Source organism: Papaver somniferum, chromosome 11, assembly GCF_003573695.1.
Source record: "Papaver somniferum cultivar HN1 chromosome 11, ASM357369v1, whole genome shotgun sequence".
In the NCBI taxonomy this organism is placed as follows: domain Eukaryota; kingdom Viridiplantae; phylum Streptophyta; class Magnoliopsida; order Ranunculales; family Papaveraceae; genus Papaver; species Papaver somniferum.
The window spans coordinates 135,974,012-136,046,100 of record NC_039368.1 but is presented as its reverse complement, the minus strand read 5'-3'; the positions used below and the strand labels follow the sequence as shown (position 1 = coordinate 136,046,100).

Here is a 72,089-nt window from a genome sequence, read left to right as displayed (position 1 = left end):
GGAAAAATCTATATGATACAAATAAGCACATACAGAAGTTACCGGCCACATGATGCTCGATATTTTTTCCGCACTTTAATTGATTTTTTAGTATAAGTTGAGTTGATATCAAATTATGAAGCATTTTACGTTAAACATAGTGATTTTATGGTTTTTCATATTTAGTACATGCATTTGACGACTTTTTATTTATGTGGGCATAAATGGGATGTCCCTATAACCCTTCGTCCCTCCAAAAAATGCGCACGCAAATCGGCTAAATGTGCAAAAACGTCGATCGGCATTATGTGGGCACAAAATAGAAGTGTAAAATGTAAATTTGATTGAATATCATATCTAAATTTGATTGTCAAATTTAGATTATTCGCGGGTCCAATTTCTTCAATTTTAATTGAATTCATATTAATTTTAGGGTTTTCATTTCAATGAATTCATATTAATAGTAGTCCACTTCCGGCCAGGTTTCGTACTCAGAGCCACTTTCTTTCTCGAAGTCGACAAAAATGGGTTTGTTTAAGGTTTCAGAGAATATTTCGATGGAATCTTACTTGTAAATGGGTGGATTCATCGTTCTTACGAAGCTTCTAACTTATCGTAGTCCACTTCCGGCCAGCTTTCGTACTCAGAGCCACTTTCTTTCTCGAAGTCGCCAGAAAAGGGTTTGTTTAAGGTTTCAAAGAATATTTCGATTGAATCTTACTTGTAAATGGGTGGATTCATCATTCTTACGAAGTTTCTGACTTATAGTAGTCCACTTCCGTCCAGCTTTCGAAATCGGAGCCACTTTCTTTCTCGAAGTTGCCAGAAAAGGGTGTGTTTAAGGTTTCTGAGAATATTCCCATGGAATCTTACCAGTAAATGGTGTGATTCAACCTTCTTACGAACATTCAGACTTATAGTAGTCCGCTCCTGGCCAGGTTTCGATCTCCGAGCAAGTTTCTTTCTCGAAGATGACGAATTTGTGTGTGTGAACTAAAGCTACTTCATGACCTGTGTGACTACTCTAAATTATTTCATGACCTATGTGACTAGTCGAAATTCAATCCGAAAACACAAAGAGAAAGCACAAATGCACGAAGAGAAAGCACAAAGGAAACACACTTTCTTATAATCTGTATGAAAACCTCAAACCCAATATCCACCGTCCAAAAAATTGCACAATCCGTATGACTAACGTGCTTCAATAAAAAACAGAACAAAAAGTCCTAACGATTTGACTCGCTTCCATCCTCCTCTATTCACTTCGCTCAATCCTCCTCTCTTCGCTCTTGTGATTCTTTCTTTTACCAGTCGAGACTCCAGAGGAAAAAAAAAACCCTTTGATCTCCACTTCTCTTCTCTCCTTGACTGGTTCTCCAGCACCAATACTTTTAATCCTAAAATCCATTTTCTCATCTTCACGATCTGAAGACCTGGATGTGGTAAAACCCAATTTTTGTTGCAGCAAGAACCCTCATTTCCTTTGATTTACCTTATGTTTTTCTCTAATCGGAAGAATTAGAAAAACAAGGTACTGAAATTTACTGATACTATTATTTATAACCTTAGTTTAGATTCTGTAAAAAATAACCCTAGACTTTGTTTTTCGCCTCTAATATTTACGGGTTTTGGTTTCGTTGGTGATTGAAGGTGTTTTTAACACAGGTAAACGCCCATTTCTTTTAGATCTGTGGTTTTTTACTAATTTTGCACTCAGTAAAAAAAAAAATCGTACCCTGATTTTAAACATGGATTTTGTTTGTTAGTAATTTCTAATCAAACCCTAGGGTTTCATTTTCAGTTGCCATTGATGTAACTAGATTTTAATTCATTGGCAAGGGCATCGATATTTGATTATCAATTTTGGCATTTCAATTTATTTGTGCCTGTTTGATGCAGGAATTATCCATGGATAAGAGTTGGATTAAAATGGGTAGGAGTGAGGAGGCATTCCGCGAGGGAGTCGTAAACTTCCTAGACTTTGCATTTGAGCATATACAACCTGGGATTGAATCAATTCGTTGTCCGTGTGTGTACTGAAATAACAATGGCTTCTTATCTCGAGATGAAGTACATCTACATATATTGCGTCATGGGTTCACGAAAGGATATACTAATTGGATATACCATGGGGAGGCAGAGGGAAGGGAACCTTTGGGTACTGCTAGAACAGTTGAAGATGACTTGCCGGAAAACGACGATTGGGATGAGTTGCTAGGTGCTATTGGAGCAGCTTCGGACTACGATACTGCTATTTTTTACCGGTTGTTGGAGGAGTCCGAGCAACCCCTTTATCCTGATTGTAAGAGTTATTCAAGGTTATCCTTTACTGTGCACTTACTTCGTATTAAGACCTGTAGTGGATTGGCTAACAAATGGTTCGAAAAGACTATTCGCTCTTGGATAAGTGCCCGGTCTGTCATGCTTGCAGATGGGAAAATGATGGGTCATGGGTAGGCGATGAATCCGATATTAGTGCAAAAAGAAAACCTAAGAAGAAAGTTGCTGAAAAGATAGTACGATATTTTTCTTTAAAGGAAAGAATTCAGAGGTGGTTTATGTGTCCGAAGACCGCTCCTCACATGATATGGAATAAACAACGTATTAATGATGGACTTTTGAGGCACCCGGCAGATTCTCAGAACTAGAAGAGCTTTGATCAGATGCACCCCACATTTGCAGCCGAGCCTCGTAATCTGAGACTTACATTAGCTACTGACGGGATGAATCCTTTCGGAAATATGACGAATCCTCATAGCACATGGCCAGTTGTTCTAATCAACAACAACTTACCACCATGGATGTGTACGAAAGATTCCAATTTCATTTTGTCTATGATAATTTCAGGACCCAAATCACCAGGAAATGATATTGATGTGTATCTGCAATTATTAATAGAGGAATTAAAGGATTTATGGGAGCGCGGTATTCGAATTTTTGATGCTTCAAAGAAAGAGTTCTTTCTATGTCGTGCAGCACTATTAGGTACTATTAGCGATTTCCCTGCCCTAGCCATGCTTTCTGGATGGAGTACCAAGGGAAAATTTGCATGCCCGTGCTTCAATAATGACCCATGTTCACTTCGATTAAGAAATGGAGGTAACAGCGGAACTACTACTTATTTTGGATTACTTTCCTTTTATGCCCAACTCTTATCATTCTGTCCAAATGTTATTTGTAGGTAAGTGGTGTTACATGTTCCACCGTCGCTTCTTGCCCATGGATCATAAATGGCGTGATCACAAGGCAGCCTTCAATGGGAAAAAGGAGAAACGACCACCACCAAAGCTATTAAATGGGGCCGAAATACTTGAGCAGTTGGATCAGCTAGAGCAAGTTGAGTTTGGTAAGAACGCCAATCAACAAAGTCTAGTAGAAAAGATACCCTTTGATCACAATTGGAAGAAAATTAGTATTTTCCAGATGGAATTACCCTACGTGAGTACGATTTTATTGTTCCACAGTCTAGATGTGATGCATATCGAGAAGAATGTTTGTGATATTGTGATGGGGACCATATTGAAGGTCAATGGGAAGACAAAAGACAATATAAAAGCTCGATTGGACCTACAAAGGATGGGTATACGGAAGGACTTATGCGCGACGAGAACATGGGATAAGTATAAGGTGCCAAACGCTTCATATGTGATGTCGAACAAGGAGAAGGATTCATTTTGTAAACTTTTGAGGGAAATTAAGGTTCCTGACGGGTACGCATCAAACATTTCTCGATGTGTGAACCTTAAAGAGCGGCGGCTTATTGGTCTAAAGAGTCACGATTGCCATGTTCTATTGGAACATTTGTTACCAATAGCAATTCGTGGAAATTTGCCAGATGATGTGTGTGAAGCAGTGACTGAGTTATGTATGTTTTTCAAAGTTCTGTGTGCTACTGTCCTTAATATGGCTGACTTAGACAAACTACAAGACAGTATTGCAATCACATTGTGCAAGTTAGAAAGGATATTCCCCCCATCTTTTTTTGTTGTGATGATGCACTTGCCCATTCATCTAGTAGAACAAGCAAAGGTTGGTGGTCCGGTGCAGTATCGTTGGATGTATCCAATTGAGAGGTACGACTATATCAATGTCATTTTCCTTGGAAATTTTATCTTTTCTGTGATCTGATGGTATTTGTAAAGATTTTCTATTACGGTTAGTGTATATATACACACTTAAGGTACTTAGAAATTTAATAATATATGCTATTGTGGAATAATACTATCGAACATGTAAATAGCTTGTGAATGGTTGTTACTTTAGTCAGGAGCATATGCGATTTGTCTAAGTGATATCACAGATTTTAGCTATGGATGAATTTCCAAATGAGGCTTTATATATGTCATAGTTACACTGATATCAAAGATTGATCGACTTTCACTAGTTCATTTTGGTTACTGTCGATTTAGTTGAACTTTGTTTATGGGGTACACAATAGTTTTTCTATCCTATGTATCAGGTACTTGCGGAAGTTAAAGCGTTATGTGCGGAATAAAGCTCATCCTGAAGGCTCGATGGCGAAAGGGCAAATAATAGAAGAATCTCTCGTATTAATTGAGCGCCTTATGAATAGTGTAGTTACGAAGTTTAATCAACTTGGTAGAAATGAGGATAACACTCGATTTCAGTCAGAAGTTAATAAGTTGTCTGTTTTCAGACAATCCGGTGAATTTCAAGGTAAGAAACGTGTGGCCTCGTTTTCAGAGGAAGAGTTCCAACAAATGAAATTGGCTGTTCTCAAGAATTGTAATGAAGTGCACCAATATGAGGAGTACGTGTTCTCTACTTGCTCTTTCTCCTTATGTACAGTGAATAATGCTAGATTGTGAGATTGTTTTCGTGCACATGTATTTGAATGATTTTCTTATGGCAATTTACAGAGAACACAAATCTATGCTTGAAGGAACTAGCCACGCACATAGAAAGCACACCGAAGAATTTCCTAGATGGTTTGAACGTAAAGTGAGTCTCAATTCAATACTATTAACATGCATGTTTTGTTTGCCACACAGGCTTCTTATGATTTCTGACTTCGGCGGGATTTTTTCTATAACAAACAGATTTACCAACTGCACAAAGAGACCAGTCAGGTGAGTGAAGAACTATTATCATTGGCCGGAGGTCCTTGCCGAGAAGCTCTGTCTTTCAACATTTACACGGTCAATGGGTACCGCTTTCAGACAAAACGTTGGGAGCAGGGAAGAACGACACAAAACGCTGGAGTATGTGTAACCATCGAGAAGGATTATTTTGGAGTGCTAACTGATATTATAGAGTTGAGGTATGTGGGTGGATTCCGTGTTGTTCTTTTCAAATGTGATTGGCGGGATGTAGATAGTGATAGGGGATGCAGGAAAGATAAACATGGAGTTGTTACTGCTGTTAATAGAACCGTAAGTTGTTGGCAAGATGAACCTTATGTGTTACCTTTTCAAGTATCACAAGTTATGTATGTGAATGAAGGAGAGGAGTCCCAGTGGCAGACAGTGATAAAACTAAAACCTCGGAACTATTATGATATGCCGGTGCGTGATATTAATACAGATTTGAGTCCTAGTGAAGCAGCACAGGATTTGTACTCGGCTTATTCTATGGAAGATGTACAACTTGAACCGCAGCAGGATGATGATGACAATTTTGTTTGGGATAGGTGTGATGTTCCGGAAGAAACCGTCACTTACGTTGCGCCAGAACAAGGACGAGGGAAAGCTGTCGATGAAGATGATGCTGATGTTGAAAGTGTTTATACTACTAGCGATGATGATGATTTGCTCGAATTTGAAGAGTCTGACAATGAGATGGACTAGGATTAATTTTAGTTGTTTGTTTTCTTTCATACTGCCGTGAAACTGTAAAAGAAGCTTAGCTTTGTAAATGAAATTGGTATTTTTTTTTTAATAAACAAAAGAAGACTGGTATCGTCAAAATCAAGCAAACAATTACTTATACTTCTTTGATCTGATGAAAAGAGAATTCCATTTGAAAAATGCTAGCTCATTACATTGGACCCATTTTCAAATCAATATCTGAGAAAAGAACAAGAAATTTAACAAACCAGATAATTAGGTACAATGAAATGTGGAAACCGATACATACCGGAAAATCTCATATAATCTCTCTAATGAACGGGTAGTCGCTAAATTTAGTCGCTCAGATTGGTTTGACCAACCAAATACCTATTGAATCGCTGGTCATTCTAGCTCGAAGTAGGTAGCTACCAAACCTACAACGGCGGTTGCTATATTCTTACCGGGAAAAGCATTTTACCGACTAAACTACTCTATGTGGTCGCTCAAATTAGTGGATATATATTAATACCGAGCCGCTAGTTTGATAGTCGCAAGTTTAGTAGCTTTATTCTTAAAGCGACTAAAATTATTGGTGCTTGCTAAGATTTTAGTTGCTTAAACCATGTTTTCTTGTAGTGTGAAAAGGAATTCAAACTAGTTTCTTTCGGTAACTCCAATTTTGTGCTACATAACACAACGAGTTCGAGCACTAAAGACGATCTTATTCAAATCCTTTAGCTGAACTAAAAGTATAAAGCTTATTAATCTGTTTCAACTCCTATTCATTTATGTTGAGATAATCAAACTGTTATTCAAGTTAAATTTCAATGTTATACATAAAATTCAACTTCCAAAAGCAGGACGAATTATGAAACAGAAAGCAAAAGTTCCAACAAGAAGTTTTTTGGTATTGTTCTTACTCTCATCATATTAAAATTGCCAGAAAGTATGGATGTCAAAAAATATTGCAACGTCATCGGGCAAAAGCTACATTTCCTCTTCCGTTTTTCTTGTACAGCATTTGACAAAAACAAACGCACTTTTAAACTCTAAAATACCGTAAATTTCTTCACTGACAGAAACTTTCATGGACCATTGCTGAAACAAGAAATTAAAAGACTCTTTCTTAATGGTCGGTCTAAAGTTGCAGGGATTCATTGTTGCGGTGATTGTAATATATGATGAGACTTTATAGCCTTCTCTTGACAGTACCTGTTCATCTAATAATAGTAAACTGAATAAGTAGAGTATAATTACATGAAAAATGAAACAATAATGAGCATCATAATATTTTCAGGTAATGGCATATTAATCATTGTCTCATCTCTAATATCAAAACAGACAATAACTTGGGAGGAGGTTTCTTGGGTGGAGATTGTTCCCAACCAATGGGGAGTTCATTGAAAAACACACCACGAGTTCCTTTACCCGTACGGAATTTGTAATCGACGGCGCCCAGAATACTCCTAAATGAATTCCCATCTGATCTCGGTGTATAAATATCAATTTGGAAGAACCCATAACCCGATAAAATTACTAGTTTATAATGATCAGTTTTGCTATCATAACCAAATCCATAGGTAACTTCGCGGTAACTCTTTTCATGCCTCCTAAATTCCTTATATTCTCTTGTTAATGTGTTCAAAATACTATAATAATAAGTGTAGACAACTGTTCGGCTTTTAATCTCAGCTGTACTATAACTATTAGTCTGTAAGCAAATCAAACCATTACAAGACCCCAAAATATCAATGGAATATGATTACTTAAATTCAAATGGGTAACTTATCAGAAAAGCTCCATCAAATTCACATGAGGCTGTTGATGATGCTGCTGGTAATAATTTAATATCTATGGAGTGAATCATCAAGCCATGCTTAAACAAGAGCTTAGGGTTTTTGTTTTTGGTTTGATTAAGATGATTCTTGATGAAACTAGGTTTTGAAAGAAGGTTATTAAAAAGCTTGCATACACACCTGCATGATAAGATGGATTTCCCTGATAACCTCAGAAAGATCTCATCAGATATTCGTCAGGAAGATTTGACCACCCAGAAGACATCAAACCCTTTAAACTCCTAAGACATGCGAGGCCATGCGTGTCGCGGTGAGAATACCCACCCTTGGATGAGCGTCCCCGCCCCCTTGAAATTTACCCATTCCACTTTTCCTCAAATTATATGAATGTAACACCAAATAACTCGAGGCCATGCGTCACACGGTGAGAATACCCATCCTTGGGTGAGTGTCCCCGTCCCCTTGAAATTTCTCCATTCCACTTTTCCTCAAATTATATGAATGTAACACCAAATAACTCTTTCGGTTCAAAAAAAACCGAGAAAAAAACGCGGAGAAAAAAACATAAGAGATATAGACTTTCTCTTTCAGCGTAAGATTATTTTTCACGAAAACAGTCTTCACGGAAGTTCCAGGTAAGTATTTTTTTTATGCTTATTTTTCTTGATTCAATTAAGCTTCCATTATGGATTTTTAATATTGTAAACCCTAATTAGTTTTTGTTACTTTCACAACTCTTTTGCAGTTTTATAGCTAATATACTTTTTTGTGTTTTGGTGAAGTTTTTGTTTCAGGGTTTTAGGAAGAAAGGATCACCGCATCAAACCTGTAATCACAATTCAAAGCCTGTAAAACTAATTGTAGTCGTGTGGGAGAGAAGCATCTACAAAATGAACAACACCAATTCAAGATATTTGGCTTCTCTGCCTCTCCCTGTTTTGCTCTAATTTTTTCAGTCTCTCGATTTCTTCTTCGAGTTAATACTTCAGTAATATTATTGATTTGTTTTGTTTTAATTTGCAGGGATAATTTTCACTTTCCAATGATTTTCACTGAAAAAGGTACCTTCAGGACAAAACCCTAACCATATTGTCCATTTTTCTAATTTCTTTCCTTCGATTTTCTTTACATTCATTATATTTGATTTTTAAGGTTTACTTCTTCCATATTTTCCCCCTGACAAAAAGCCAGCTAAAACTAAAAAAAAAACAAACTAAAACCACTTCCATCTCTGATTTCCATTTGTTCTCTTCTTCTCTCTGTTCACCTTCATTTATGTTTTTGGTTAAATTTTCTATTAACTATTTATGTTTGGTTTTATATGTAGAAACAAAGAGGAGGGTATGTTTTCACCTGATCATGGACCTGTAAATAAAACTATTAAAAAATTAAATAAAGATATAACAGGGTTGATGCTTGAGATTCGCCTTTATCAATAGTTATGATTCATGGTAAAAAACCTCTCCATTTTTCATTGATTTACTTCGAAATTGAAACTTTAGACAGATTAGTTACGTTGAAGTGACATTTCAATTGGTACCTCATACTGCAATGTATTACAGAAATTTCCTCATTTCAATTCACAAAGGTTATGATCTGGCTGCTCATTAAAAGAATCCCCAAACACATTATACCATACATCCACGACGTTCTACAACCAGTTGGAGTACATCAAAATGCCAAGAAGCCTTATGGAAGAGACAGATTTGAGAAAAACCTAGAAGTTAAGCTCACCATTGATGTTACTAAGCCCTTACAGTTTCGTATTGAAGCTTTTGAAACACCAATTGTTTCCCATTGGCTTCAGTTTGCTTATGCTCTCAATGATATCAAATTCTGTAAAGTTTGTAGAATTCTAGATCACCCATCTCCACCCTGCCCCATTCCACCTACACCTTCAAAATCTGATTACTCACACTACAAAATCCTACCAACACCCCAGCCTTTATCACTACCACAAACTGTCCTTCAAAAAACTGTTCAAGAAGGAAGAAATGTCATTCACAGAGGTTACACTGATGCTGATGCAGCTCAAGTTTTTGAAATCAAGATGAGAAATGCGAAGCAGAAAGAACTAGAAATGACAATAGCAAAAATTGCTCCCTCAACTTCTAAACACCTTACCTTTGGAGCTTCCACTAGAGCTGATCCCAACTCACCCCATCCAGATGTCATTGCTAGTCAATTTAGAAACAGAAAAATTGAGCTTTCTAAGAAAATCTCTAACAATTATAAGGCACATCAAGCTAAGATAAGGATCAAGGATGTTGCTAGATTCAAACACCCTACCCAAGCCAACACCAGCCCAAATCATAATATAGATCCTACTGGTATCTTTCCAGCCATTCCCTCTCAAACCATACCAACAATCTCTGAAATCAAAGATAGGATGGATGCTGAAACTGCTCAGTTTAAAAAGAAGGCTTGGAAGGCTAGAAAGACAATTCATGTTTTTGCTGAAGAACACCATCCCTCAGATTCTGATACTACTAATGATGCTGATAAGCTTAAAGCTTTATCAAAAAGGAAACAATCAACTTCTGCTACTGTTCCTATGGAAACCACCAATACTGATAACATCAACAGATTCAAGGACTACTCTGACAACTATGCTGAACCTTTGGACTCAAGGACTAATGATGATTCTGGCTCACCAACTTCAGCTTCTGAGGTACATATCCTTATCTTTTCTTTTCTTATAATCTACCCCATGAACCATTCTTATGCTTGTATTTATTGGTGCATTCTAGTTTACTATGATCCTATAACTAGAAGACTAACTTCCAAATACCCCCCCAGTTTCATATTTTTGGCAATTCTTTATCTCTATAGCTTGGAATTGTCAAGGTCTTGGGCAGAGACATACCAAGAAATACCTTAGTGATATGCTGACCAAGTTCAATCCTGACATCTGCTTTATCTCTGAAACCAAGCAGAAACATGGAAAACTCTTAAACATTATGCAACAGCTTAATATTCATAACTTCTTGCATGTCAATCCTGGAGGGGCTAGTGGTACTGCTGGAGGGATAATATTGATATGGAAGAACAATCTTGATGTTGAAATTATGGATTGCTCCATTAACCATATTAATGCTACAATCAAGCATACCAGTGGCCCTTCTTGGCTCTTTACTGGTTACTTTGGCAGTCCTTATGATACTGACAGTAAACTTAGCTCTTGGAAAGTTTTGGAAAATTCAACTCTCAATCACTCCCTTCCTTGGTTGGTTATTGGAGATTTCAATTTCATCTTACATGATAATGAAAAGTACAGTACCCAACCTTTGGACAATATTGAAGCTAATATCTTTAGCAACAAAATTGTGGATTTGGATCTAAATGATTTGGGCATGTTGGATGTCCTTTCACTTGGTCTAATAAGAGAAGTGGTCCTGCTCTTACTGAACAGAGACTGGATAGAGGATTAGCAAATGAACATTGGCTGCTTCTCCATCCAAACTCTACTGTAAAAAATCTTCTAGCCATTGGCTCTGATCACCACCTCATTCTTCTAAACACCAACCCTAATTGGCGTACTGGTAAAATACCTTTCAAGGTATTTGGTCCTTGGTTGGATCATAAGGACTGCAAGGACATTGTCACTGAATGCTGGCAGAGGAATCTATCTGGTTCTAGTGCTTTTCTCATTGCTAGAAAGCTCAAAGACATTAAACTGAAACTCAAAGTTTAGAACAAAGAGGTGTATGGCAACATTAAGACAAACATAGAGGAAAGTAAGCAACATCTAAATTGGTTACAAGAACACTACTTCAAACAGGACAGAAGTGAAGCTTTAAAAACTGCTACTCAAGTGCTTAGAGAATGGCAAGACATTGAGGAAAAATTCTGGAAGATTAAAAGCAGGGATTAATTCATCAAGTTGGGAGATAAGAACACAAGCTATTTTCACAGAACCACAAAATGCAGAATAAGAAGAAACAAGATAAATTCTATTCAAGATAGTGCTGGAAAATGGATTGAAGACTACCATGAAATAAAACACTGTTTCACTAAACACTTCTCTAAGATGGCTATTACTGAATCACCTGAAATGAACCTTGAAATCATCAATCTCATCCCCACCACTATAACCATTGCTGATAACAACAATCTCAACAGAATTCCTGAAGATCATGAGGTCAAAAGTATTCTCTTTGGTATGGCCAAAGACAAAGCACCAGGGCCAGATGGATTCCCCCCTAGTTTTTTTCAAGCCAACTGGATATTGTTGGAGAGGATCTAATCAAAATGGTTCATCATTTTTCAAGTCTGGGCACCTTCTCAAAGAAATGAATTCAACTTTCATATCACTGATACCCAAAACTGAGAATCCATCAAACCCCAGTCATTTCAGACCCATTAGCCTCTGCAACACCACATACAAAATCATATCCAAACTGTTAGCCCAAAGAATGAAGCATTATCTCAACAAAATCATATCCCCTTACCAGTCTGCTTTCATTCCTGGAAGGCAAATTGCTGATAACATAGTCATTGCCCATGAAACCATTCACTACATGAGAACCAGAAGAGGTCAAAAAAGAAATAAAGTAAGTATGGGAATTAAGATTGACATGGCAAAAAATTTTGATAGAGTGGACTGAAAATTTCTTATTACTATTATGGGAAAAATTGGCTTCAACTCTGACTGGTGCAATAAGATTATGCAGTGCATTTCAACCACCTCCACTGCTGTGTTAATAAATGGTTCTCCTGATAAATTCTTCAATCCCTCTAGAGGGCTGAGACAAGGGGATCCCCTATCTCCCTACCTATTTTTATTCTGCATGAAAGCTTTGTCTATAACCTTATCTCATGTTGAAGACTTGGGAATCATTTCTGGAGTTCAAATTTACAAGAATGCTCCTTCTATAAACCATCTTCTATTTGCTGATGATTGTATGGTTTTCTGCAAAGCTAATCTCTCTGAATCCCAAAATCTTAAGGATATTCTAAACCTCTTTGGAAATACTTCTGGTCAACTTATAAATTTCAGCAAATCTGGTGTTTTCTTCAGCAAGAATACTGACCCTGCTCTTATTCCTAACATCTGCAATCTTCTAGGAGTTCAAGCTCTTCCTATAAATGACAAGTATTTAGGCTCTCCTCTCTTTACTCATAAAAGAAAAATTCAATCTTTCAAGCCAGGTGTGGAAAAGATGAAGATAAATATGTCAAGTTGGAAGAACTCCCCCTTAAACCCAGCTGGAAGAGAGGTTGTCATCAAATCTGTTACTTCCACAGCCGGCACCTACCAAATGAATTGCTTCAGAATTCCAAAGCAAATTTGCCAAAATATGAACAAGCTTCAAAGAGACTTCTTCTGGGGTAAAAACTTAGAAAATCCCACAGGTTATTATCCAAAAGCTTGGACAACTATATGTAAACCAAAAGATATTGGTGGTCTTGGATTCATGAACATGAAACTCTTAAATAGTGCCATGATAACAAAAATAGGGTGGAGGCTCGAACAATATAAGGACTCTCTATGGTACCAATTGATGGATGCCAAGTATTTATTGGGAAGAAATGTACTCAACATGGATACCAAAGCCAAAGATGGAGACTCCTGGATATGTAAAGGAATTCTAGAAGGTATCCAAAACATTCAACAACATTGTGTCTGGAGGATAGGCAATGGCAACGAAATTAATATTTGGGAAGACATCTGGCTACCTAACTCAACAGACAAGCTTTCAAAACCTGCAAACTGCCCAAATAATACTCAGTTTCTAGCTCATTTAATGACAGACCAAAAGGAATGGAATCTGCAGTTTATCCAACAACTCTTCAGCTCTGACATTGCTCAAGCCATCACTAGTCTAGCTATCCACCCCAGGGAAGAAGACAACATACACTGGAATCTCAAGAACACAGGAAAATTCTCTGTCAAAGTTTTGTACAAAGCCAAAATAGAGGACCTGTACAAGAATGATCTCAACACAAGAAGTTGGAATTCTATTTGGAACATGGAAGTGGCACAAGCTATCAAAATCTTCCTCTGGAAATGTGCTCATGAAATCCTCCCAACTAATGCTATAACATCATCTGCGTTTAAGTTGATCTTGGATCTTGATCTTCAAGAAGTTGTATGAGTCGTTTTTCTTTTATTTCTAATTTGCAGGCAAGATGTAGAAGAACAGTGAACTAATCAACTTAATAAGCTAACTTTTTTCGCGTTTAATTGTGTATTATGAGAATTTTGATTTCCTTGGAGCTTTTGCTTTTCATGTGTTAGCTCTATAATCCTCATTAGATCAGACCAAACTCAGGAATATATGAACTTTCCACATAAAACATTGGATGCAGCAGACTGACAAATGTTTGATTTGCATACAGGGGCGGAAGACATCAATCAACTATAAAGAGAAGACAACTATCTCATTGTTGCTAGGGAATGTAGCCAAGGGTCCATATTGGCAACAGGGACTTAGCTGCAAGATTGGCCAAGAAAGCAGAGGCTCGTGCTAACTTCATGCTGGGCGCAGAAGAGGAATCCCTGCACAACATTGAGGACAGTATGCTCTTTCCCTCTTAAGAAAGGGAGAAATTCCTAAATACATCAAATGAGTTCCCCACTGGTTACTGAACCTCTCTCATTCCTTGGTATACATGTAGTTTGCTAGTTTCTGGCAACCATATTCAAGTGTAAATTTTAGCGGATGACTTCAAAATATTTTCAGATGTTCATTACTTTCTGGCAACTGTAAAATCTACATGGAACGTTCCAAGTAAGAAGAATAACAAAAAATCGGAGTTGGAACTTTTTCTTTCTGTTTCATCATTCATCTTGCTTTTAGAAGTTGAATTTTATGCAAGACATAGAAGTTTAACATAGATAACAATTTCAGCAAAGATGGTGTTAGAAAAATGAGATCGAGGATCAGCTGGGAACCAGATTGCTCTTGTAAAAATGAACTTTCGGTTGCGTAAAACTGACAGTACAAAATGATCTCTCACTTTACACGTCTGAGAGTCGGTCAACAGCTTTACAAGACGTTGATGAAAGGATGACGTGTACGGATAGATATTGTTTTTTTCCTAGAGTACTGTATATAAAATGTCTCGCTACGTACCATATCGTCTGAACCCTGTTTACTCCCTTTTCATTTTGCAGCAGCAGCAGCGAAAATGAGCATTTCATGTGGTACACAAAGAGAAGAATCAACATCTCTGATGTTAAATCTTCCTGAAGGGGTTCATGATGAGATCTTTATGAAGCTACCAGCAAAATCCATCTTCGTATCAAGGTGTGTCTGTAAGCTTTTCTATAATCTACTTTCCAATCCTAGATTTATCAAAAATCATGTTAATCGAAGTATTCTGAGCAAGAACAGCAGCCCTAAACTCTTATTTAGTCAATCCTCGAGGGTTAAGCGCCCTCTGATTCACTCTATACCTATAGATTATCCTTCGATTTCACCATCAGATGGAGGTGTTCTGATAAATTACCCATTTGAATCTACCAGAATTTTTGGGTTCATGTAATGGCTTGATTTTCTTAAGAATATTTAGTATTGATAGATCTAATTATCTAAAGAAATTTATTTCAGAGACTAAATTCTGTATTCTGAACCCATTGACAAGAGAATTTAAGGAATTTGAAAAGCCTGAGGAATCTAAAAATCCTGAAAAGTGTTATGGCGGTGTTACCTATGGATTTGGTTATGATGGCAATGTAGATGATTACAAACTAGTGATGACAAATTATGTAGGACACCGTGTCTACAAAATTGATGTTTATACAGTGAAATTAGATTCATGGAGTAGTATTCAGGGTATGGGTAAATTCTCATTTCACTGTGGTAAAGGATATTCTGGTGTGTTTTTCAATGGGTGTCTTCATTTGTTGGCAAGTACGGACACTCGCGGAATCTGGTCTGAAGTTATCTTCTCTTTTGATATTTGCAATGAGGTAGTGGTGAGTATGCCATTACCTGAAAATGTTATGCCACCTACAGATTATTCCGGAGAAGTTTTTTAAAATGTGGGAGTGTGGGGGGACTGCATTGGTATAGCTTATATCTGGAATTCAGTTAGGATTGATGTGTGGGTGATGCGGGAGTATGGAGTGAAGGAATCTTGGGTCAGAAAATATACCACAACTCAACTGCCGCTTCCCTTGCCCTTGCAAGAAATTCCATTTTGGAAGCCTCTGTGGTGCTTTAACAATGGTGAAATTCTAGTAGATACTGGCAGGCAAATACTTTTATATGAACCAAAAACTGAAAGAGTTACATCGGTGGTGGTCCGTGATTTTGCTACGGACAATAGTCTACAGATCTATGTGGAGAGCATAGTCATAGTCTCACTTGGCTCTGGTACTTATCTGGAGAAACCGATTACAGATGAGATCGTGAAGTATCCCGAGTGACAACAATTGAGGTAAATAAATATCACATGTTATCCATTTTATCATTATTATTTCAGTTGGTATATTTTCATCTGCGACTACAATGCCGCCTTAGTTATTTGTCTTCCACAACATTTTCACACTTTGTATGTTTAGTTTTGAGTTTGAGCACACTGAGTGTATACTGCGGAACATTCTGGTAAAAGTTTGTTCTTGTTGGTATCTTTTGGTGGGATAGCAAGTGGGTGGTAACTCAAAACTTGTGTGGGTTTCCAACACTGTTCTATGGAGGCATTGCCATCACTCAAGTCAAGAGCTTATCACCCCGACCCTTTTGTCCATTTCAATCTTGCTTACGAAATTACAATGCTCTGAATGTGACCCCCACTTTCTGAGGGTGATTTAGAACCATAATGTGTAGGTATAGAAAATAGAGCTGTTCAACATATACTGACCACCTACTGGTGAACCTGTAGAAAAATATCTTTTGTCCCACTAATGAGCCTTATAAGATCTCAATTTTTCCAAACCTGTATATTCTTGTTATTGATCATCTGTTTCTTTGGTATGTTAGAAAACTTCCAGCAGATTGTCTAATCGTCATTTGATTATTGTCTCGCAAGTCACTGGATTTTTTTATCGAATGTGACATTAGAGTTTTCGGAGTTCATGCTGAACATCAAAATTTTCATATCCCACTTAATGTACTAAGGTTGAAATGGAGAAGATGCTTGAAACATCTCTCGAATTCATTGACGCAGTAGCCCTTACCTGTTATTGCAGGGGGCCTATCATTTTTTTCCCTTTTTATTGTTTTAGGACCGTCAAGCTAGTTTGAATGGTTAAGAATTTCAGATTGTCTTTTTAGTTTATTTAGAATTTCACCTATTCTGGTTGCTATTTAATGATATCTGTTTCTGGATGTCTATTTAGATTTTCGAAAACGAAATAAATGTTATGCACTAACCATTAATGTGACTTCTGTTTTGACAAGGTCTCATTCAGCACAATGGTTTTATACTCCCAACGCTAGAAAGACCAGCACTTATGACTGAAAACCAGAATGGGTGGGAGCTTTGGCCCAAGCTCATTGTTTGCATCTGTTTGTAATCCATTTCCATCCTATGTGTTTGCAATACTTAAACTAGCATCACCACATGCCAGTGTAACTCAAGGTTACGATAAGCTCTATCCTTCCACACTGCCTAAATTGCTTTGTCAACGGCCAGAAACAAACAAGTGCATGGTTGTGTAATTGGTATTCATATTAGTGCAGGCAGTAACATGGAATCAGCAGTTCTAACTTTCATTATGAGTTTTGCGAAACATTTTTTTTTTTTTTTGCTCCCCCCCCCCCTCCCTAGGTAAAATTCCTGGCTCCGTCCCGGGGCTAGTCATAAATGAAAGATCAATAGACATGGAATTAAACTTTTCCGATTGCTATGAATATTTTTCTTCCAGAATTATGTTTTGTTTTTCTTTTTTGCTCCTCTGTAATAACCTTGTGCCTTAGCAATTTTCCTGCTTTAAGATTAACAAGTTCAAAAATTAAATGATGTGCGATTAGCCGCATATCCATGCTTGCTTTTGCATAATTTGGTCATTGTGATTCTTATAGCAAGTTGAAAACAATGTGTATATGTAACTGTTGTATATCTAGCATACCTGCATATGATTATAAACCTACAAATCTAAGAACAGTCAAGTCATTTAGGTCTGTGTTACAATCAATTGGAATCTCAATGTGCGCTTTTTGTCGTTGGCATGATGCAATAGACAAAGCCATGCTATAAAATCATTTGCATTTAGATGGATTTTTACTTTTATGTTTTGTATCATCGACAATTATCATTGGGTTTGTTTCTTATTTTCCACTGTTTTCATGTCATTATACTCTGCTAATTCAGTTTTCAGATAAATAGTTACTGTCTGAGAAAAGGCTCTAAGATCTCATCACTTATAAGAGTCACCACAACGGAGAATCCCTGTAACTGTAGACTGATTTTCTGGGAAAAATCTTTTCTTGTTTGAGCAATGGTGCATGAAGGTTTCTGCCAGTGAAGAAGTTTACCGTATTTTGGAGTTTCAAAAAATGCTAGCAAGTGAAGCTGCAAATAGCCGGATCTTAAACTAGTTCAGTACTCTTTCATGTTAAACTAGTTCGAATTTCCTTCTGTTGTGTTGTTTGACCTTGTTACTGAACCTCTCTTGAATAGAGCACCCAGTCTGCACAGATTAGGCTCATGCTTAACTGTACACTGTTTGACGGTGTTTGATAGATTTTATTTGTTTATGTCAAATGCTCCAAGAGAACCAGAAGAGGAAATGTAGCTTTTAGCCGGTGACTTTGAAATATTTGATAAGTACTTTCTAGCAACTGTTATGTGATGAGAATAAGAAATGTACGTAACAAAGGACTGGAGGTGGAACTAAACACAAGATGAACTATCGATTGCGCAAAACCGCCCAAGTCAAATGATCTAATTCTTCTCTCATTCTCACCCCACCAGAACACTTGGTAATCATAAGTGGACGGACGTGATGAGTACTTTTTCAAGCCGTTGATGAAGGGAAGACGCATACGGGTTTGTTCCTTAGAGTAACACAATAATATTTCTGTCACTTATTTGCAATTTCTTGAACCGAACGAAACCTCATTCTGAGCATATCATCCCAGATCCAAACTTTAAGCAGTAAGAAAAGAAGCAACTAGATTTTGTGCCCGTGCTACGTACCGGGCGGACCAAAAAACCATCATTGTTTTACTTTTAACCATTATTTTAGTTTGGCATGATGTGGCATTGCCTCGCCGGTCGGCATTTTTATTTGGTGTCGCCGGGTTTTATCTGTCCTGTCGCCTAGGTTTTTTTATTTGGTATGGCCCGGTTTCGCCTCTTCCCGTCCTAATGCATGTTAAGGTTTCTAATTTCGCGTGAGATTCGTCTTACCCCATCCAGCTAAATGCTTAGGATTTTCGATTTGGTGTGGCTCGGCTTCGCCTCGCTCCGTCCCGATACATGCTTAGGATTTTTGATTTGGTGTAGCTTGGCTTCGCCGCACCCCGTCCCAATGCATTAGCTTTTTGATTTGGCGTGGCTCGGTTTCGCCTCGCCCGTCCCAATGCATACTTGGCTCAGCTTCTCCTCTCCCCGTCTCAATGCATGCTTAGAATTTTTTAGTTGGTCTGGCTGAGCATCTTTTTTTTCTTACATATTTTTAATCTTGTGTGGTATGGCTTCGCCTCGCCCCGTCTCAATGCATGCTTAGGATTTTTTTTATTAAAAAGAAAAGATTACTTTTATTTGGTGTTTCATCAAATAACTCACATGTTATATTAGTGCTAGGTTCGTTCCCGTGCCACGCACCGGGAGGAGTTGTACTTGCTTCTGTTATCCGTCTTTGATTTATTATGAGGAATTTCATTCCTCGGTGGGTCCTCAACAACAGTTGCCGAGATATGGACGTTTTTAAGCTAAAATAATCACAATGCATACCTGGCTGAATCCCTTGCTCTAGAAAAATTTATAGTTACTCGCTTCCTATGAGGAATTTTGTTCCTTGTTCGGGGCCATCAACCACCGCTGCAGAGATATGGACGATTTTAAGCTAAAATATTCAACCACCGGTACGTATTAGACTTTTGCTTGTGTCTTCATCACTTTTTCCTTATTATCAGAATGCTCCCAGAATGAAGCCAGTCTGCACCAGATGTTTGTTATCACTCTAAAGTAATACTCTTTGGCTGAACCAAGTTTGATTTGAGTGAACTGTGAGTGAACCCGTTAATTAAAGGAGTATAAACAAATGTGCATTACAATTCCATTTGCCCTTATTGTTATTGTTTAGAGAATGTGAAGTTACCAAGAACAACTCTGTTAGTATATATTTAAGTTTGTCTAAATCTACCACTACAATAACAAAGGGAGCTAAAGAAAAGGGGATACAACTATATCTGCAGTAAGGACCTTCTCATGGGCAATCTTAGCACACTTCTGTGATCCAAGAGGTCTCTTCAGGGCTTTCCCTTAGCACGTTTAACATCATTGACATTTATCCCCAAAATGCGAAGAGCTAGATGAAGATTAAATTAAATGACTTCCATATCCTTCCAGCTAGGCACTAAATTCGTTCAACTGTAAAAAAAAATACACCAAAAATATACTTAGTGTGGCTTAGAGATTAAAACACAAACCAAAAAAGAAGTTTAAGAGAACGTGCTAGCTTAGAAAGATGATCATTCTAATTCTCATTATAGTTTTAAGCTAATGGCTTTTACATTTTCAAATGTGGATCACAATTTATGGTTTCTTAAGTATTTTAACTGTTACATTTTATTCGGTTTCATGCCAATCAGATTTGTTCTAAGCATTCAATATTTAGAGAGCATGCAATGTACCTTATTCATTTTCGACCATGATAAGAAAATCATAGCAAGGTTTGGTTCCTCCAAATAGAACCCTTCAGTGTCCTACTTGGTACGCAGAAAAATTCATGTAAATAAATACTTCTTTCACTTCCTTGCTGAAAGAAGGATGCCCTTTCTATGATAAGAAGATCATAGCATGCCCTTTCTATCCAGCGATAGATAAAATCTCAATGATTGTGGATATACCTGAATAGCACATAATGCAATCGCATTTATCAGAGAGTAGACCGTTCTATCTAACTCTGACTGAATTACTCCATCCAGAGTCTCATATCTGCTTTCGATGGCCACCTATATCAGAGTAATCGATTCCTTCCAGCTGTCTTTGTTCACGGTATGCTGATGCTTTCAATGCCCACCTATCCAGAGTCTCAAAGTTACAACATCCCGTGGCTTGTATGAGCTGATAACCATCGTTGAGGCAATCGAAGACTCAAAGCTACAACATTACGTGTAAATGATGTGTCTTTACTTTCAATACTTAAAATACTCCAGGGGAAATAGTTAAGAAAAATATAAAACAGTTAAAATCTAGTTCACTCAATTATAGTACCTCCCTTAAGCGCCAAATACCCTAGCACCTATGCACAAATGCGATAAGAGAGCATATAGCAGCATCATGTACTGGTTTTATGCGTGGACGTCCACAACTGATTCCAGTAAATTCAAATATCTTGACGAAAATTTACTCCACTAACCAATATCATTTGCAGACTATAACGAAAATACTTGCAGTAAAATTTGTCGAAATCTACACATTAAATGGAGGTTACAAAAATGGAGAAAATAAACAAAGGTGTCAGACAAAAATATCACATCGCACAGTACTGTTAAATAGAGTAAAATCTTAAGGTATGATCGTAGACCATAAACTACAATTAATGGTGTTGGAGATGTTAAGGTCTTATATATTTGGTTTTCCTACTCACGGTTTGAAGGTAACGAAACAATGAACCATCTTATATACTACCCACCTGGTAGAGGAGAACCAACTACTCTAGGAAGAAACAAACCATCACCAAGTGCAGCAAAAATTAAGACTTGCAAACGTTAAATTAACCATTTATTAACAGGCTTGTTCCACCTTGCAAAGCATCCAAAAACAGGAGGAAACAATCTTATAAGATTTTCGTACAAACTCTACTAATTTAAAAAAAATAAAAAATTAAACTAATTTAACGCAGATTCCTTTTATGAAGTCAATTTAAGTTAACATGGCAAGAAAATACATACCTCACCAGAATTCTTTCCATGCCCCTCTTTATTATCTCGTTGCTGCTTTAAATGTAAAAGAGTCTACCTTCTGCGAAATCACTAAGCTTTGCTCTTGGTAAATCTCTTGCAACATGAATAACACTCTGATCCAAGGGTACACGAAGCCCATTTTTAATCTCTTGCATAGAAAGTCTGTAAAACCATTACTGAGAATAACCCTATAATCAAATAAAAGCAAAAACTGTAAAATCAAGTGATAGGAATTGAAATTTTAAAACCCTTACATTGTCTGGCACAACATTGTTTTACCTAAAAACCTAGGGATAAATCAATCCAAAGATTAGAGTTGAGTTTATTTACCTTGATAGTGTAAACTTCATCACCATTGTCATTGTTGTAGTACTTAAGATACATCTTTATCTTCTTCAAGTGATTGATTATCAAAAACGATGAGGAAAAATTCAAAACGACCTTTCCTGGTAAGGAGTCATAGGTTTGGGGAACCACATAATCATGATAGACATGGCTATCCATTTAGCTCTAAGAGAAAGGTAATCCAAATTCTGGTGGCTGGGGCAACTGAGTTTAATCTATCAAACCAATAAAACAACTCATTACTCATTACAAAAACTCATGTATACTAATACCCTAACAAAGGAGACTTTATCTATATGATATTGCCGCAAAGAATGGTTCTTAAACCAATCTAACAAATACTCCAGCATGTCTTCCCATGATTCCTTGATTTCGGGCATCTATTTAACATTTTAATGTTTTGTTGATTGTCATGGTTATATAAGAAAACTTAGGCAAGGCCTAAGGACATAGATTGATTGTAGTGCTAGTGGTGTCGTTGTTTAGGCAAACATCAGACCCACTACTATAGTTCTTACATATAATAGCCAAGTTTAAGGCTTGGAGATTTTGGGTTTTATGTAAAAGTTTAAGACTTGTTAAGACAAAAGTTACAGGATTAATGCTTAAAACTGAAGAGGCACTCAATAACTGTTTTTCCCTATGATAGTTTCTGCTAAATCTTCCTTTGATTGCTTTGATGTAGAGAGCATTGAAGTGTTCCAGGATGTCAGTGGTTTCAGCATGTATTTCAATGTTCATGTGCTGCTTGTCCTCTGCCCATGCAAACGCCAAGTCTGCTCCTCCTGCTCCCCATTGGCATGTGTGTCCTCTGCTATCAACATAGTTGCCTGCAAAATCAGTTATAGTCAGAGCTGAAAAGTACTGAGAACTGTTAGGATCCTGGATACTGCAAAATCATTGTCAAAGACAAGCAAGCAAATAAAACATGGCAAAGGCAAACAATTACCTAAAACTGTCGGTTACCTAAAACTAGCACATGATGAAAGTCAGTTACCTAAAACTGCATTTACCCGTGACAATTTGTTTCAATTTTTTTTTTTTTTTTCCGTTTGATACATTAAGCTGGGTTAAGGAAACCCAAAACAGAAACTAAACAAAAAAAGGGCTCAGAGCCCGCTATACATTGTTTTCAACCTGCTATATATAAGAATCACATTGACCGAAGTATGCAACAACAAGCATGGATATGCCCACATCATTTAATTTTGAACTTGTAAATCTTAAAAGCAGGAAAATTGCTAAATGCACAAGGTTACAAAGAGAAGCAAACAAGAAAAACCAAAAGATATTTCTCCCATAGCAATCAAAAAGCAAACTATATAATGTTCAGCATGCACTTCGAAAATTCTAATGTCACATTCAACCAAAAAATCCACTGAATTGCGAGACAATAATTAGACAACACACTGCAGGAAGATATCTTACGTACCAAAGCAACAGATAATCAGTTACATAAGAATATACAGGTTTAGGAAAATAGAGATGCTATAAGGCTCATTACTTTAGTGGGTCACATTAGACAAAAGCTAATCTGGTAATGTGTTACCTTGGCATGTTCTTCTATCTTACTATCTTGGACAAAACATGTTTTTCTAAAGCTAGTCCATGTATGTAAAACAACTCCAATTTCTTAACCTTCCTGATTCTTGAGAAGAAAAAATCTTTATATACCTTAGAAGGCGGCGGGCCTTGCATTTGAACTGGAGCATTGCAAACACTAAAACAAAGTTGAAACAGACAAAATGGTTGGAGTGATAGGCTCTCAAGTGATGGCTATGCCACTCATTCAACAGTGTTGGAAACCCACCCACTGGCGATTGCACCAAAAGGTACCAATAATGGCAGGAGGATTAATAATTTAATATGCCTCCAGTGACAGGTGCACCTTTCAATCTTCTTTTACAGCGCGATGTTTTACAATTAGGATATCCAGAATATATAGTGGTGTTGTAGTCGCAGTACCAAACATATAACAACTGCAACAAAAAAGGAAAGAAGGAAATATAGACAGAGAGGTGACATGCCCAATAATAATACCATGACATCTAAACGCAGATGATGTTAAAGCGTTACTTTATCTGTTCTCTAATGCCAACAACAAAACGGAGTACATAAAAATTCTAGCCGACTGCAATATGGACCTTAATGACTCAACTGTTCTTGCATTTCGTCTTTCTGCAGGTAAACTCAATATGCAACAACTACCTGTAGACTGTAGGTCCTATACACTGTGTTACACCGATACGTCTAAAAAAAAAAAATTCAGCCGTATCGATACGTATTTACACGGATACGCGTACTAATACTTCCAATACTTCAAGATACAACTCAGTTAGAAAACTTTGACTAAATATTAGATCTCAATACCTTAATATTAGAAAATTAGGTATTTTACTAGATTCTATGAGAAGTATCGCCGTAATTTAGTTTTTCAAGTTGGTGTATCATAGTAGCGTATTGGTATCTTGTATCCGATACTGTATCCGTATCGTTGCAACACAGCCTATACATAAATAGTTCAAATTTTGGTCACATAATCCAGCAGCAAACATTAATATGCTACATCATTTATTTTATTTTTAACTTCTAAATTTCTAAAAGCATGATAGGGCCAAGGAAGGACGACTAAGAGGTAAGATTGTTCAGAATTGACTTTGAAAATCCTAATGCTATTCAGTTAAGAATTTCCACTGAATTGCGAGGCGGTAATGAGTGAAGAGAAATTGTACTGCTGGAAGGTTTGTTTTATGTTCCAAAACCACAATCAGTTATATAAAGATATTTAGCTTTAAAAAAATAGAGATAGTAGAACACTCGAAAAAAAATTCCACTGAAATGCGAGACAATAGTTAACGAAAAGAAGTCACGCGGTAAAGAAATAGAGATCCTATAGGCTCATTCATGGGTTACACACTACACAGAAGTCAGAAGCTAATGTTTGCCTAAGCATGTTTTTCTAAGTCATATTATTTGGTACAAAGCATGTTCTTCTAAAGCTAGTAGAACAACTGTATTTTCTTTACCTTTCTGATTTTAAAGAAGAAAAAATCATATATACCTGGACATGTATTTAAGAACATCCTTAAAAGGCGAGCTATGCGTTAAGAGCATTGTCAACACAAAACAAGATTGAAATAGGCGAAAGGGTAGGAGTGATACACACTCAAGAGATGACAATGCAACCATTCAACAGTAACACACTGGCCATCCCACCTAAAGATACCAATAACAGCAGGATGATGAATATGCCTCTAGTGACAGGGTACACCTTTCAATCCTCTGTTACAATTAAGTTTTAAATTTTTTTATTTTTAATATGTCTGTTTACTTGTTGATGATCTTTTGTTTCTAGAGCTCAAGTTATTTCAGTCAATTGTAAGGAACCACTATGAAAAAACACAACCCCTTACACTACAATAAAAATTGAGCAACCTTAGAACATTACGTGGTATATGAAAATTTTGATGTTCAGAATGAACTTCGAAATTCTAATGTCAAATTCAATCAAAAAATCCACTGAACTGCGAGACCACAATTAATCAAAATAAGACACACTGCTGGAAGTTTTATTACGTACCAGAGCAACAGATAATAAGTTACACCAGAGCATACTTGTTTAGCAAAATGTACTTTAAGGCTCATTAGTGGGTCACATTAGACAGAAGCTAATCTGCTAATGTGAACCTAGGCATGTTCTTTCTAAGTCGTACTATCTGGGACAAAACATGTTTTTCTAAAACTAGTCTCAAAAGGCTTCACTGCTAGGTGGTCAGTATTTGTAGAGCAGCTCAATTTTCTATACCTAGACATTATGGTTCTCAAACACCCTTAGAAGGCGGGCCTCACATTTAGAGCATTGTAATTTTATTAATAGCACACAAGATGGCAATGCCCCCAAATCAACATCGTTGGAAGCCCACACAAGTTTTTAGTTACCCACCCACGGGCCATCCCACAAAAGATACCAACAAGCAAAAGCATTCACTAGAATGTTCCACAGTACACACTCAGTGTGCTCAAACTCAAAATTAAACATACAAAGTGCCAAAATGTTGTGGAAGACAAGTAACTAAAGCGGAATTGTAGACGCAGATTAAAAATATACCAACTGAAATAATATAAAATGGATAACATTTTATAATTTTTACCTCAACCGTGGTCGCTCGGAATTCTTCACGACCCCATCTGTAATCGGTTTCTTCAAATAAGTACCAGAGCCAAGTGAGACTATGCTCTCCACATAACTCTCTCGACTAGTGGCCATATTAATATCACGGACCACCACCGATCTAACTCTTTCGGTTGTTGGATTACATAAAAGTAATTGTTTGCAGTCAGTCTCTACTAGTATTTCCCCATTGCCAAAACACCATAGAGGCCTCCAAAATGGAATTTCGCTTGAGGGCGATGGCAGCTGGGTTGTGGAATATTTTTTGATCCAAGATTCTTTTACTCCATATTCCTGCATCACCCACACATCAGTTTTAACTGATCCCCAAATACAAGCTATACCTATGCAGTCACCCCACACTCCCACATTTTTATAAACTTTTCCGGAATAATCTGTAGGCGGCATAATATTTTCAGGTAACGGCATAGTCACCACTATCTCATTGCCAATATCAAAAGAGAAGATTACTTCAGAGGACGTTTCGATAGTTGCCAACCAATGAAGATGTCCGTTGAAAAATACACCATGATATACTTTACCACCGCGAAATACGAATTTATCTGTGCCCTGGATACTACTACTCCATGAATCTGATTTCACTGTATAAACATCAATCTTATAGCAAACACCTTTTTCATAATCTGATATTATTACTAGTTTGTAATCATCAGTATGACTATCATAACCAAATCCATAGGTAACTTGAGAAAGATCTCATCGTGAACCTCTTCTGGTAGATTTAACAACAGAGATCTTGATTCATCTCTTCCCTTGGTACGAGACGAAACGCTCATTTTTGCTGCTGCGAAGATGAGAGAGGGAAATGAAAATAGGGTTTAAGAAATTGAAAAAAGAAAAGTGGTAGAGTTGAATGTTATGGGAGGATTCAGAGATTTGAGGCTTCTTAATATCCGACAAATAGAGAAAGGACTCGTCCTCTATTTCTTGCCAAGTCCTCGGCTGCTGACGGGCTAGCTGTTTTCTCTTGGTAATCAAGTTGTTTGATGTCTTCCACCCCTGTATGCAAATCAAAAAACATATATTCCATAGTTTGGTCTAATTTACCGAGGATTCTAGAGCTGACGCATCAAAAGCTAAAGCTCAAGGGAAATCAAATGTCTCATAAAGCACAATTAAACACAAACGAAGTAATATTATTAAGTCGATTAGTTCTGCATCTGTTTATTCATGACTAATTAATTAAGACATAGATCATTGTTCTTCCAAATCTGCTAGCGACTTGGAAGTTAAAGGGGTTATTTTGTTTTTGGTACTCAAGTTTTGTCCAACTTTTGAGTTTGGTCTAACATTTGTCCAGTTTGGCGTTTGGTACTTGGAAAAGACGTTGACCCGCATTGACTCAGTTATAGCTTGATTTCTTTTAATGAATTAATAAATAAATTTTTAGAAAATGGTAAAAATATAATTATTAGATGAGTTTACTATCATACCCATCACTTTCTTAATATTTACATTAGATCCAACGGTTTTAATAAACCCATTTAGTCTACGGTCGTGATCAATCTATTAACCCTAACTTTTTATTTTCATTTCTTCACTTCGTTTATTCCGCCTCTACTGTTAACTTAGATCAAAACAGAGTAAATCGAGAACAGAGAGAGAGATTGAGAGAGGGAAGATTTATGATGAGAAATCGAGTGGAATTATGAAAGGAGATCAAGAACAGAGATTAGCAGGGAGATTGAAGCTGTTGTTGGTTGAATGAAGATGAAATTGAAGAACAGAAGATAAGAATCGAAGTAACAAGAAGATACAGGTGGTAATAATGATGGTTTCTGCAATCGAAGAACACGGAGAGGAGATGGTTGTAATGGAATCGATTATAGGTTGTCGGATTTAGTTCTACGGCAAGAAATTAAACTCAACAGATGATTCTTGAAGTTACAGAGCAGAAAAGTGGGTGTTTCTGAATCAATAGGAAGAATGAAGGTTAGGGTTTGTGACGAATTAGAACATGAAATTGAGATCGAGAAGAACAAGACGCTGGAGTTGTTGATTAAAAAATTGGGTTGCAGATTTGATTTTGGTTTGTGTGTGATTGATTTCTGATGGGTATTGGTGCTGGTAATAGTATTGCAGAGGTGGTCTTAGTGAATTTGCCCGATGGTGCAGGTAAACTTAAGCTGCAAATGGTAGTGAGTTGCTTTTGTAATTTGGATCTCGATTCAATTGTATTTTTTTGCTTTAGGAGTTGAAATTTTAAGTTTTGATTTTTTTTTTGGGGATTTTGAATGTGTTAATTGATTTCCTGAAACGACTGTGAGATGGGTGATGGTAGGAATGATTTGGTAGTGATTGGTAGGGTTGTAACTGAATTTTAGTATGCCTTAAAAGGTTTCATTATAACTTGATGGTGATAATTGCGGTAGAGTGGTGGTGGTGGTGGTGGCGGCGGAGGCGGTGATGGGATGGGATGGCGAGAGGCGGACGACACATCATGTAAACTCGGTGGAAACATATGGTAAACTTTACTCCCCTTCAGTTTAAAATGAAGGGCATAATAGTAAATTCAGTCAAATATTAAATTTTATATTAATTTTAATAAATCTTAAACAGAAGTCGAGAGTCAACGTGGGTCAACGTTATTTTCAAGTACCAAACACCAAGCTGGACAAATGTTAGACCAAACTCAAAAGCTTGACAAAATCTGAGTACCAAAAACAAAATAACCCAAGTTAAAGAGAAACCGCTCATAGAACTAATAATGAAAAACTCAGATCCAAAATGAGAACATAGAGAAATACAAGGCTTTGAAGGTCGATGTACTATTGTGAAAGACAATCAAGTAATACATGGCAAAGGCAAACACAGTTTAGTTATTGTCCCGAATAAGGCAGTGATGGAAGTTCTCGAGACACTTCATCAGCCAAATTAAAAGCAACAACGGTTCCTCGGTCGTCCAACCAATGAATATATCCATTCCCAAACACAACAGGTGTATCTCTAACACGGCTTAAATTCACACAATAGTCCACCTTTATACTACCTCTCAATCCAATCCCAAAATTGACGTCTCTCGTGTTGTTACAAATTCTGACAACCTTGTACTCATTCGTCGACGACAGAACGTAACCAAATCCAGTTAACAAGTCGTTTCCTTTAAATTTTGGAAGGACAACATATTCTCTAGTAACTGGATTACGGATATAAACAGGTTCATAAGCAGGTTGACTTACGGCATCCATCTTATCATCATGGTACAGAGATTCACTCCACCAAAAACTCACACTCGACTCACGTGATGAAGGTCAGTTACCTGTGTCTCTATTTATTTTTGTTTTTTTGGATACATTCAGCTAGACTAAGGGGACCCAAAACGAAAAGAGTTAATTAGTATTTGGGTCGTGAGTTTTGGTATGTCTTTGAGTTTGGGTCGTTGATCCCGTTAGTCAACGAAGTCGCTGGTCAAACTGCTAGTTAAAGTTAACTTCAGTTAGTAACTTATTTACGCAGTTTGCCACTCGGTTAAATGTTTCACACACGTGCAAACTTAAAAATCACGTGCTACCACTGAACGAATCCATCGTCCAAATTACATTGAGATGTGTGGACGACATCTTCTCCAACCCTACAGTTGCACTCTGACCATTATTGGCCTTCATAAGGAACACAAACAGATTCAATATCCGTTTCAATCAATTATAGCCCAAAAAAAACAAGTAGAACTGTCGAGTTCTTAACACCAACAACTCCCATACATGATTAAAGGAAATGAAATACTCTGAACTAAAAATAATATAAATAACTCAAACTCGAAAGGATTCGATAACATATAAAAAACAGGTTTAGTTTAACAAAAAATACCCAATTGTATTTCACTTAAATTTAACATGCCACAACTTCAGTTTTGCTTCCAAGATCAGTTTTTTGTCCAAAAGAAAGAAAATTAAAAGTACTTTAAGATACTTGTTTACAATTAAGCTATACTATAAAAGAATCTTACCTAATACTACTGCACGACACTGTTTTTCTTTGATTGCTTTCCTCTCTTCGCAGGTGGTTGGTCTTGAGTCATTTCCATCAAAGAAGCATTCCTCCTAGTCATGTTCTCCACGGGATAACTTGGCAGTCCAGTATTTCCACCCCTCATTTTGGCATTACCAGCTTTACCAATTCCAGTTCCTCTTCCTCTTGGAGTTTGCTGGGTTATTGCGAAAGTTTAGGAGGACTGAGTCCCAACAGCTGCAGTTGCACTAGTACCTCTGCCTCCAACACTAGTACCTCTACCTCCAGCACTAGTACCTCTGCCTCCAACACCTCCAGTTCTAGAGATTCAGCTAGCCTATAAAAGGAGAACAGAAATTCTCAACAAGGTATGCGATCAAACCCTAGAAAACTCACCTGCAAATACCTGAGACTGACTTGAGCGTCTAGGGCTGCACAAGACCCGCCCACGATACCCAAACCCACCCGTACCCGCTAAATCCGTGGGTTTTTAATCCATACCCGCCCGTTATGGGTGCGGGGTTGGTTATGAAAAAAAAAACCGTTGTCTGTGGGTGCGAGGTTGGTTTAAGCTAATACCCGCCCATACCCGCCCAAAAACCACGCAGATTATATACCATTAGATAAAACTAATCCTAGTCGTCCATTATGAAACCCTAATACTAGTAGATAGGATAACTGATAACCCTCATTCACTTTCTACACTCTTCTCTCTGTTCGGCCTCTCCTCTTCTTCCTCCTCAGTTCTTCTTCTTCACCTACGAACGACAATTACCAAAAATCTTCACCAGAAATCGACAACAACAACTTCGAATCTTCACCAGAAATCGACAACAATCGAAAAATCAACAGATTCAACACTTAATCTTCATCTGTAAACTTCCTAGATATGAATATTTTGGGGGTTTTGGTTTTTTTTTTCTCACTTAATCAAGGAGAATAGAAGTTACTCTAAATACTTGAATATAAAGCGGGTTTAAACCCGTTTAAACCCATACCCGCCCAACCCGTAGCGGGCGGGTTCCGCTGTTTGTGGGTGCGGGGTTGGTTATGAAAAAAAAAACCCGCAGTCTGTGGGTGCGAGGTTGGTTTTAGCTTATACCCGCCCATACCCTCCCATGTGCAGCCCTATGAGCGTCGGAGTATTTGTTTTGCAGGTACATGATGAGTGCCAAATAATGTATATATTTATCCCTTTTTGTTGGCATTTAACTCATCTTTTGTGCAGTAATTCTACATTTTATCCCATATTCTGTATTTTCATTGTTTTCAAGAATAAATATTTTTCTTACTTAATTTTGCATTTTTAGGTAATAAATAAAGTTTGGATGAATAGCAGAGCGGAAAAGAGCAGAAAAGTAGTGAAAAGCCGGGAGGAATTACACAAGGAAGCCGCGAAGAATGTTGTGCACAAGACCAAAAGGGTAGAAATGGGCTCAAGAAGGAAGAATTGTTCTTAAAGAAGATATGGGCTTGGCATACCCAAGGCCCAAAACCCTTACCCAAACCTATTTTCTATATCCATACCCGCCTCCATTCTCAGCCGTTAGATCGGATCCATTTCATCATCCAATGATCGCTTCTTCATTGATTCATCAAAATCTGAAGTCCCTGCAAAACACCATAGTACCTAAATTCCAAGCCTTCGGATTAGATCACATTTAGATCCTACGGTCGCTTCTTTGTCTGCGCATCAAACCTCGATACTTCCGCTTAACACTACAACACCTAACTCCATCTGGTGTCGTCAATTTTGTTGTATCTCATAATCCAACGGTCGCCACATACCTCTCCATCGTAGCCGTTCGATTCAATCTATATGGGATCATCCAACGCTCTTTACTTGCTGTTCATCAAAACTCGCTACACCCGCTCAACACCCTAGCAACCGAACCCTATTACCCCAAAACAAACGGACCCTTCTTCTCCATCGGGTTCTTCCTCTCTTCTTCCCAAACAACAGAGAGCTGCTCTGCAACTCCATCACCTCCACCAGCTACACCTTCTTCTCGAACCACACCACCACCACAACCATCCGACAACACCATGATCTCTAGTAGCGCCACCCGACAACAGCAGCATCCTATCCCCCTAAGCCTAGCTGTTGTATCTAACCCACACGCATCTCACTGACCTAGATGTGGGTTTGATGCAACACCTCGATTTAGGGCATCAGAAGAATGGAGAGGAGCATAGGGAACAATTGCAGAGCATGGGTCAGCGTCGAATTGGGTAAATTTTATTTTGGGAACCCTAATTTTTGGGATTTGGGGGAAACCCTAATTTTAATGTTTGGGTATAAATTGAGGGTTGGGTATCACTGTTAGAGGTGTTCTTGGATTAACCAAGTAACCAATTAGGGTTAAATTTCAGTTTTGATATTTTAATTTTAATTCAATTTAATTCCAGTTTCAATTTAGCTTTGTTTTAATTTTCATGTGTGATGTTTAAATTCCTGTTTTTATGGTTTAGTTTCATGTTAGGGTTAGTTTTAATTTCATGTTTTGGTTAATTTAATTTCACTGTTTAATTTTAGTTTTAATTTTCTGTTCATGCCTAGTGCTCTGCTGATTTCATTGTTAATTTTCAAGGTTCTTCATTTGAAATTTTTATTCACTGTTGAGTAGTTTAAATGATCATGTTTAGTTCCATTGTAGTGTTAAATATGTTCTGAGTTCACTGTTGAGGCTCAGATGAACCCTTAGTGCACTAATGAATGATGAATTGCTAGGAAGGCCTGCTTTGTTTGAGTAATGGGAAGAAGTTGGTGCTCTGATATGCCTGTGATTGATTGTTCTGTCAAAAGACAGTCAATGCTAGGGGCAAATCAGTGAGCAAGCTGATTTTCTTCCCATTCTAGTTGGATGCTTAAGTTTTTGCATTGTTTAGCTAGGACACAAGGTGGATTCTAAGCCTTAGCTTAGCCACAACTGCAACCTCCTCTCTGCCCTTGGCTTAGGCCTTGGTTCCATTGTTCTCTGCTTATAGTTTCATTGTACTGTCACATTTACTTCACTGTTACCTTGTGTTTATTGTTTTATCATCCATTGCCTCATTATTTCACTACCATCTTCATTGCTTTGTAAATATCACAGTTTCACTGCCACTATTTTCTCTTTCTTCTCTTTTGTTTCTCCTTTTCTTGTCACTGCATTCACTGCCTTGTTCTCCCCCAGCTGCTACTACTTGCTACTGCTTTTGCTGCTGCTGTGCACTGCTTCTGCTGCTGCTGAAGCCACCACTGCTGCTGCTGCTACCTCAACCAGCTTTGCTACTGCAGCTGTCTGCTTTCCTTCCTCTTTGCACTGCTGCTGCTGCTTCCTCTCCAAGGCCCAGACCACAGTTCAGATTAAGGCCTAAGGCTCAGTTCACTACACTGAGCCCAAGCCCAAATTCAAAATCAAAATTCACAGTCACTGTTAGCCCAAGGCCCAGTACAATTCCAAAGGTTAAAAGCCCAGGTTCATAGCTAAAAAGCCTAGCTCTAGTTCACGGCCCAAATCATTCAAAGGCACAAGGCCTAAAGCACTTCATCATTACAACAAACCCATTAAGCCCAATTTACTCAAAGGGTATTCAAAGCCCAACAATAGCAATTTTAGAGCCCAAAATAGCTAGAAAACTCCAAAACACACCCAGTCTCTGTGGATCGACCCGTACTTGCACGAGGTACAACTAACGACCGTGCACTTGCGGTATTACTGTAGACCCGCGTTTTTATTGCGCTTAATTTTCACGCTTTCCCGGGTCCACCAAGTTTTTGGCGCCGCTGCCGGGGACTGGTGCTGTGTTTTTCTTGTAGTTTTCTTGGCTATTTTGCATTTCACTGCATAGCATTTGCATCTGCATCTGCTTCACTTCATTTGCTGTTGGACCTGCTGTTCTGAACCTGTTTTTCCTCTGCTGGGACGCCACCAAGGAAAAGAACCAAAGCCCAACTGGGTTTTTGCAACAATATCAGAGCAGCTGGGCTGTGCTTAAAAGGTAACCCATTTAAGAGAACCCGAATTGTGGGCTTCCAATTTTTAATTGTGGGCTTGTAATATTAAAGCCAATTTTTGGGCTTCTTATTTTCTGTTGGGTTTGTAATTAATTTTTGTGGGCTTGTTTGTTTAATTTGTGGGCTTGTGTATTTAATTTTTGTGAGCTTGTTTAATTTGGACTTGTATTTTGTATTCTGGGTTTTTAAACCCAGCTGAGCTTGTAACCGATCACGCTAGGTTAACTCGTTAGTGGGCCGAGTACCCAAATTCTAGACCGAGAGTTTGGACTCAGTTTCACCAAACGTTTTCAAACCAGCTGAGCCAAAGCAAACACAAAACCAACAGTGGGCTTGCCCCCATTCAAAAACCAAATTTTATTTTCTTTTTTTTTAAAAAAAAAAAAAAAAATTACTTTTCTCCCATTCAAAAAACCAAATTTTACTTGCTCCCATTTTTACAACCAAATTTTTCCTCTTTATCCCATTAAAACCAAACTTGCTCCCAAAATTAAAAAAAAAAAACCAAAAAAATGTCTCCCACCAAAACCAAATTTTTCCCAAAAATCCAAACCCATTAAAAACCAAATTTTGGGCTTTGTAACATAGTTACTTAGCTTTTGAGCCAATCATGTCTAGATTTTGGCCTGCTTCGGGGAGTGGAAACAAAACACTTAGAGAACTTGCTTACGGGCCAAATTCACATTGTGATCCTCCCCCATTCCATGATGTCAATAGTTATAGGAATTATAATGGACATTTTCAAAGTCCCGAGCCGCAATACATGAACCCTAATGACTATTCATACATGCATCATTCATCGCAACGTGAAAATGAACATTTTGCTAGTGCCTCACTCACACAATCATCACTGATCGATCAAATAGAAGCTCGAATCACAGCTTTAGAAATGCAATCACATGAGGAATCTGTCACATCTAATTTTCTTAGGCAACCTGAAATCTATGCATGTCCCGCATGTGGTAGTTTAGACCACCCTGTTGAGAATTGTCATATTTTGCATAATTTTAGGCAATCTAGAGAAAATCCAAGGTATGAAATGCCCATAAATTGTGAGAATGGTAGTCATTTGGACCATAATCAATCCTTTGAGGGTTGCGATCAATATTTTGTAAACCCTAATGACCATGCACACATGTACCAATTACCACAATTTGAACATGAAGAATTTTGTACCCCCATGAATTTAGACTCCACCACAGAAGCTTTCAGACTCAGTGAGCAAAAATTCGATAGATCTACATCACGAATTCATGCATATTTAGATCAGATTTTGCTTCACCTACAAAAGGAGGAAATTCATGAGGAAATGTATGTTGTCCCTAATGAAGTGTCTAGTCCCATTCATGTAAATAATGTTGAATATGAACCTAATTTAGAGGAACATGAATCGACTAATGACACCACCACTGTTAATGAGGACCAATATGCATGCTACCATGATGATGATTATGATGATTATGATGATATGTTAGAAGAACATGAAAATATTGTGGAACCTGTTGGTTCAATAACATATGGCTTCTCTCCCTCGACCTTCATGAATGTTGTTTTTTCTAATACTCATTGTAATTCATATGATTTTGATATTGACATGGGATTCGTACAATTATTCTATGAAGATGAGCATGACATAGGAATAGTTGAATCTTCTGTAGACACTAATATGCATGAAAATATATTTGATGTGTCTCATTCTCTACCTAGGTCACATTGTGATATTTCTCCTGATTTTCCGATGCATGAGAACGAATCTGTTGATGATGTTGATGACTCTGATTGTGATCTTACCAATTTGTTTGATGATTGTGAGCATGTTGTGACACTTGTAGAAGACTTAGGAGATGTTGATGTGATTAGTAATGATGTGCCTATCTTCCTACATGAGTCACAATCTGATGGACTTCCACCCAACCTAGATTTGGTTTGTACCCATATTGTCAAACCGACTTTTCTGAGAGTCCCTAATCTAGGTTTGGAACTGTGTGCTTCCCAAGTCCTCTTGGACTATTTTGCTTCTAAGTATAATACATTTGAGGAACCACAGTTGGAATTAGCATGTGTACCCGTCCCTAGCGAAGTTCATTTCGAGCTAGACCTTGTGCATGATGAACCCCCGAAACTGCGCGATTTTGTTTTCAAAATTATATCTTCTGTAAAATCCAGGTTTGGGGGTAGCTCATTTTGTTTCACAGCTTCACTTGCATGCCTATCATATTATTATTGTGTGAAGCTGTTGAAACCTCTACACTTTGTCTTTTGGGTTGATCCTCAACTCTTTAGATTGTTAGTGTATGGTGAATTTTTGTATATAATCCAGTAGATAAAATTTCTTAAAAACCATTTTGTTCCTTTTGTATATATTTTGCTAATCCAATATGATCTCGGCTGACATATGTTGGATTCTTGCCTTGAATAACGGAGTTCTAATATTGCTTTCGCCGAAATCGGGTATTCTCTTTCCTTTTTCTCTACTCAACATGATCCTCTTCATATGTTGTATTATAATTTTGTTCATATTTTGAAACATTGAGGACAATGTTTAGTTTAGGTTTGGGGGTGAAAAGTAGATACTTTGATAATATGCCATAATTGAAAACAAGAACTCCTTCTTTTTGAAAAAAATGAAAAATCAAAATAAAAAATTAAAAAATTAAAAAAATCATAAAAAAATGGAGCTCATTTACCTTGAAATGTTGTCTCTTGTGCAAATATGTAATTATTAGGAGTCTTAGTCTAGATATTTAGGCACCCTGATTCTAGCACAATTCACATAGTGATAAGAAATTTGCACGCGCACGATCTACCAATACATGTATGGCCTCGATCTTCAAGGTGTTTGATAGGAAGTTACGATTGCCAATCACTTTAGAATACTGAACGAAACTTGACTAGCTTGTTCTTTGGTTGGTTGGGATAGAAGGTGGAGGTTACATTAAGAAAAACAACCATCGAATTTAACTGGGTGCATCAAAAAGGGCTACCTCTTGCAAAGTGTCATGTAATTTTTTGTTTCCTTTTGTATATGTATCAAAAGTTGTTTCTTTTCAAAAAAAAAAACGATGTATATATTCGAAAAAAAAAAAAAAAAAAAAAAAAAAAAAAATATATCAGAAAAATACAAAAAAAAAATCAAGTATTTATCAATTCCATCTCTCTTGTTCCAAAAATAAAAGAGAGTAGTCAATGTAAATAAGAGTCATGTAAAGTCATTTTGTTGTTTCATTGTAATAAGCAAGGAGGGTGTATGCCATTGATGTACAACGCGAGTAATTGTGAAATACCTCCAACTCATTCACAATTCTCGTAAAGTCCGGACAGCTAGCTAGATTTCGACCTTGGTTCTTAGCCTGAGAAACTATCTCTTGGTGATTAGTAGTCATAACTTCGATCTTTCTTTACACATGTGTAGATACACTTTACACTCTTATCACATGTCTTTTTTGTTATCAGTGCTAGGATTGTGCCTTGATAGCTAGATTGACATCTCCATTTTGCTGTGAGCTTAAACTGACTTGCACATGTCACATTTGATGGAATCTGAGCTTATATTTTGACCTAGAACTTTGTAGGTACGTTCTAAGCAAACCTTCACGAGACTTCAACTCGTCCACTAGGGACACTTAGTGGTTTAAAAGGCTTAGTGCATACGCTAAATGCATTCGAGAGACCAGCGACAGTGGTATAGGTAGGATTTCCTTAGTTTTGTTTTACTTGAGGACAAGTAAAATTCAGGTTTGGGGGTATTTGATGAGTGCCAAATAATGTATATATTTATCCCTTTTTGTTGGCATTTAACTCATCTTTTGTGCAGTAATTCTACATTTTATCCCATATTCTGTATTTTCATTGTTTTCAAGAATAAATATTTTTCTTACTTAATTTTGCATTTTTAGGTAATAAATAAAGTTTGGATGAATAGCAGAGCGGAAAAGAGCAGAAAAGTAGTGAAAAGCCGGGAGGAATTACACAAGGAAGCCGCGAAGAATGTTGTGCACAAGACCAAAAGGGTAGAATGGGCTCAAGAAGGAAGAATTGTTCTTAAAGAAGATATGGGCTTGGCATACCCAAGGCCCAAAACCCTTACCCAAACCCATTTTCTATATCCATACCCGCCTCCATTCTCAGCCGTTAGATCGGATCCATTCATCATCCAATGGTCGCTTCTTCATGTTCATCAAAATCTGAAGTCCCTGCAAAACACCATAGTACCTAAATTCCAAGCCTTCGGATTAGATCACATTTAGATCCTACGGTCGCTTCTTTGCCTGCGCATCAAACCTCGATACTTCCGCTTAACCACAACACCTAACTCCATCTGGTGTCGTCAATTTTGTTGTATCTCATAATCCAACGGTCGCCACATACCTCTCCATCGTAGCCGTTTGATTCAATCTATATGGGATCATCCAACGCTCTTTACTTGCTGTTCATCAAAACTCGCTACACCCGCTCAACACCCTAGCAACCGAACCCTATTACCCCAAAACAAACGGACCCTTCTTCTCCATCGGGTTCTTCCTCTCTTCTTCCCAAACAACAGAGAGCTGCTCTGCAACTCCATCACCTCCACCAGCTACACCTTCTTCTCGAACCACACCACCACCACAACCATCCGACAACACCATGATCTCCAGTAGCGCCACCCGACAACAGCAGCATCCTATCCCCCTAAGCCTAGCTGTTGTATCTAACCCACACGCATCTCACTGACCTAGATGTGGGTTTGATGCAACACCTCGATTTAGGGCATCAGAAGAATGGAGAGGAGCATAGGGAACAATTGCAGAGCATGGGTCAGCGTCGAATTGGGTAAATTTTATTTTGGGAACCCTAATTTTTGGGATTTGGGGGAAACCCTAATTTTAATGTTTGGGTATAAATTGAGGGTTGGGTATCACTGTTAGAGGTGTTCTTGGATTAACCAAGTAACCAATTAGGGTTAAATTTCAGTTTTGATATTTTAATTTTAATTCAATTTAATTCCAGTTTCAATTTAGCTTTGTTTTAATTTTCATGTGTGATGTTTAAATTCGTGTTTTTATGGTTTAATTTCATGTTAGGGTTAGTTTTAATTTCATGTTTGGGTTAATTTAATTTCACTGTTTAATTTTAGTTTTAATTTTCTGTTCATGCCTAGTGCTCTGCTGATTTCACTGTTAATTTTCAAGGTTCTTCATTTGAAATTTTTATTCACTGTTGAGTAGTTTAAATGATCATGTTTAGTTCCATTGTAGTGTTAAATATGTTCTGAGTTCACTGTTGAGGCTCAGATGAACCCTTAGTGCACTAATGAATGATGAATTGCTAGGAAGGCCTGCTTTGTTTGAGTAATGGGAAGAAGTTGGTGCTCTGATATGCCTGTGATTGATTGTTCTGTCAAAAGACAGTCAATGCTAGGGGCAAATCAGTGAGCAAGCTGATTTTCTTCCCATTCTAGTTGGATCCTTAAGTTTTTGCATTGTTTAGCTAGGACACAAGGTGGATTCTAATCCTTAGCTTAGCCACAACTGCAACCTCTTCTCTGCCCTTGGCTTAGGCCTTGGTTCCATTGTTCTCTGCTTATAGTTTCATTGTACTGTCACATTTACTTCACTGTTACCTTGTGTTTATTGTTTTATCATCCATTGCCTCATTATTTCACTACCATCTTCATTGCTTTGTAAATATCACAGTTTCACTGCCACTATTTGCTCTTTCTTCTCTTTTGTTTCTCCTTTTCTTGTCACTGCATTCACTGCCTTGTTCTCCCCCAGCTGCTACTACTTGCTACTGCTTTTGCTGCTGCTGTGCACTGCTTCTGCTGCTGCTGAAGCCACCACTGCTGCTGCTGCTACCTCAACCAGCTTTGCTACTGCAGCTGTCTGCTTTCCTTCCTCTTTGCACTGCTGCTGCTGCTTCCTCTCCAAGGCCCAGACCACAGTTCAGATTAAGGCCTAAGGCTCAGTTCACTACACTGAGCCCAAGCCCAAATTCAAAATCAAAATTCACAGTCACTGTTAGCCCAAGGCCCGGTGCAATTCCAAAGGTTAAAAGCCCAGGTTCATAGCTAAAAAGCCTAGCTCTAGTTCACGGCCCAAATCATTCAAAGGCCCAAGGCCTAAAGCACTTCATCATTACAACAAACCCATTAAGCCCAATTTACTCAAAGGGTATTCAAAGCCCAACAATAGCAATTTTAGAGCCCAAAATAGCTAGAAAACTCCAAAACACACCCAGTCTCTGTGGATCGACCCGTACTTGCACGAGCTACAACTGACGACCGTGCACTTGTGGTATTACTGTAGACCCGCGTTTTTATTGCGCTTAATTTTCACGCTTTCCCGGGTCCACCAGTACCCCTCTGTGTGCTTGGAGAAGATAGCTGCAGAGATCAACAAGTTCAACTGAATTGTTGAGGTAAGATTTTTCTTTCCCAAACAGGAGGCATGCCTTAATTCAGTCCTTCAATATTTGTTATAAGAAACCAAATCCTACTTCCCATGCGTTTTCCTTAAAATATTTACATGGCATGGCTAGCTTTCACCACCCTACCACCAGAGAAGTATGAAATATTAGTCTTTGTAATCACAAATATGAAAATTACAGTGTCGAATGGATGCACAAAACACCATTAAGAGGAGTATTAATTACTTGGGAGTGTACTAAACTTTATATAAGACTTATATAAAAAAGAAAAAAAAATCTATATAATTAAGAGACAAAGTGAAAAATATTTGATGTGGTATGATTTCTGAGACACTCCCAAGTAAACTGGTAGCAGTACCCCATTGGCAGTCATGAATAACTAATGTACCTTAGAGCATCTCCAATGAGAGGATGTGGTGTTCCTCTTTCAACGGAATAGGTTACTTTTTCCAAAAAAATCATCTCCAACGGGAACTTAGAAGGAGGATGTGAAGCTTACATGGCAGGCAGTTGAGTTTACATCCTCTAGTCCATCCTCTGATTTTAGAGCTTCTCCAATGGTTAATGTGGATGTTTCATATGTGGCATCACTTTTAAGACATCCTTTGAATAAAAAATCCTAAATATTAGGAAAAATAAAATTTTATCTCCAACCCATAAAGTTTTCTGTTACTATTTTACTTATTTGTAAGCATACAATTGGCTAAAATCCTTTCCATTTTTATTTTTCAATGATTTTTATTAATGAAAATGTGACTAGGATGGGAAGACATCCTCTAAGTGAATGTCTAAAACTAGAGGTTCACCTAGAGGATGTCTAACTTTTTTTTGCCACATCACCTTCACATCAATCGGTTGGATATGTATTTTTATAAATATGGTTGTGGATCCTACGTGGATTATGACTTTTTTCTTCACACACATTCTATTGGAGAGGCTCTTAGAGGATCTCGTAGAGGCTTTAGACAATCAAATTCCCTAATATTTAGCAAAAAGAAATCTCTCTTCCTATGAGCATACCACAACTGTAATATTGTTTCTTCGCAATTACACACGATTGAAGATGATTATTTTGAAATTCCTAAAACTAAGGAAGGTTTCGATAAAAAGGAACAAATTTACTCATCCTGATATGAAGGAAACGGATGTCCCATTGGAGATGCTCTTAAAATCAGAAGCACGACTTCCACGTAAACTGGTAGCAGTTCCCCATTTGCAAATTGCAACCAAAACCAATTTAAACAAGTAGAAGTGTACTTTAAAGAAACAAAAACCAATAACTCTTAGCTTGGCTTGGCTTGGCTTGGCATCTCGGAATTCTTTTATAGAAATCCCACAAAAACTCGGTTAACCCTATATTTGGAAATACTAAACCTAATTCTAGTAAAACCTCTCAAAAACTCTATATATGCTCGTCAACACCACAATCAATCTTTAACCATGAACTCTCTGTGTCTCTTGATTAGCGTTTTCTATCTGTCATTAAGAAGTTGATTAATCAGTATTTAATTAGTTCAGTTCTTGAGAAGAAGAAGAAGATGAAAAGAACTAGTCCTAGAATAGAATATTGCGTTAAATACGTGCATGATGTGCAGCAAACACCAAAGTTATACAATGAATTCCTTCAACTCATAGAAAAATTCAAGGACCTGCGAAGACTCGACGCCAACACGGTTGAGTTTCATCTGAAGTATACTGTTCTGTCAGAAAGGATCAAACAGATTTTTAAACGCCATTCGGAACTTCTCTCGAAATTCAAACCTTTCTTGCCGGACGGATATGAAGACACCGTAGCAGTTGATCAAGCAGACAGTCATGATGATGATGAGGCAGCAGTACCACATCAAGAATACCGTTTCTTTGAGAAAGCCAATACGTCGTTTCGAAGTCCTGATGAATACAAGCAATTCTTGAAGTGTCTATATGTTTATAGTAAGCAGAGAATTTCAAAAGATGAATTGCAATCTTTGACTGGCTTTACGTGTGCAGAGAACGAAGATATATTACGTAAAACAACAAAGAGTACTGATGAGAATAGGCCGGATAAAAGGGGTGGAGACTGCGAAAAGGATGAAAAAGAAAAACTTCGAGGATCTGAGGCTTCCACATCAAAAAGGAGGAGACTAGTTGAAGAACCCAAATCTATGATTGCTCGCCTTTTAGACAGTAAAGATGTGAATCCAAGTTATAAGCGCTCCACAAGAAAGAATAATCAGATATGTTTATTTGCAAGCGGAATTAGTACAGATCCTGGAGATGATGAAGTACCGCACTATGAACCAAAAAAGAATACCGAGACAAGTTCAGAATACTTTAAACATAGTATTTATGAAGAAATTTTTTTTAAATGTGAAGATGAGAGAGTCGAACGAGACATCTTATCAAGTACGATCGAGCGTGCAGAGGAACTGCTGGAGAAGATTGATGATAGCTCAATCAGCCTAATAGATATCGAGGATCACTTTAGTGTGCCGCAACTTGGGTGCATTAAGCGGTTATTTGGTAAGTTAGGACATGATGTGATGGAGTCATTCGGGGATAATGCAATTCTAGTACTGCCATTGATATCAACTCGACTGCACCAAAAACTACACGAGGTGTCAGCTAGTCTTTTGAATTCTGAGAATGAATTGAAACTAGTTTCTTCCGGTAACTCCAGTTTTGAGCTATAGAACACAGCGAGTTCGAGCACTAAAGACGATGCATATACTTCTTGGCCAAATCCTTTAGCTGATAGTATAAAGCTTGTTAATCAGTTTTAACTCCAGTTTACTTATGTTGAGAGAATGAAATTGTTATGCATATGTTATTTGGTAGAGAGGCAAGTACAATGAACTGGGCATGGTTCTAAATTTGCTCAGCTTCCAAAAGCAAGGCGAACGATGAAACCGAAGGCAAAAGTTCCAACTCCAATCTATTGTTATTTTTCTTATTCCAATCACATTACAGTTGCTAGTAGGTTCATGAATGTACCTGATACAGACAGACTCCATGGGCATCACTTTAGTTTCTTCATTAGAACAGATTCAAACATCAACTAGCCGACACTACGAATATCTATTGGATTAAAGTTTTCCCAACAGGAATATCAGCTTCAGCAGTATATACATATTTAAAGGTTCGGTTTAACTACTAAGTAGGCTGTCTCCAGACTCAAAGCAACTACACAAGGTCACATAACACAATAAACGAAATTCGAACTAGTTTAATATATAACGTACTGAACTAGGTGAAGATCAGGCTATTTGCAGCTTCACACGGTAGCATTTTGAAACTCCAAAATACGGTAGACTTCTTCACTGGCAGAAACCTTCATGGACCATTGCTCAAACAAGAAAAGACTCGGTCCAAAGTTACAGTGATTCATTGTTGTGATGTCAGTTATAATGATGAGATCTTTAGAGCCTTCTCTCTGACATTAATTACCTGTTCATCTGAAAATAGTAAACTGAATTAGTGGAGTACAATGACATGAACAATTAAATAATGAGAAATTAAGAAAAAGGAAACAAACCCAACGACAATTGCAAATGATACATCTCATAAAGATATAGTTCTATCGAAACTGAAAAAAAAAAATTTATAGCATGGCTTTGCCTATCGTATCATGCCAACGGCAAAAGTGCGCACACTGATTCTAACTAATTGCAACATGGACCTTAATGACTAAACTGTTCTCAGATTTGAAGGCTTATAATCATATGCAGGTATGCTAGATATACAACATTACATATACACTTTGTTTTCAACTTGCTATAAGAATCAGAATGACCTATGCATACATATATCACTTAATTTTGAATTTGTTAATCTTAAAGCAGGAAAATCGGTAAGCGCACATTTCTGGAAGAAAAAAATTCATAGCAAACAAAACAGTTTAATTCCATGTCTATTGATCATTCATTTCTGTCTGGCCCAGGGCGGAGCCAGAAATTCTACCTGGAGGGGACAAAAAAAAATTATTTGGCAAAACTCATAATGAAAGTTAGAAGTGCAGATTCCATGTTACTACCCGCGGTAATATGAATACCAATAACACAAGTCCATGCACTATTTTCTGGCCGTTGGCAAAGCAATTTGGGGGGTATGGAAGGATAGAGCTTATTGAAACATCGAGTTACACTGGACATCTAGTGATGCTAGTTTAACTATTGGAAACTCATAGGATGGAAATAGTTCACAAATAGTTGCAAACAATGAGGTTGGGCCAAAGTTCGCACCCATTCTGGTTCTCAATCTTTCTAGCACTGGAGTATAAAACCATTGTGTAGAGTGAGACCTTGTCAAAATAGGAGTAACATTAATGGCTAGTGCATAACATTTTTTTTCGAAAATCTAAATAAACACCATATACAGAAATCATTAAATTGCAACAGCAAAAAAACTAAAAAGACAATCTGAATCTCTGAATCATTCAAACTAGTTTGACAGCTCCTAAAACATCAAAAAATAAAAATAAAAAATATGATATCTCCCCTGCAATAACAGGTAAGGGCTACTGCATCAATGATTCTAAGAGACATTTCAAGCTCTTTCTCCATTTAAACGGAACCAAACAATGAGCAACCTTAGAACGTTAAGTGGTGTATGAAATTTTTTTGATGTTCAGCATGAATTTCGAAAGTTCTAATGTCACATCCGATAAAAAAATATACAGAATTGCGAGACAATGATTAATGAAGAGAAAACAAACTGCTGGAAGTTCTCTTATGTACCTAAGCAACAGACAATCAGTAACAAGAATATGCAGGTTTAGAAAAATAGAGATGCTATAAGGCTCATTAGTGGGTCACATAGACATGTACCTTGGCATGTTCTTCTTAGTTAAACTATCTGGGACAAAACATGTTTTTCTAAAGCTAGTCGCATATAAGCTTCACCATTAGGTATCAGTATATGTAGAACAGCTCTATTTTCTATACCTAGATATTATGGCTCTAAATCACCCTTAGAAGGTGGGCCTCACATTTAGAGCATTGTAATTTTGTAAACAACACACAAGATTGAAATGGACAAAAGGGTCAGAGTTATAGGATCTTTTGTTGGAAACCCACACAAGTTTTAAGTATCCCACCCACCAAAAGATACCAACAAGCAAAATCTATTACTAAAAAGCTCCACAGTATACACTCAATGTACCCAAAATCAAATTAAACACAAAATGTTGTGGAAGACGAATAACTAAAGTGGAATTGTAGTTGCAAGATTCAAAAAATACCAACTGAAAAGAAAAAAAGGGTAGCATGTAATGATTTTACCTTAACTATATTCGATTGGAATTCTTCACGATCCCATCTGTAATTCGTTTCTTTAGATAAGTACCAGAGTTTAGTGAGACTATGCTCTCCACATAGCTCTCTCGATTATTTTTCATAGTAATATCACGGACCACCACTGATCTAACGCTTTCATTTGCTGGATGATATAAAAGCAAATGCCTGCGACAGTTCTCTACTAGAATTTGTCCATTGTCAAAACACCATAGCAGCTGCCAATATGGAATACATGGCCCGTGTACTTGGGTTGTGGTAGTGGTATACTTTTTATTCCAAGATTTTTTTACTCCATACTCGTGCATCACCCACACATCAATTTTAACTGGTCCCCAAATACAAGCTATACAAATGCAGTCTCCCCACACTCCCAAATTTGAGTACATTTCCCCTTGAAAATCTATAGGTGGCATCCCATTTTCAGGCAATGGCATATCCACCATTGTCTCAGTGCTCATATTAAAAGTGACTATAACATCGGACGAGTTTTTTTCGGTGACAATACTTCCCAACCAATGAAGAGCTTTTTTGAAAAACACACCATGAAATCCTTTACCAGCAGTATAATATTGAGATACTTCTTCACAGAGAACACAAAATGAGTAATTGAAGTTGCGCTGAACAATATTCCATGAATCTGATTTCACAGTGTACGAGCGATCTTCATTCTTCTCTTTGCTTAATTAATTCGGATCTGGTACGAGATGAAACGCTCATTTTTGCTGCTGCGAGATGAGAGGGGGAAATGAAAAGAGGGTTCAAGAAATTGAAAAAAAAAAAGTGGTAGACATACGATACGACACGGAGAGGGTGTCTAACACTACTTGTGTAAGTTAGAATGTTACGACACGTTGCGAGACATTTTATTTACAAGGATTTATCAACGACCGGCAGGTGAGAGAGGAATTACATCATTTTCTACTGTCAGTTTTGCGCAACCGATAGTTCATGTTCACAAGAGCAATCTGGTTCGCAGCTGATCCTCGATCTCATCTTTCTATGCACTTGTACTCCGCAAATCTAACAATGTATATTGTCTTGGTCTGACACTATCTTTCATAAAATTTACATTCCAAAAGCAAGATGATGACACAGAAAGCAAAAGTTCCAATTCCGATCTTTTGTTATTGTTCTTACTTTCATCATTGAAGTTGATTAGTTCTGCATCTGTTTATTCATTACTAATTAAGTAAGACGTGGATCATTGTTCTTCCATATCTGACTGCGAATTAGAAATAAAAGAGAAATGGCTCATACAACTTCTGCAATCCAAAATGAGAGCATAGAGAAACACAACTACAACCCTGACTAAGGCTTTGACGGTCGATGTATCATTGTCAAACACAAGCAAGTAATACATGGCAAAGGCAAACACAGTTTAGTTGTCGACTATAACAACGACTGATCTTCACATTCCCAAACAATCACTGATCTTCACATTCCCCATGTATTGCTGGGGGATTTCGAAGGGAAAACAAAAGAAGCAAGAGGGAGAGCAGTGGATTGTAACACTAGAGAACAACTTGAACTAAAGGAAGCCGAGGAAGCTTATCAGTGGGCAAAAACCTATTGGGAACAACACATCATTTTCAAATGTGACTCGGAACTGATCAGCAAAAAATATACAAAGCTAAGAGCTAGAAGATTTAAAATCAGTGAAGACGTCGATGATAAAGCAATGGATTGTATAAAGTTTAAGGCTCATGATCTCATCTTCATTCACATAACCAAATCATAAATGCAGCTCATGTATCAAACAACTCTAATCGATTAGCCAAGTTTCCATTAAACTATCAAGCAACAACTCACATTTTAACTAGCACATGATGATGAAGGTCAGCCACCTAAAACTGCATTTACTCGGTCACAATTTGTTTCAATTAGTAAACTCAAAGTACCTAAACTTCTAGACAAATTGAAATTTCTTGTTTAGATAAAAGGAAGTCCGTATAATTTCAATGATGGAAGAAGTAGTTTCCAAAGACATGATTCATGAGATGAGACCCAATTTATTAGAAAACACTAAATCCACAAACTAATAAATAAAACAAAATTAAAAGACACTAATCAGAACAGCCCACATCATTAATCATCTCAAAAAACAATTTAATTAAAAAATGAGGATTAGAAAATGAATGATGTACCAAGTACCAACCTATCAATAGAGATCCACCACCACCACCACCACCACCAAAGATATCTTCAAGCTCCTCCCTTCAGTCTCTGCCTATCTTTCTGCTGATGAGATAAGGAGATAAGATAAGAAAGAGGAAACAAACCTAGTGACAATTAAAAATCTCATAAAAGTACGATTCCATCTAAATGCAAATGACCTTGTCTACTGCATCATGCCAACGAAAAAACTGTGTGCATAGAGATCCTAAAAAATAGCAACATTAAGCTTACTGACTCGGTTAGATTTTGTAATTTTATACTCATATGCAGCAGTAAGGATGGTAAAAGATGCATGTCATTAAGATATCAAGATTCAAGAACACGCAAAACTTTTCACCAGAATGTTCCGCAATGTATACAGTCAAAGTACTCAAAACCAAAACACACAGAAAAACATAAGCTGGACAGCTGGCAAGGGAAACTATATAAACAGGGAGGTCAACTCAAATTCAGTCTGTTCTAAATTCAATGGCATTATTTCACAATGCAACGATCCACTATACAACTTCTGTATCAAATCCAGAGATAATACTGGTGGAACAAAGCAAAATCAAAAGGTAACTACTTTACAGCCTGGAATTCTCTTTGCCTTAAAAATCCCAATCTTTTTAACCTTGCCATGTTATCCAAGCTAGCCTGGAAATGGCTACCAGAACCCAATACAATATGGGTACAACCGTACAAGCTACAAGAGCAAGATATTTTTATAAAAAAGACCTACTTAAAAATCTTTTAAGCCATCGGGTATATGGATCTGAAGGAGTATTTTACAAGGTCTATAAAAGATACTTCTGGAAGAAAAAATGCATAGCAATCGAAACCCAAACCTTACAATGAGCAAGCTTAGAACATTAAGTGGTATAAGAAAATTTTGATGTGGGTCTATAAGACAGAAAAACATAGAAGGCTCATTAGTGGGTGTGGGTCACATTAGACAGAAGCTAATCTATTACCTTGGCATGTTCTTCTAAGTCATAATATCTGGGACAAAACATGTTTTTCTAAAGCTAGTCCCATATAAGCTTCACCATGGTCACTATATGAAAATCAGCTTTGTTTTCTTTACCTTCCTGATCCTTGAGAAGAAATTTTTTATATGTACCTGGGCATGATTATTTTGGACCACCCTTAAAAGGCAGGCCTTGCATTTGAACTTGAAGCATTGTTCTAAACACTAAAACAAGTCTAAGTGTTGGAAACCCACACAAGTCTAAGTTATCCACCCACTGGCGATCCCGCCAAAATGTACCAATTACGGAAGGAGGATGAATATGCCTCTAGTGACAGGGTGCACCTTTCGATCTTCTTTTACAAGGTGATCTTTTACAATTAGGATATCCAGAACAAGCAAAACTTTCACCAGAATGTTGCACAATAGATCATACACCCAATGTACCAAAAATCAGATCACACATAGAAAGCGTCAAATGTTGCGAAAGATAATAGTAACTCGTTTCTATTTGACTTACTTTTCATTATTAACTAAAGTGATGTTGTAGTTGCAGATTCAAACATATAACAACTGCAACGTAAAAGGAAAGGAGGAAAGATAGACAGAGAGGAGACATGCCCAATAATAATAATTCAATGCCATCTAAATGCACATGATGCTAAAGCGTTATTTTACCTATTCTCTGATGCCAACAACAAAACCGTGTACATAAAGATTCTAGCTGACTGCACTAAGGATATTGCTAACTCAACTGTTCTTGCATTTCGTCCGTCTGCAGGTAAACTCAATATGCAACAACCACCTGTAGGTCCTATACATACATAGTTTTAAATTTGCTATAAGAATAGCACTGACCACAAAATCCAGCAGCAAACATGGTTTACAAACAGATGCAAACAATGAGGTCCGGCCAAAGTTCGCACCCATTCTGGTTTTCGGTCATAACATGCTGGTCTTTTATAGCACTGGAGTATATAACCATCGTGCTGAGTGAGACTTTGTCAAAATAGTAGTCACATTAATGGTTAGTGCATAACATTTTTTTTTCAAGAAGCTAAATAAACAACCAGATACAGAAATCATTAAATAGCAACAGCCAGAAAAATAAAAAACCAATCTGAAATTATGAACCATTCAAACTGGTTTGACAGTTCCTAAAACATCAAGAAAGGAAAAAAAAAATGGCATGCCCCCAGCAATAACAGGTAAGGGCTACTGCATCAATGAATCTGAGAGACATTTCAAGCATCTTCTCCATTTCAAGGAAACCATACAATGAGCAACCTTAGAACATTAAGTTATATATCGAAATTTTGATGTTCAACGTGACTTTTGAAAAGTCTAATGTCACATTCAATCAAAAAAAAATCCACTGAATCGCGAGAGAAAAACTAATGAAGAGAAGACACACTGCTGGAAGTTTTCTTATGTACCAAAGCAACAGATAATCAGTAACAAGAATATACATGTTTAGAAAAATAGAGACGTCATAAGGCTCATTAGTGGGTCACATCAGCTAATCTGCTAAGCTTCATCATTAGGTGGTCAGTATATGTAGAACATCTCTATTTTCTATACCTAGACATTATGGTTCTAAATCACTCTTAGAAGGTCCTCACATTTGAAGCATTGTAATTTTGTAAACAATACACAAAATTGAAATGCACAAAAGGGTCAGAGTGATAGGCTCTTGAGTGATGGTAATGCCTCCCATTCAACAGTGTTGCAAACCCACACAAGTTTTAAGTTACTCATCCACTGGCTATCCCACCAAAATGTACCAACATGCAAAACTGTTTTGCAGAATGTTAGTGTACTCAAAATCAAATCAAACATAGAAAAACAATAGAAACGTCAAAATGTTGGGGAAGAAAAATAACTAAAGTGGAATTGTAGTTGCAGACTGAAATAATAAAAAAATGCATGACATGTTATGATTTTTACCTCACCTGTTGTCACTGGGAATTCTTCATGACCCCATCTGTAATCGGTTTCTCCAGATATGTACCAGATCCAAGTGAGACTATGCTCTCCACATAACTCTCTCGACTTCTGCCCATAGTAATATCACGGATCACCACCAATGTAACTCTTCCAGTTTTTGGTTCATATAAAAGTATTTGCCTGCCACAATCTACTAGAATTTCACCATTGTTAAAGCACCACTGCGGCTTCCAAAATGGAATTTCTTGCAACTGCAAGCGCGCCGGCAGTCGTGTTGTGGTATATTTTCTGATCCAAGATTCCTTCACTCCATATTCCTGCATCACCCACACATCAATCCTAACTGGATCCCAGAAAATAGCTAAACCAATGCAGTCTCCCCACACTCCCACATTTTTAGTAACTTCTCCGGTGTAATCCGTAGGCAGCATAATATCTTTAGGTAATGGCATATTCACCACTATCTCATTGCTGATATCAAAAGAGAAGATAACTTCAGAGGACGTTTCATGACTGCCAATACTTCCAAACCAATGAAGACATCCATTGAAAAACACACCATTATATCCTTCACCACTGAGACATGAGAATTTAACTGTGCCCTGAATACTACTCCATGAATCTGATTTCACTGTATAAACATCAATTTTACAGCAAGCACCTTTTTCACAATCTGATATCATCACTAGTTTGTAGTCATCAATGTTGCTATCGTAACCAAATCCATAGCTAACACTAACATTGCTGTAACTCTCTTCAGGCCTTTTAAATTCCTTAAATTCTCTTGTCAATGGGTTCAGAATACAGAATTTAGTCGCCGAAATAAATTCCTTGTGAAAATTAGCTCTATCAATACTAAATATTCTTAAGCAAATCAAGCCATTACATGAACCCAAAAATTCAAATGGGTAGTTTATCAGAAGAGCTCCATCTGATGGTGGTGCTGATGGAATTGAAGAATAATCTATAGGCATAGAGTAAATCAGAGGGGGCTTACCTCCCGAAGACTGAATTTGAGTAAACAAGAGCTTAGGGTTGCTGGTTTTGCTTTGATTAGTGCGATTGCTATGATTTTTGATGAAATTAGGTTTAGAAAGTAGATTACAAAAAAGCTTACAGACACACCAAGATACCAAGATGGATTTCGCTGGTAACTTCAGAAAGATCTCATCGTGAACCCCTTCGGGAAGATTTAAGAACAGAGATATGGATTCTCTTTGATTAAGTTTGGATCTGGTACGAGATGAAATGCTCATTTTTGCTGCAGGATGAGTGAGGGTTTTCAAAATGAGACGATGAAATCGAGAAGATGAGGGGCTAGAATTTAAGCAGTGAGTAGCAGTGGGCCGGGCTACTAGAGTAAGTCCTAGATTGGGTGATGATCAAGTGAATAAGTCGCGTCAAGCGTGACCCCCAATCCATATGCTGTGAACAATCCAGGCTTGGCAGTTATTGGCTTATTGCCTTGTTGGTGCTGTGACTAGAAATGTTGCATGTGAATGCTTGTTAGTTTTGGCCTTGGTGAAACTACAAATTATATAGCCGAATTGTTATAGCGTGTTTGTATGCACACTCTGAAGTTGCTTTTGATTTCTGGAAGTCAAAAAATCAGAAGTCAGCTTGGCAATAATGTTTCAGAACGACTTCTACACGCAGAAAAATCAGTTTTTTGTGAAGCAAAATAGTTTTGCTTCTGACTTCTGCTTGTTGTATCCAAACACCTTTTTAGCTATCACATACAGATTTGAGTTGACTATTCAGTTTGATTTTCGAAGAATTAAGGTGCTGTCAGATTCCTGCGGCACAATTCAAACTTGTGCTTCTGCAAATTTGCCTTGGTGTATATGATATATATGGTTAGCTGCGTGTGCTAGCTATGAAATGGTAATCTTTGAGCATGCTCACCAGGAAATAAACTTTACAATGGATAACTTGGCTAAGGGGAGTTGCTCTTTCCAACAAGGTGAAAACATAAGTAACATTGGCAAGGCGGACTTATCAATAATATTGAAATGCCTCTTATAGCTTATTTTAGATTTCAATAGTTTATGAGCAGTAGCGGAACTGGAAATGTTAGCTACTCCGGGCTTGGTCACTTTTTTACCCCGGGCTAAAGCCTAAAAATAATACATTAAATTTTGGTCCAACAAAATTAGATAGTCAAAAAAATGTATCTCGTGGGTTTTGAGGGTGGCTTCAGCAAGGAGAAACCTGCATATAGCTCCGCCCCTGTTTATGAGTTTTTGGGGCGTTCTTGGCCTTTTGAAATTTTCTGTTGTTGTACTTCACTTTGTAATTAGGGTTTTCTTTTAATATAATTTTGACTTACTAAAAAACAGATCAGGACTGAGGGGTGACCAAATTCGTTAGACACGGGTGAATTTCTATACACACAATTTTGACGGGCTGGACGAGGATTGAATATCACCCATCCGTTAAACACCCAATCCTAAGATTATATGAAATTGGTAGATAATATATACAGTTTTCTATTGAGATCCATTAAAGGTCCTCAAATATATTCCAGAATTGCAGTCAATTTTGGATTGGTCGGGAACTTTGATATCGACGAATATTTAGACTTTGGTCGTTGAAAAGATGTTATGCTACTCTTGCTACGTTGTAATTACTTAGATTTCAACAGTATAAGTTTTAAAACTAAATTGTGTTCTTCTTATTAAATACTCCCTTCGCCCTAAATAATTTATTCATTTTCTAATTTTGTCCCATCAATAGATGACCTATTTCACTAAATATGGGATATTTTTAAAATGACCATTTTAATTGATTATTGTAAGTATAAAAAAATATGTATAATTTGATAGTCATGATTATATTCGGTACATGGGTCTTTTAAAATGCTTTTCAATGGTGTAAAGTTTTACGAATATCCGTGATATAGTTTAAAAGATAAATCATTTCTAAACTTTATTAATTATTATCCAAAAGGATATAATTGTAAAAAATACTTAAAAATACTCTCCTCGTCTCCTTGCCTTATGAATTGTGAAAACTTGAGCTACGTCATCTATTTAGGAAGGTAGGGAGTATTTACCTATTTTCGTTTATTTAATTTTTTAAATTCATAAATTTACTTGCATCCAATCTGCTCATCCGCGAGTGTAAATCTCGTATCCGTCATTTAAATTGATTGGACGCGGGTGATACCAAATTCGCATCTGCGCACCTGTTTGTAATTCTTACCGGGACTGACAACGGGCAGAGCCAACTCATCCACAAGGGTTAATATGAAATGATTTATGTTGGATCTTCCGTTGGTTAAAAAAATGATGTCTTGCCAAAGAAAATGCCAGTAACCTGAGTTTGAAAATCATCGACACCATATGTTTTTTTCGAGATTTTTTTATTTATTCCGTAGTTATTATCTGACAGCTCCTTTAACCCTGACCTCTTCATTATTCATTGGATTGCAGTATAACAGCTTCGTTATGTCATAGTCACTTCTGGTTGTGTTGATTATTCCATTGACATGGTGCACAATTTTCTTGGCCGTTTGAGCACTGTTGTGCTTTTCTTTCTTGAAGACATGTTCCCATCTCGTTTTCTAGATGTGCCAGCTTAATTACAATACTGCATAAGACTGAACATTCCATTATCCTTCCATCTCTTCCATTTCTTTGGAGTGTAAACTTTTGCTTTCCATTTCATATTTTCGGCTAGGATTCAACTCTGTCGGTTGCACAGAACTGACAGTACAAAATGATCTAATTCCTCCCTCACTCTCATTCTCGGCTAGGATTCAACACTATCCGTTCTGGCTTAAAAGCGTTAACAAATCCATACAAGTGGACGGCTAGAGTTCAGCACATAAAAGTAATTGTTTTTACATCCGTTGATGAAAGAAGACGCATACGGCTAGAGATGGGTTTTGTTCTGGAGAACTATATTTAAAATGGTCGTAACGTACCTACCAACATTCTACTTACACTAGCTTCACTTTCCCCATTTTAATTTCTTGAACCCTGTTTCTTACTCTCAAACCCTAATTCTGTAACCCTCACAAATCAATCCATCTCGCAGCAGCAAAAATGAGCATTGCATCCCGTACCAGATCCAAAATTAAGCAAGAATCAAAATAAAAGGAAGAAGAAGAAGCAATAACTCGGTGGCTAAATCTTCCTGAAGATATATCTGATGAAATCTTTCTGAAATTACCAGGTAATTCTATCTTGTCATCTAGGTGTGTCTGTAAGCTTTTCAATACTCGTCTTTCTAAACGTATTTTCATCAAGAATCATGTTAATCTTTCGATTCAGACCAAGAACAACTCTAAAGTCTTGTTTAGTCAATCCATGCGAGATAATCCCCCTATGATTTACTCTATACCTATAAATTATGCTTCAATTTCTTCACAATTATCATCTTTATCAAGTGTTGTATGTGATGGAGCAGTTGTGATGATCTACCAAAACACATTATCACCAATACTTGGGTTCATGTAATGGTCTGATCTGCTTAAAGATTGATAGAGTTGATTATGAGAGGGGACATTTGTGCACTAATTATTTTAGTGTTTTGAATCCATTCACAAGACAATTTAAGGAATTCAGAATGCAAACAGTGAGTACATTTTGTTACGGCATAGCCTATGGATTTGGTTATGATGGCGGAATTGATGATTACAAACTAGTAGCAATATCGGATAGTAGTATTGAAGTTTATACTATGAGATCAAATTCATGGAGTAGAATTCAGTGCACCGTCAAATACTCATTTTATGTTGGTAAAAGATCTCGGGGTGTGTTTTTGAATGGTGGTCTTCATTGGTTGGGACGGATTGGCACTCGAAATACCTCGTCAGAAGCTATATTTTGTTTTGATCTTAGCAATGAGATAATGGTGGTTATCCCATTACCTGAAAATATTATCCCCCCTGTGGGTTTCTTGGGACAAGTTTATAAAAATCTGGGAGTGTGGGGAGACAGCATTTGCGTAGCTTTTTTTTATGATCGTTTTAGACTTGATGTGTGGGTGATGCAGGAGTATGGAGTAAGGAAATCTTGGATAAAATTATTTACTACAACCCGACTGCCGGGCTCAAAACGAATGCCATTTTGGAAGCCGCTGTTGTGTTTTGATAACGGGAAAATTCTCGTAGATTATGGTTTGGAGCAACTAGTTTTACTTGATACAACATCTGAAGCACTTAAACCAGTGGTGGTCCGTGATATCACTATGGGTGATAATCGAGAGAGTTATGTGGAGACCATAGCCTCACTTGGCTCGAGTACTTATCTGGAAAGGCGGATTACTAATGGGACCGTGAGGAATCCGAAACGCCGACTATTGAGGTAAAAATATCACATGTTATGCAGATTCCTTAGAACTTTCAGTTGTTATATATGTTTGAGTCTGCAACATGCTTTGATAATCCTAACTAAGTACCAGAGCTTAGTGGTTCCGCTCTGGTGGAACTTGCTTTGCAAACACTTGCTTGTTTCAATTTTAAGGCAGTTCAGTCATTTATGGATGCTTATCTTTTGATGTCATTAGAGGTGAAACTAGTCTTTGTTTATTTATGTGTGGTATCTATGGCCTTCTTGGGTTTTCTACAGCAAGTTTTAGGATGTCAAGACTGGATTTGATAGCTGAATTTTTAGTTTTCCTGTAAACATTCTTGATTTTGATGTACAATCTGTTGTCTGTTGGTGTTTGATGTTATAAAATGAGAGCTTTGTAAGTAGAACTGAGAAGTATGCCGATTTATTGAGAGCCCAATGAAGAGTACTATCATCAGTATGTTGAAATAAGCTGGTACGACCGATTTGTTGAATTTGAGTAGAGTCAAAACTTTGTTGTAGCTTGGGAAGGTTCCATCGAGTGCTACGTTCATGAATAAAAATGCGACATAGGCAGCTGCAGTGAACAAACTTCTGAATATTCTTTGTTACCAGCACTGTCTCTGGATTTGATTCATAAGTTGTATAGTGAAATAGTTTATATGAAATAGCGCCATACTGCCATTGAATTCAGAACAGACTGAATTCAAGTTGACCTTCCTGTTTAGTTTAGTAGTTACCTTGCCATCCTTGCAGCTTATGTTTTATCTTGTTTTGAGTACTTTGACTGTATATAATGCGGAGCAATCTGGTGCGAAGTTTTGCTTGTTCTTGATATCTTAATGACATGCATCTTTTACCATCTTTACTGCTGCATATGAGTATAAATTTACAAAAACTAAAACCAACCGTGTCAGTAAGCTTAATGTTGCGATCTGTTAGAATCTCTATGCACACAGTTTTGTCGTTGGCATGATGCAATAGACAAGATCATTTGCATTTAGATGGAATGGTCCTTTTTATGAGATTGTTAATTATCATTTGGTTTGTTTCCTCTTTCTTATTTCCCTATTCTTTTCTTGTTTCGTGTAATTCAAATTACTATTCCCAGATGAACAGGTACTGTGTGAGAAGGTTCTAAGATCTCATCATTTATAAGAATCACCACAACAATATAATCGTTTGTAACTTTAGACTGACCTTTAAGAAAGAGTCTTGTTTGAGCAATAGTCCCTGAAGGTTTCTGCGAACGAAGAAGTTTATAGTATTTTAGAGATTCAAAATACTGTCAACTGAAGCTGCAAAATCTCCTAGATGCTTCCGTATACTATGATCTACTAATGGAAGGATAGCGTGAGCAGCTTTCCAAACGAAAGCTTCGATAGAGGGGGTTACCTCTCTATGTTCTCCATTTGGATCTAGATTCTTTGCACAAGTTGCATGGGCCGTTTCTCTTTTATTTCTAATTTGCAGGAAAGATATGGAACAATGATCCAAGACTTACTTAATTAGTAGTGAATTAACCGATGCAGAACTAATCAACTTAATAAGCTTACTTCGTTTGCTTTAAATCGTGCCTTACGATAATTTTGATTTCCTTAGAGCTGTTGCTTTTGATGTGTCAGCTCTAGAATCCTCTGTAGATTAAACCAAACTCTGGAATTTGTGAACTTCAGATATAAAACATTGGATGCAGGCTGACGAAAGTTTGATTTGCAAACAGGGGTGGAAGACATCAACTTGATTTACAAAGAGAAGACGGCTATTTCATTGTTGCTTGGAAATATGGCCAAGGGTCTACTTTGGGCAACAACGGAGGACTTAGCAAGAAATAGAGGACGAGTCCTTTCTCTATACCGTCAGATATTAAGAAGCCGACACGGTTGTTTGAAACATGCTTAAACCGGCATTGTTCTCTACTTTTACAACATAGAAGACGTGATTTGAAACATGCTTAAGCCGGCATTGTTGTGGGCACGTCGACCCTGCCGACTATATTTCGGTCGGCACTGTTTTATTTTCCTACCATGCCGGTTGTTCTTTAGTCGGTATAGTTTTATGTATCGACCCTACCGACTATTGTAGTATATATCAACTAAGTTGTGTTGTTTTGTAGATTGCATTGGTACCGATGACGGATCATCCTGAAGCTCACAATGTTAGGGGTACTGATACTTCCGCACATTATGCTAATGATTAGGAATGGGAGGAAAAAGATGTGCGGTCAAGTGGGTTATTGAGAAAGCAAAAGAGAAGATGTGCGTTCTAGTTAAAAACACCCAACAAAAAAATCTTCGCGGTTTGAAATGGTATGCGAGTGTAGTGGGTCGTCGGACGCAAGTCACAAGAGAAAGGGTTATGTGAATGATAAGAAGACGACTAGGGTGTACAAGACGAAGTCAAAGAAGTGTGGATGCCCATTCAAGATTATTTTTTGGAGGAACAAAGACACCGATAACATGTGGAGAATGAGTAGAGTTGATATTGGTTTGCATAACCATAAAGATCCGAAAAGTCTTGTTGGGCACTGCCAAGTTGAAACCGCACGAGTTCGAACAAGTAAGAACAAGTTGGGAAATTAAACCAAGCAAGTTCCTTAGTAAGTTCAAGAGGGACGACCCGCATAACCTTTCTTCATTGTCTACAATTTTTGCGGCCAAGACAACTATCAAAAGAATTGAATGGGATGGAAGAAAGGTAATAGAAGAATCACAATGGTTGGCACACAAACACAACTACACGGTGAGACACCATGAGCCATCGGAGGGGAAGGTGGATCGTATTTTTCTTGCGCATCCCGATATGATTCAATTGGCGCGGTGCTTTTACCAAGTTTTGTTCATAGATTGTACTTATAAGACGAATAGGAACAACGTGCCTTTGTTGAACATTGTAGGACAAACCTTGGATAAGCAATCGTTCACGGTGGCATGGTGTTTTATAGATTGTGAGAAGGATGATAGCTATATTTGGGCATTGGAAACTCTGAAGCTTCTATACCACGAAGACGAGACCCCTGGGGTTATAATGATCGACAATGAGCAAGCAATAATGAACGTCGTGGGGATAGTTTTTCCCAATGCACGAAATTTGCTTTGCACTTGGCATATACAATGCAATCTTAGAAAAAATTGTAGGAATCATATCCAAAAGCCAACGGCAAAGAAAGGTACTAAACGTGAAAAGGAGGAAGATGAACGTCTTAGTAAACTTACTAAAGAGGAGAGATAGGAAGAGAAGAAGAAAGAAGACGAAGAATGGAAAGAAGGTGAGATCAAGTTAGGGTTATTCATGAAAGCATGGGATAAGTTGGCTTGGTCGATGAGTGTTGGTAGAGCACTGCTCGGTCGAACTCAAATGTGTTGCTATCTCAAGCATGTTTGTCAATATTAGTGATCAAAACTATATGTCTTGGTTTCTAGTTTACTTATGACTAAGTCTCGGTCTAGGATAGTTAAGCGTAGTTGAGTTCCAGACTCCATGGCGATCATCTTAGGAAGATGAAGAACTACTCGAGGAACAAGTGGAACTTCATCCGACAAAAGGGTATGTGGAGACTTGAACTTATCTGTCACTCAAAAGTCTACTCTATCTCTTACTCTCGAGACAATAGTCGTATAAGTATGATAGTTTTTATACATACACATTTGCTACTTCGAGCCGAGTTTACTCGCGTATCTTTTTTTCGAAATATGTGTTGGTGAGCTTTTTGTTTAACCATTTTCATCTTTACCCGTGACGAAAGTCATGATGACGTTTCAATCTTGAAAATAGCTTTGACGACGATAGTCGTGAATAACGATTGTTATAACATTATAGAAGAATGTTTCAATGATTGAAATGTAGAGTTGAGATTACCAACTATGGATATAACCATATGTAGTGTGTTCGCACATTAGTGTATAAATCCATGTGCTGGAAACCAAGTGTGTGCATATGTGTGCATGCGGTATTGGTGAAGGAGACAGGTTGAGTACACGTACCTGCGGAAGTTTTCATACCGAAAATTTCTGCTGAGTTTGTAAGTTTGCAAAATAGTAAACTAGTCACCTTAGGTGCGCATACCCGTACGCGTACCCATGGAAGTTTTCGAACCGAAAATTTCTGCTGAGTTTGTAAACTCAAATCCGGTAGCTAAGGTACGCATACCCGTACGCGTACCCAAGCTGGTTATTTCTCAAATCGGTAGTTCATGAGCTTAAAACAATAAATTATAAGAAATGCAATCTTTGCAAACCGTGGTTATATTGTTCATGAATTGATTCAAGTGAATCAAACCGATTTTTTTTCAATTGTGTCTATGAATAAAGACCTAAGCAATTGAACAACTCTTGAACTAGTTATTATGAGTCATTTGAACTAGTTATGAGAAAGATGAATACGGTTAATATGAAAGTGCTCATATGGCTAACCATTGGTTAACTATTTTTGAACCAACTAAGTGTACACGTTTAGGTACGGTTACTCAAACCTAAATGAATACATTTCATTTGTGTTTGACAAGCTAAGTTTCGATCAAACGGTTGAAAGATATTAGCTTGGTTGAATCATATTTTTCATTTAACGGTGATTATTGAATGCTTTGTTACCAAAGCAACTTAGATTGCAAACCCTGATTTGAAAACTATATAAAGGAGACATCTAGCAACTGGAAAAACTAATCCCCACACCTCTTGTGTGATACTAGTTGGTTTTGTTAGAGTCGATTATCCTTTAACCTAAGGTTTCTTCTCGAGACCTTGTAGGTTAACGACTGAAAGACTTCATTGGGATTGTGAAGCCAGACGAAACTACTTTGTTGGAGTTGAGCGATCTGATCTTGCCATTTTCTATCGTACGAGTTCAATAGAATAATTGACTTGAGATTATATCTTCGATAGGGCAAGATAAAAAGAAATCACAAACATCTTCGTCTCATCGTTTGTGATTCCACAATATCTAATTTCTCTACCGTACGATTTAGATTATTGTGAGGTGATTGATAATACTAGGATGTTCTTCGGGAATATAAGTCCGGGTTATCAATTAGTTCATGTTCACCATGATTTATCAAAAGACGGAACAAAACTCATGGGTTTATATGTGGAGACAGATTTATCTATCATCGTAGACTTTTCTGTGTGATACAGATTTGTTTATTGAAGTCTTCGACTTTGGGTCGTAGCAACTCTTAGTTGTGGGTGAGATCAGCTAAGGGAATCAAGTGCGTAGTATCCTGCTGGGATCAGAGACGTAAGTAGGGGTGAACATGGTTCCGGTTTTCACCCAAAACCGGACCGAACCAAATCGATAATGGAACGATTTTGATTAAAAATGTTAAAAACCGATAGTAATGGTTCGGTTTTGGTTTCTGTTAAGAACCGAACCAACTCCCAGTGGAAAACCGATTGTTAGTGGAAGGGTTATTATCCTGATTTTCCACCGTAGATTTAGGTATTAAATCCTACCCATTGATTAAGACTATAAAATTAGAAACCCTAGAAACTAAATCTCTTTTTTTTTCTCCCATCTTCTTTCTTCTCCTCGTCTGCGGCTGCTACTCAGTACCCCCACTTTTTTCTTCTGTTTCTATTTATTTTATCATCTCTTTCTCATGTTCCTAAAAGAACAAGAATATAGCAAAGCTTAATAAGAAAAGATACAAAACAGAGAAAGCTTATTTGTGTAATATAATTTTATTTAGGGTTTTCCATATTGTTTATTTTTATTTCTAGAGTTGTAGATATCGTTTACTGACTGTTGAATTGATTGGGTTTTTTTTTATAATGGAGAAGATGTGGTGGTCGTCGTTAGTGATGGTGGTATTTTTTGTATGCAGTGGTGGTGGAGACGTGGTGGTTACTGATATATATTATACTATGACCTCTTCTTTTTTCTGGTGAGGTGAGAAACTTGTTTTCCCCTTTTCAATTATCTGACTCATTACATCTTTCAATTGAATGTTTGCATGTTAATTTTAACATAATAATGTTTTTGTTTGATTGGTTGTTTGTGGGTTTAAATTTGGATCCAATTATTTGATTTTTACTTCAATCCAGGATGATGTTGCTGGATGTCTTGAGTATTATGTATATCTTGCAGGAGCTGTAAATTCCAAGCACAAGATTCCTTTTAACATCCCAAATCCTACTCAAGGACATTTACGATTCATGTTCTCAAGGAACCTTGGTTGATCCCTGGTTATACATGCTTCTTCTTCAATCTTTGTAAACTCTTGGTTACATTGTCCTGTAACTTTTTTGGGGGTACATACCCATCTTGTGAATCCAATTTCATAGATAAGATAATCATATATGTAAATTCCTTTTGATATTAATGATGGATTTAGGCAAGGTTTTTTTGTGATATTTTATTTTCTGTGATTTTTTATTTTGAACAGTCAGTTACCTAAGAATGACACAATTATCGGTTATCCAAAACCTAATGGTTAAAACCAAAATTGAAGGATAAAACTGAAACCGAAACCATTGGTTAATGGCTCGGTTTTGGTTTGGAAAATTAGAAATCGAGAGTAGTGGTTTCGGTTTTGGTTTTGCTAGAAACCGAGCCGAAACCAACCATGAACAGCCCTAGACGTAAGGAGCGCAACTATACCTTGAATCAGTGTGAGATTGATTAGGGTTCAACTACAGTCCAGACCGAAGTTAGTTTGTAGTAGGCTAGTGTCTGTAGCGGCTTTATGAAGTCTGGTGTTCAATCTGGACTATGTCCCGGGGGTTTTCTGCATTTGCGGTTTCTTCGTTAACAAAACTTCTGGTGTCTGTGTTATTTTTATTCCGCATTATATTTTGTTATATAATTGAAATATCACAGGTTGTGCGTTAAGATCAATCAATTAGAATGTCCAACCTTTGGTTGTTGATTAACATTGATTGACACTTGGATATTGGTCTTTGGTACCATCCAAGTTTATCTCTCTAGTATTTGATAAAGACTCGCAGATTTCCGTTTGCTTGAGTAAACATCAAATCGAGAGACAGAGATATTAACTCCTTAATATACTTTTTTATTAAGATTGAGTCTGACTGTCCAGTTGATTCTCTTAAAAGTATATTAGAGTTAGTCCATACAGATTGCTAATAGAAATATTGGGTGAGGTTGTTGTACCCCCGTTTTTTCAATTGGTATCAGAGCAGGCAAACACGTTCAAGACCTTACAAGTTTGTGTTTGTAGCGATCTGACTCTATGGACAGAAGTGTTATCTCAATAAATGCATCACCATATCCAGGGATTCCATAATTTTCTTCCATGACTCATTTAATTAAATCTGTAGAAGAAATTTTGTCTAAACCTCCACCAGGTTTAAAATCCCTTGAAATCTTTTCAGGAATTGAAAAGAAACTTGAAAGTCTATCTTCTGATGTTAATCTATATCTTCAGAATGGACAAGAATCTCTTGACAGGATAAATCAAGTCATGATAAATAGTAATCATGTCGATGTTGATATTGATTTATTAATCAGTGAGAGCAATGCTCCTCTTCTGTATTATGTTAGTTGTAACAAACTAGACATTTACATGAAGAGTTTAAATCTCAATCAAATGAGAAATCAACCTCAAAGCATGAACATATTCATAAATTAATTCCTGATACTTCTTGTCATGATGTTATCTTCACTCTTGAAGAATCCATGATTTCGTCTATTACCAGGAGAATTTCCCTGTGCAATACAAAAAACGATCGACATAAAAGATGGAAAAACAGAAATCAGAAAAATCCTTTGGTTCTGATTATCCTCTGTGATAGTCTTATAAAAATTATGTTCTGGAATGATCTCAATATTTCTAGATGGAAGAGTTGTTGGAAAGAATCTCTCTCTTGGTGTCATGTTGTGCAAAATTGATTTTTGTATCTACAAAAATTACTCAATTACAAATGAACGTTGAGCTATTGCTCCTTATTTGTAACAAACGAGTCCTTGTCTTGCACACGAGTGGTTTACATACACTGAACCAGAACCGTCTCACATACGAATCTTGTTGTCGAACGTGTCAAATGGTTCACTCAACACTTAAAAGAGAAAAAGGATCTCTTTGGTTCTTTCATCCCTCTTCTTCTTCTCTCCAGTTCGCAGACGCAAGAAGAAACCGATCAGTTCCCATTCCCTAATCATCTTGATTTTCAACCAAATCAATGTTGGTTTGTTCCCTTGGTTCCAGAATTAGCTCGTGAACGTTGGGTCAAGAACCTTTCGGTTATTTGAAGTACGAGTGTTGGTTTGTCATTAATTAGTTCGTGAACCAAGTGAAAAGATTGATTTCTGCGGTCTAATTATTCGTCAGATGATTCATATGGTTCCACAGAAAAAGAATCTTGGGTTCCCATGTCTTATCAGTAAAATCTGCAGCCAATTTCGGGTTAAACCAATCGGCACCTGCACTGGTTATGCTTCTCCTCTATCTCAGACTGACATAAACAAGATGAAGAATCCATCCTCCTCTGAAGAAAATCTCCTTAATGAAAGAATTGAGTGCCTTCAGGAACAACTAAGCTACGTGTAGGGAATTCATCCTGAATTAACTGAACATGTGTGTAAGATTGCTGAGAAATATAATCGCAATCAAGCTTAGTTCTTTCGTTATCTGTTGAACTTCTTATGTTGAACTTTTGTTGTTGTGCTTGTAATAACTTTTATGTTTAGCCTTGAATGTTTTTCAATTAAAATTGCTACATATGATAGTTCCATGAGAAGTGCAGATAAACCTTGTCAAAAGTTATCTCGTTTATATGTCGATATGCATGTTGATACAAGATCGATGAACTTTTGACAAACAAAAGTTAAGCCTATTATGTCATTATTTGATGGAAGATAGGTTAAATTATTTTGTTTACAAGGATTATGTCTATTATATGTCATTGTGCAAATAGTGATGGAAAATAGAATGAATCTTTTTATATTCAGTAGTATTGATCTTTTCTGATCCATATTTTATGTATATATTGTGCGGCTCCATAAGTCTTCTTGTGTGAGGATTTCCAACTAGACTAATCATATATCCATCTATGGTTATTTTGGTTGTGTATTCCGATTAAATTAATCATGGGTTCCCTTGTGGTTAGTTTAATTGAGAATTTTGGATACAAAATCATTTTGTGGTTTTTGGTGTCCAAAGAAATCCTTCTTTTCTCGTAAAAGTAAGGTCGCTCTTTTTGTTCTTTTGAGAATGACATCAAATGGGGGAGAGTTCTTTTGAACTTGTGCTTAATTGCCATATCTTTGTGGGGAGTGCAGCTGTGGAATATTTGAGTATTTATCTGGTATCTTTATAAACTCCGTGATGAATGCATTTTAGCTTCGGCTTTATGATTGCATCTAAAAAAAGTTGATATGTACTTTTCTTTGGTCTTGAAGTGTCTCCATGAAAATTTTCATTAGGATCCCGTTTTCGTACCTTTGCCAATTTTATTGACAAAAAGGGGGAGAATTAACATGTAGTTCACACTACAAATACATATGGTTTTCGGATCATTATGTAAGGGGGAGTGGTTTTCGTGTTGAGACGAAGTATTGACTAAGGGGGAGTGATACATATCACCATAGTATTGTTGTCGAAGTTGTGATATGAGAACTTTGATGTTGTGTAATAATACTATGACACTGTATAACAATGATCGAGAGCTTTTGTTTTCTCATTGTTATGGCTACGGAACTTCAACAACTATGATGTTGAACTTACAACCTTTGGAATCATGGGAGTACTTGGAAAAGACGAAGTTTTCGAGTAATGTTGAAAATCCAAGGAGATCAAGCATGATGACGAGAAGATACAAAGTTTTATCTATTTTGTAATCCATATGTATTGATAGTTTTATCATTAAAATTGGCAAAGGGGGAGATTGTTAGAGCACTGCTCGGTCGAACTCGCATGCGTTGCTATCTCAAGCATGTTTGTAAATATTAGTGATCAAAACTATATGTCTTGATTTCTAGTTTACTTATGACTAAGTCTCGGTCTAGGATAGTTAAGTGTAGTTGAGTTCCAGAATCCATGGCGATCATCTTACGAAGACGAAGAACTACTCGAGGAACAAGTGGAACTTCATCCGACAAAAAGGTATGTGGAGACTTGAACTTATGTGTCACTCAAAAGTCTACTCTATCTCCTACTCTCGAGACAGTAGTCGTATAAGTATGATAGTTTTCATATATACACATTTGCTATTTCGAGCCGAGTTTACTCGCGTATCTTTTTCTCGAAATATCTGTTGGTGAGCTTTTTCTTTAGCCATTTTGATCTTTACCCGTGACAAAACTCATGATGACGTTTCAATCTTGAAAATAGCTTTGATGACGATAGTTGTGAATAACGATTGTTATAACATTATAGAAGAATGTTTCAATGATTGAAATGTAGAGTTGAGATTACCAACTATGGATATAAGCATATATAATGTGTTCGCACATTAGTGTATAAATCCATGAGCCGGAAACCAAGTGTGTGCATATGTGTGCATGTGGTATTGGTGAAGGAGACTGGTTGAGTACGCGTACCCGTACGCGTACCTGAAGAAATTTTGATACCGAAAATTTCTGTTGAGTTTATAAGTTTGCAAACTCGTAAACCAGTCACCTTAGGTACACATACCCGTACGCGTACCCACCGAAGTTTTCGAACAGAAAATTTCTGCTGAGTTTGAAATCACAAATCTGGTAGCTAAGGTACGCATACGTGTATACGTACCAAGCTGGTTATTTCTCAAATCGGTAGTTCATGAGCTTAAAAAAATAAATTATAACGAATGCAATCTTTGCAAACCGTGGCTATATTGTTCATGAATTGATTCAAGTGAATCAAACCGATTTTGTTTCAATTGTGTCTATGAATAAAGACCTAAGCAATTGAATAACTCTTGAACTAGTTCTTATGAGTCATTTGAAATAGTTATGAGAAAGATCAATACGGTTTATATGAAAGTGATCATATGGATAACCATTGATTAACTATTTGTTAACCAACTAAGTGTGCACGTTTAGGTACAGTTACTCAAACTTAAATGAATACATTTAAATTTGTGTGTGACAAGCTAAGTTTCGATCTAACGGTTGAATGATATTAGCTTGGTTGAATCAGGTTTTTCATCTAACGTGATTATTGAATGCTTTGTTACCAAGGGAACTTAGATTGCAAACCATGATTTGAAAACTATATAAAGGAGACTGGAAAAATTAATCCCCACACCTCTTGTGTGATACTAGTTAGTTTTGCTAGAGTCGATTCTCGTTTAACCTTAGGTTTCTTCTCGAGACCTTGTAGGTTAACGACTAAAAGATTTCATTGGGATTGTGAAGCCAGACGAAACTACTTCCTTGTAGTTGAGATATCTGATCTTGCTATTTTCTATTGTACGAGTTCAATTGAATAATTGACTTGAGATTATATCTCCGATAGGGCAAGATAAAAATAAATCACAAACATCTTCGTCTCATCGTTTGTCATTCCATAATATCTAGTTTCGCTGCTATACGATTTAGATTATTGTAAGGTGATTGATAATACTAGGCTGTTCTTCGGGAATATAAGTCCGGGTTATCAATTAGTTCCTGTTCACCTTGATTTATCAAATAACGAAAAAAATCTCATAGGTTTCTCTGTGGGAGACAGATTTATCTATCATCGTAGACTTTTCTGTGTGATACATATTTGTTATTGAAGTCTTCGACTTTGGGTCGTAGCAACTCTTAGTTGTGGGTGAAATAAGCTAAGGGAATCAAGTACGTAGTATCCTGCTGGGATCAGAGACGTAAGGAGCGCAACTGTACCTTGAATCAGTGTGAGTTTGATTAGGGTTCAACTACAGTCCAGACCGAAGTTATCTTGTAGCAGGCTAGTGTCTGTAGCGGCTTAATACAATGTGGTGTTCAATCTGGACTAGGTCCCGGGGTTTTTCTGCATTTGCGGTTTCCTCGTTAACAAAACTTCTGGTGTCTGTGTTATTCTTATTCTGCATTATATTTTGTTATATAATTGAAATATTACAAGTTGTGCGTTAAGATCAATCAATTAGAATATCCAACCTTTGACTTGTTGATTTACATTGATTGACACTTGGATATTGGTCTTTGGTACCATCCAAGTTTATCTCTCTAGTACTTGATAAAGACTCGCAGATTTCCATTTGCTTGAGTAAAGATTAAATCGAGAGATAGAGATATTAACTCCTTGATATACTTTTTTATTAAGATTGAGTCTGACTGTTTAGTTGATTCTCTTAAAAGTATATTAGAGTTAGTCCATACATATTGCTAATAGAAATATTGGGTGAGGTTGTTGTACCCTCGCTTTTTTGTGTGGCAAGATATGAGGTAAAGTTGAAGGTTTAAGGATTTCGAGGATAATTGGGACACTAATTACCCCAAAGTAGTGGAATATTGCAAGAGACAATGGTTGACGCCACACAAAGAGAGGTTTGTGTATGCTTTTACTTACGACTATAAACATTTCAAACTTGAGTCCACAAGTATGGTAGAGCAAGCTCATGGGAGTCTAAAAGGTCTACTTTTCACGAGTCAAAATGGAATTGTGACGGTGCAACATGCTATCCACGAGTACACTAATAATGATATCAACAAGATAAAAAAGCAATTCGAAAAAAGTAGTTTCCGGAAGTTGAGGGAGTTTAAGGAGGATAATTGGTTGCTTGATGGAATACATTGCAATGTCTCGCATCGGAAAATAGGTTTCGAGATGAAACATCTCAAGTTGTATCAAAAGTATGACAAACCGAGCATTCCTTGTAAGTGTAGGATAATGAAGGCTATCGGACTTCCATGTCGTCATATGCTTGGTAGGTATAAAACTCGGATTCCGATTGAAGATATTGATCCTTATTGGAAGCAACTATCTTTCAAAACGGCTCCAAGAAGATCCCGGTGAAGAGTTTGGCGACATGGAACTTGAGAAGATCCCAGGGTCGGCAGGTTTTGATTTCGTCAGATTGCAGACTATACATGCAGGACATCAAAGGAAAAAAAGGCCTGGAATAGTCGGCAAGGTTGTTACCCTCAAACAGTACCGACTGTCCCAGGGTCGGCAAGGTATTGATTTCGTCAGGTTGCCGGCTTTTTGTGGTCGGCAGGGTTTGTGTTCACAACAATGCCGACCAAAACAGAAAAAAAAATGTTGTTCCTGGATGTTCTTCAAACTTTGTTGTCTATAGGGTTTATGAGGACAACCCTACCGACTATTCTTTTGCCGAAAAGGTTAATAAATTATTAAGTGCCGACTGTTAAGCAGCCGACACGCTTTGAATTTTGTATAATGCCGACTAAAATCGAATGCAATGATTGTTAAAAACTTTTGAAACTTAACTAGAGCATACAAACCTTAAAAACTTAATTAGAGCACACACACCTTAATTAAAGCACACAAACGATAAAAACTTAACCCTAACACATTTGGGACATAGGTAGTATCTTTTTCCGGTACGCAATTTTTTAGGAGAGGTAAATAGCTTCATCTTACCGTCGCAACATGGATCTGTGCATGGTATAAGGTTGATTTTAGCAACTTCATCATCATACGGAGCTAGGCGCTCATCTATCCAATACAAAAACCCACAGAAGGTGCATTTTGAAGCATACTGAAAATGCAGGGGTCTAACAACCACACCCAACAATTCGTTTGGCAATCTGAAAGGACTTACTCCAATACACTTTCTAGAGAATCAACCAGACAGTCAGAATCAATCTAGAATAAAGTATATCGAAGAGTTTAATATCTCTAGCTCTTAATTCAATCCGCAATCATCAAATAAAAATCTGCGAGCCCAATTGAATAGGAGGAGTAACTTGAACAGTACCAAAGACCAATGTTCAAGTGTCAATCAATGTAAATCAACAACCCAAGGTTGGATATTCTAATTGATTTATCTTAACGCACAACCTGTGATATTTTAATTATATAACAAAATATAATGCGGAAAAAAAATAACACAGACACCAGAATTTTGTTAACGAGGAAACCACAAATGCAGAAAAATCCCGGGACCTAGTCTAGATTTAACACCATACTGTATTAAGTCGCTACAGACACTAGCCTACTACCAATTAACTTCGGACTGGATTGTAGTTGAACCCTAATCGATCTCACACTAATTCAAGGTACATTTGCGCTCCTTACGTCTCTGATCCTAGCAGGATACTATGCACTTGATTCCCTTAGCTAATCTCACCCACAACTAAGAGTTTCTACGACCCAAAGTCGAAGACTTGATAGACAAATCTGTCTCACATTGAAAAGTCTATAAGATTGAATAAATTTGTCTCTCACAGAAATACCCAAGAGTTTTTGTTCCATCTTTTGATAAATCAAGGTGAACAAGAACCAATTGATAACCCCGACTTATATTCCCGAAGAATGGCCTAGAATTATCAATTACCTCACAATAAACTTAATCAACCAGAGAAACAAGTTATTTTGGAATCACAAACGATGAGACGAAGTTTATTTGTGATTACTTTTCTATCTTGCCTATCGGAGATATAAAATCTCGAGCAAATTATTTCAATTGCACTCAACACGATAGAAACAGCAAGATCAGATCACGCAACTACAAATATAATAGTTGGGTTCGGCTTCACAATCCCAATGAAGTCTTCAAGTCGTTAACCTACAAGGTCTCGAGAAGAAACCTAAGGTTAAAGGAGAATCGACTCTAGTTATGCAACTAGTAACACACAAGAGGTGTGGAGATTAGGTTTCCCAGTTACTAGAGTTCTCCTTTATATAGTTTTCATATCAGGGTTTGCAATCCAAGTTACCTTGGTAACAAAGCATTCAATATTCACCGTTAGATGAAAAACCTGATTCAACCAAGCTAATATCTTTCAACCGTTAGATCAAACTTAGCTTGTTACACACAAATGAAATGTACCCTCATTTAGTTAACGTGTACACCATGTTGATTCGCAAATAGTTAACCAATGGTTAGCCATATGATTTCTCTCATATCAACCTTGTTCATCTTAACCATAACTAGTTCAAATGACTCAAATGAAACTAGTTAAAGAGTTCTTCAATTATATATAAAACAAAATCGAAACCAAATCGGTTTGATTCACTTGAATCAATCATGAACATTATAGCCACGGTTTGCAAAGATTGCATTCCTTATGATATAAATGTTTAAGTCCATGAAATGACCGATTTGACATAGTAACCAGCTTAAGTATGCGTACGCGTATGCGTACTTAAGCAACCGGATTTTGAGTTTGTTAAGTTTCCAAACTCAGCAGAAATTTACGGTTCGAAAACTTCCGCCAGTATGCGTACAGGTAGGCATACTTAATATTAGAGCATTGCTCTGTCGACCACGCATCCGTTTCTATATTAAGCATGTTTGTCAATAATAGTGTTCAAAACTATATGTCTTGATTTCTAGTATACTTATGACTAAGTCTCGGTCTAGGATGGTTAGGAATAGTTGAGCTCCAGACTCCATGGCGATTATCTTGCAAAGACGAAGAACTACTCAAGGAACCAGTGGACTTGAACTCATCTTGTCACTCAAAAGTCTATCTACTCTATCTCCTACTCTTGAAACAACAGTCGTATAAGTATGATAGTTTTCATACATACACACTTGCTATTTCGAGCCGAGTTTACTCGCCTATATTTTTCTCGAAATACGTGTTGGTAAGCTTTTGCTTTAACCATCATCATCTTTACCTGTGACGAAAGTCATGATGACGTTTCAATCTTGAAAATAGCTTTGATGACGATAGTAGATTCTTTATGTCTATCAACTGTTATAACATTATAGAAGAATGTTTCAATGATTGAAATGTAGAGTTGAGATACGTAACCACCTATGGATGTAAGCATTTAGTGTGTTCTCATATTTGTGTATAAATCCATGTGCCGGAAACCAAGTGCGTGCATATGTGTGCATGCGGTATTGGTTAAGGAGACAGGTTGGGTATGCGTACCCGTACGCATACTGGCGGAAGTTCACGTCCG

General features: G+C 37.2%; 2 protein-coding genes and 1 long non-coding RNA gene across 10 annotated transcripts; 2 read left to right on the top strand and 1 right to left on the bottom strand.

Moving 5' to 3' along the window:
* Positions 1-14,675: 14,675 nt before the first annotated feature.
* Positions 14,676-17,227, top strand: LOC113321506. Its single transcript, XR_003346714.1, has 2 exons — positions 14,676-15,952; positions 16,915-17,227. It is a non-coding gene; the product is annotated as an uncharacterized LOC113321506 (long non-coding RNA).
* A 26,282-nt stretch (positions 17,228-43,509) lies between these two features.
* On the bottom strand, positions 43,510-52,107 carry LOC113323098 (F-box/kelch-repeat protein At3g23880-like). 7 transcript variants are annotated; one of them, XM_026571354.1, is made up of 5 exons: positions 50,829-52,107; positions 47,913-47,995; positions 46,668-46,979; positions 45,743-46,482; positions 43,510-43,918 (listed from the first exon to the last, which is right to left on the bottom strand). In XM_026571354.1, exon 1 carries the CDS (start codon positions 52,082-52,084, stop codon positions 50,840-50,842), a length of 1,245 nt encoding a protein of 414 aa, XP_026427139.1. In that variant the 5' UTR covers positions 52,085-52,107; the 3' UTR covers positions 43,510-43,918; positions 45,743-46,482; positions 46,668-46,979; positions 47,913-47,995; positions 50,829-50,839. The 7 variants fall into 7 exon arrangements, with proteins under 7 accessions (XP_026427139.1, XP_026427143.1, XP_026427137.1 ...); XM_026571358.1 differs by having other exon boundaries at positions 47,913-47,992; XM_026571352.1 differs by having other exon boundaries at positions 50,834-52,107.
* Positions 52,108-54,775: 2,668 nt separating this feature from the next.
* On the top strand, positions 54,776-58,104 carry LOC113320359 (F-box protein CPR1-like). Of its 2 annotated transcripts, none has more exons than XM_026568272.1 (2): positions 54,776-56,140; positions 57,852-58,104. In XM_026568272.1, the coding sequence occupies exons 1-2, from the start codon at positions 55,401-55,403 to the stop codon at positions 57,961-57,963; spliced, it is 852 nt and encodes a 283-aa protein (XP_026424057.1). In that variant the 5' UTR covers positions 54,776-55,400; the 3' UTR covers positions 57,964-58,104. The 2 variants fall into 2 exon arrangements, with proteins under 2 accessions (XP_026424057.1, XP_026424058.1); XM_026568273.1 differs by lacking the exon at positions 57,852-58,104 and adding an exon at positions 57,240-57,358.
* Positions 58,105-72,089: the final 13,985 nt, after the last annotated feature.

Coding starts and splice junctions, on each gene's coding strand:
- LOC113323098 (XM_026571354.1), bottom strand. CDS start 52,084: ATGAGCATTTCATCTCGTACCAGATCCAAACTTAATCAAAGAGAATCC.
- LOC113320359 (XM_026568272.1), top strand. CDS start 55,401: ATGCAAACAGTGAGTACATTTTGTTACGGCATAGCCTATGGATTTGGT. Junction 56,141..57,851: donor CCGAAACGCCGACTATTGAG/GTAAAAATATCA, acceptor ATTTGCAAACAG/GGGTGGAAGACATCAACTTG.